The 69,974-nt window shown below is 49.5% G+C and overlaps 3 protein-coding genes across 3 annotated transcripts; all 3 read left to right on the plus strand.

Moving 5' to 3' along the window:
• The first annotated feature begins 1,387 nt into the window (after positions 1-1,387).
• Positions 1,388-29,225, plus strand: Cfap65 (cilia and flagella associated protein 65). The gene is made up of 32 exons (XM_051154546.1): positions 1,388-1,574; positions 2,843-3,027; positions 4,277-4,379; positions 5,170-5,339; positions 5,456-5,658; positions 5,929-6,074; positions 6,434-6,656; positions 7,015-7,280; positions 8,154-8,354; positions 8,594-8,968; positions 10,564-10,701; positions 11,943-12,188; positions 13,292-13,519; positions 14,388-14,549; positions 14,743-14,893; positions 15,257-15,388; positions 16,396-16,651; positions 16,927-17,055; positions 19,234-19,410; positions 19,651-19,717; positions 19,899-20,009; positions 22,681-22,872; positions 22,978-23,136; positions 23,998-24,141; positions 24,403-24,516; positions 24,660-24,767; positions 26,129-26,173; positions 26,368-26,570; positions 26,966-27,094; positions 27,870-28,352; positions 28,906-29,043; positions 29,123-29,225. Exons 1-32 carry the CDS (start codon positions 1,476-1,478, stop codon positions 29,223-29,225), a joined length of 5,586 nt encoding a protein of 1,861 aa, XP_051010503.1. The 5' UTR covers positions 1,388-1,475.
• An 8,986-nt stretch (positions 29,226-38,211) lies between these two features.
• Positions 38,212-41,983, plus strand: Cryba2 (crystallin beta A2). The gene is made up of 6 exons (XM_051153718.1): positions 38,212-38,373; positions 38,514-38,706; positions 38,897-39,061; positions 39,683-39,824; positions 41,253-41,395; positions 41,830-41,983. The coding sequence occupies exons 3-6, from the start codon at positions 38,901-38,903 to the stop codon at positions 41,975-41,977; spliced, it is 594 nt and encodes a 197-aa protein (XP_051009675.1). The 5' UTR covers positions 38,212-38,373; positions 38,514-38,706; positions 38,897-38,900; the 3' UTR covers positions 41,978-41,983.
• Positions 41,984-45,444: 3,461 nt separating this feature from the next.
• On the plus strand, positions 45,445-49,241 carry Fev (FEV transcription factor, ETS family member). The gene is given in 6 exon segments (XM_051154547.1): positions 45,445-45,509; positions 45,620-45,752; positions 45,908-46,051; positions 46,054-46,144; positions 46,817-46,891; positions 48,661-49,241. Coding segments are annotated over 6 exon segments (1,089 nt in total).
• Positions 49,242-69,974: the final 20,733 nt, after the last annotated feature.

The raw sequence follows: 69,974 nt of genomic DNA on the forward strand, positions 1-69,974 counted from the left end.
GACTCTCGGCAGGACAGTATAAACGCCGGAAGGTGATCATGAATGAGGTTGTTACATAGAACTTGAGGAGCTCAAACCACCAACTTGAAAAGGGACATTTTTAGGTTAAATAAAAGACAAGTCACAGCCAGGCAGCTGTGGGCAGACCTTTAATCCCCAGCACCAAGGAGACAGAGGCGGGTGGATCTCTGACTCCTGGTATACAGAACTAGTTCCAGGACAGCCAGGGTTACACAGAGAAACCTTGTGGGGGTGGGGGGTGGGGGTAGGCAAGTCACATGTCATAAACAGTTGTAGGGATTAAAATACCTGTTGAAACCCTTACAGTACTGTCTGGCACCTCAGTTCTCTGTAGATGGCCAGACCAAACAGATACTATTTTGGATATTGATAATGTCATTTAAAGAAGTGAAAACGGTACTGAACACTATGAAATATAGAAAGATGTTCAAATTAAGTATTCCAGCTTTGCTGTCCAGTGTGGTAGCCACTAGCTGAGTGTAACTACTGAGCAATTGAAATTTGGGCAGTCTGAATTGAGATAAACTATGAATCTGAGATGTGCTAGGCTGGAAAGATGGTTCAGTTGTTAAGAGTTCTGTTCTCAACACACACGTAATGGCTCACAACTGCCTGTAGCACAAGACCCAAGAGATTAGATACTCCCTTCTGCCTTCTGGTTTCTACCAGTAAGTACCTACATGCATGTGACACACACACACACACACACACACACACACACACACACACACACACACACATACACACATCTTACAAAATAAGATACACTGCTAGGTTGGTGGTGCACTCTTTTAACCGTAGTACTTGGAAGGCAGAGGCAGGTGGATCTCTGAGAGTTCAACTCCAGCCTGGTCTACATAACAAATTCCTGGCTAGCCAGAGCTACATAGTGAGGCTATGTATTAAAACACAAACAAACAAACAAACAAACAAAATAGCAAGCTGAGCAAACCATGGAAAGCAAGCCAGTAAGTGTTTCTCTACTGTTCCTGCCTCCAGGTTCCTGCCTTGATTTCCTGCCCTGACTTTCCTGAGAGTTTTAAGATAAGAGGAACCTTTTGCTCTTCCAAGTTGCTTTTGGCCATGGTGTCTAATTGCAGCAATAGAAAGCAAATGAAAACACTGGGTTATGTCATGTGTTGCCATGGAAAAGCATGGCTGCACAAGCCTTGTTCTAAAACTGTTTTTCTTGTGATTCCTTGAATGGTACTTTAGGATGCTGAGCAAAGCTCCAGGCCTTGTATTCAGTCTCATTTTTAATGGTACCACCTCATAGCACTTGTCAAAATAAAGAGTGTACCACCTCTCCACCTCAACTACAGTAAATCTCTTCCATCAACTCTCTCTCTCTCTCTCTTTCAGTCGTCCTCTGCTCCTCTCCCAGCTCAGATTCACGTGTGCATCTGGTAGGAATTTCTGGCTAGATAATCACCCAAGCAAGCCCAGGCCACACTATGAGGGCCAGGGACAGTGGAAACTATGCCGTGAATACCATGAATGATGGATCATGCCCGAGTGCCAGCACACCGGCAAGTAGCAGCATCACTACCCGGGTGAGAATCTGAGGGTCTGGCTTTCCTATATACACTCCAGCACTCACCCACCATCCAAATGGAGACTTGGGAAGACTTGAGTGCAGGCGGGTTCTGGGGACTGACTTGGTCTTCTGCATGAGCAGCAAGGCCTATTACCTCTTGAGCTTTCTCTCCAATGCTGCTGACCACTTCTTTTTTTCTTTTTTGTTTTTTGTTTTGTTTTGTTTTGTTTTCTCTGCATCGCCTTGGCTGTCCTGGACTCACTTTGTAGACCAGGCTGTCCTCAATCTCACAGCATTCCACCTGCCTCTGCCTCCCGAGTGCTGGGATTAAAGGCATGTACCACCACCACCTGGCCTCTGACCATTTCTTGATGTCAATAACCTGTGGGTTGTTTCACTGTCTTTGATGGTGTATTGCACTAGTTGGTAGTGTGTGTGTGTGTGTGTGTGTGTGTGTGTGTGTGTGTATACTTGTCTATATGGGCATGTGTAGAAGCCAGCAGAGTTGACGTTACATGTCTTCCCCTCTCAGTCTCCACTTTATACTTTGAGAGAGACTCTCACTGAACCAGGGCTTGTCATTTATGCTAGACTGGCTGCCTAGAAAGCCCCTGCATTCTGCCTGTCTCCAACTCCCTAGCCTGCCAGGGTTACCTGCACATGCCTCTACAACCAACGTTTACATGGGTACCAGGGATGTGAACTCAAGTCCTCATGTTCACCCAGTAAGCACCCCACCTACTGAATTTGAACCCCCTGCTCCCCCCCCCCCCCCCCCCGACTGAGCACTAGGATGGCTTCTTATTTCCTGTAGATCCTGACGGATGCACCAACTGATTTTGATAATTGATTAACTCCCCTATTTGTGCCACTTTTCCTCCATGGGCAATCAGGGAAAGAAAATAGCACGTTGACCACCCAATGCTCTTAGTAAATATTGAAACTGAGGGTGTAATCACCAGAGCGAAGGGATTTGTATGTCTTCTTCACCATGATAGCCCAAGCATCTCACATGGTGCCTGGCACATGGTAGTCAACAAATATTTGCTGAGTGGATGACCGCATCTTGTGTTATATAACAGACAAGCAATAATTGGTCAGAGATAAAACGGCAGTGATTTGAGTGTTCATGGCAATAGCCATGGCAGGATGAAGTGTCCAGTTTATCCTTCCTTCACCATCCCTCAAGTGCTAGATGCAGGATGGAGATGGCAGAGCGCCATGTTTTCTGAGTCTCAGCCTCCTATTCCTGCCAACTGGTCTTCTTTCCTGCTACCAAAACAGCCTGTAGATCCCCTGAACAGGAAGATTTGCATCACGAGGAAGCAGAATGACATGAAGAAGAGGGTGATCTCAGGCATCGAGTTCACTGAGGAGTTGCAGTGGAAAGTCTGGGATCTGGGGAAGGAGACCACAAAGAACTTGGTTCTGAAAAATCTCTCCTTGAAAACCCAGAAGATAAAGTACAGGTACCAGAACAAGGGAGCAGGGACTTGGTGCCTGAGCCCCCAAGCTCCCAAAGTGGGTTCACCTCAAATAGAAAACAAAATGACCTTTGAAAGGTCACCAAGTCAGGGGAACATTCAAAACATGTGCATTATGAAGAACCCTAGAAATAATGACTGGCTGGTGTCCACATTATGGGACCTGCCTACTTTGCTGCCTCCAGTTCTAAGGACTTCCTTGCTTTTCCCAAACGGATTTGCCATGTGTGTTGGCATCCTTAAGTGATATAGTTTCATTTACATTATGAATTCTTAATCCTTAAAAAAACAAACAAAAAGCCTCAATTTGTCTTTCTGTATATACTCTGGGTCATGAAGGTGGCCCCCTGTTTTTTTGTTTGTTTGGTTTTGGTTTTTCGAGACAGGGTTTCTCTGTGTAGCCTTGACTGTGCTGGACTCATTGTGTAGACCAGACTGTCCTCGAACTTACTGAAATCCGCCTGCCTCTGCCTTCCTGAGTGCTGGGATTGTAAGTGTGCACCACCTGCTTTTCTAAAGAGATTTCTTAATTGTTCTTTTATGTATGTGGAGTTGCCTTTTGTGAACGGCTTGATGGTGTATTTCCTCAACTGAATGTACAATTTTCTCAGTGCCCCCATTTATTGAAGCTGATGCACTCCAGCTGATGGTCTGCCAACCACTGACAAATTCTGCCTGTCAAACAGTGTAAATCTATGGCTGGAATCTGCTCTGTGCATCTGTTCTACTAGTGTAATCATGGGCTTGCTTAGTAGAATTTATAGTAACCTTGATATCTGGCCATGTAAACCCTCCATCTTCTCAAGATCACCTGATGTTCTTGTCCCTTTGAGCTTTCATAAAAACTTAAAATCAGCTCAATACACATATACCCGTGTGTGTGTGTGTGTGTGTGTGTGTGTGTGTGTGTGTGTGTGTGTACAGGAGTGGGGTCTGAGGATATAGCCTATTTGGTAGACTGCCTAGCATGTACAAAGCCTGGATTTGATCTCTAACACTGCAGAACTCCAGCACTCAGGAGGTAGATACAGATCCGAAAAGAAAGGTCACCTTTGGCTAAATATCAAGACCAGCCTGGGCTACATGAGACCAGGTCTCAATAAATAAATAAAATTAAGAGAAGGAGGAAGGGCATAGGTCCCCTTGCAGTCTGGCCTCTCGTTGAGATTCCTCAGTCTTCCAGCTTCCTCTGAGCCCACCTCTGATGTGTTCATCACCCGGCTCTTCTCCACAGGCCTCCCAAGACCAAGTTCTTCTTCACTATCACCCCACAGCCCATCTTCCTGAGCCCAGGCATAATGTTCACACTCCCCATCACATTCCGACCTCTAGAAGAGGTAAGGTGTGTCAGAGAGCAATACGGTGTGGGGAAGGGCTGGAAGACAGAGACCTCGGGATAAGGGGATTGTCTGAGCAGCAGGGCTTTCTACATACATACCTGTACCTCCTGCGTTTGGGGAGCAGAGGAGGTGGATCTCTCTGAGTTTAAGGCCATCCTGGTCTACGTAGTAAATTCAAGCCGGGCAGTGCTACAAAGTGAGATCCTGTCTAAAAAAAAAAAAAAAAAAAAAGTCAACCAACCAAATGAACAAACAAACAAATCTACAGCTTGGGAAGAGGCCAAAAGGGGCTCAAACCTTGATCTTGTTCAATAGAGGGGGTGTTCCCTATTGGGTATGAAGTCAGAAAGGCTGTAATTATCACCAGAAAATTCTAGATTTATTAGGCACTTACTCCCTGAAAGCTTCCTCAGAATGTTTTATGAAACTTTTTGTCGTGAGGCTCATTATGTTGAGCCATGGTCTCACTATGTTGCCCAGATGATCCTGGAACCTCTAGGCTCAAGCAATCCTCCTGCCTCAGCTTCCTGAATAGCTGCAATTACTGGGGTATGCTATTGCATCTGGCTTCTCAGAATTCCTTGTTTCTCCAAAAAGGTGGCCCTCTTCTCAGAGGACAAGAAAATATAAGTGTCGAGGAAGTTCTGACTTGGTGGGCCACATCCCAACCCACCTGCCAGGGACTTATTGAAGGGATGGCTTGGAAGGGGTGGGGTGTATGCTCCCCGAGTATTATCTGGGTACCACTCACTGGTAACTGCCTCTTCCTCTACCTCTTGTCCTGCAGAAGGAATACACCGACAAGCTGTGTTTTGAGAATGAAGAGAAGGTGTTCGATGTGCCCTTGAAGGCCACTGTGCCTTGCCACAAGCTAGTCTGCTGCCCATCATCCTTGCAAATGCCTATGTGTGCCATTGGGGATACAGTGGAGACTTGGTTCTGTCTGAACAATGTTGGGTAAGAAGGCCCTCCAATGGAAATAGCAGCCCCTGGGAGGAGAGCTGTGGGGAGTAGGGGGAGACAGGTTTGTGCCAGCAGAACCCCAGGACCTGACCCTACCGCCTCACTCTTAGGGACCTGCCCACCTTCTTCACCTGGGAAGTCTCAAACCCATTCCAGATACTTCCCACTACGGGGTTTCTGGAGCCAGGCGTGGGTTGTAAGATCAAAGTGACCTTTGAGACCCTCATACCCCACGTCATTCATGAAGTCGAGGCACTGTGCTGGTATGGGAAGGGCAGCAGGCAGAAGAAGAGCATCCAGATACTGGCTATAGGTAGGCCCGCCTTCCTACCTGCCCACCAGAGGCCCTTGGAAGCCCTCCCTCCGTTTTAAACCTCAGTGTGCCCCCACAGGTCCCAACTGGCCTTTTGTCCTTCTACTTGCCTTAGGCTTTATCTTCTATTAAGTCACAGACTATCCTTCCTGGGCGGGGGGTGGGGGTGGCAGTGGGGGACACATGATACATCATTTGTAGGGACTGTTCAGCTGGGCCTATAGAGGCCCTGATAGGCTCTCCTCAAGACATCCCTTATTTCTGTCCCAGCTATAAGTGCAGAGCTGCAGGTCAGCATAAAGCACAAGCAGCCAGAAGATCAGGATCCGAAGAACTTCCAGAAGGTGTTACACTTCGGCTCTGTCTCCGTGGGCTGCACCGCAGAGCGGCAAATCAGGCTGTATAACCCATCTGTGGTGTGCAAGCACTGGGAAGGGATCGCGGCAAGAGGGAAGAGGCGGGGCTCAGGGACCCCGAGACTAGCTGTGCTTACAGCCCACCCTCCTTCCTCTCCACCCCCAGACCCAAAGCCTCGGCATGCTAGTGTCTATTGATACAAGCACAGGGCACACATGTGTCAATAGCTGAGTGACAGGACCTGCCTTAAGATGGAACACACAGCTTGGGCCCTTTCCCCTAGGGTTACCTGATATTCACACTGGCCAGACTGGATACCCTGATCCCCACCATGTAGCTTCCTGGGTATGATGCACAAACCACCCAAATCTAGCACCAAGACTAGCACCTTTCTTTCCCTGGATCCCTGGCCCTACAGGTTAACATCCCCTTTAAGATTGAATTGTCCGGACACATGCTGAGCAAAGACCATGCCTTCTCATGCTCTGTGAGCCAAGGTACCGTGTCCCCAGGAGAGAAGAAATGTCTGTCAGTGTTCTTCCACCCCAAGACCTTGGATAGCAGAGTCATAGACTACTTCTCCATCGTGTCTTCTGGTTACGCCTCTCAAACTCTGCTCCAAGTCATTGGCTTCTGTAGAGGTAATGGTCCTCCCGGGAGGCTGCACTCCACAGAACAGCTCATTAAGAAGTCATTCCCTTGAGTTCTGGAGTCAGCTCCAGAGAAAACTTCCTGGTCCCTGGGCCTGGGTGTCTGCTGTCCCCTGGTGGCCGTGTGGGGAAGCATTGTAGATACCTGGCCATCCCATCTTTCCATACAGCAATGGTAAAACTCTTGAGAATTTTGCAGGGTCCCTGGGCCTTATCCAGCCTGGCCGTCTGCCTCTAGGAAGCACTCCATCCAAGCAGTGGGACCTCATATGAGATATTTTTTTGAAGCCGGCACCCAGCCCACCCAAAGGGCAGGGCCCTCTCACAAGGACCCATCTCCTCTTCCTAGGTCCTGAGGTAGTCCTGCAGCACTCCTGCATCGACTTCAGCTGGGTCAAGCTCGGGGAACACCCAGAACAGACTCTGTGGATTGAGAACAAGTCAGACTGCATGGCTCACTTCCAGTTTGATATTGACTGCCAGGAAAGTGTCTTCAGCATCCAGCCTGCCTTTGGAACCCTGGCAGGCAAGGCCCGTATGACCCTGCACTGTGCCTACCAGCCCACTCACCCTATCATCTGCTTCCGCAGGGTGGCTTGTCTCGTCCATCACCAGGTGAGGGATGGAGAAGGGACCAGGGTTGAGGGGGTGGGGCACGTTCTCATTCTGGTGAGAGGCCATGAGACTCAAAGATGAAGGTAAGACCTGTTGGGCACCCCCCTCTTTTCAGAACACCTAAGGCTATCTGGCTGAGTCATCTCCCCCTTTAGAACCTCTACCATGGCTCTAGAGGCAGAGCATGACCAGGGGTGCATGAAAGCTCACTGGTCCAGGTGGGTGTGCCAAGTTCACCTTGACTACTCTCGAGCCAGGCCATGGGCTCTACTGCTTTTGCCATTACTGTCCGTGGGCTGGGAAGGGGATGCTTTAGGCATCACCCGACAAAGTGTGGGTGGGGGTGGGGTGGGGAGAAGACCTCTGAAGCTGGAACCCAAACCCAGCCCTGGACATGATGACAAGGTTGAGGCTGAAATGTACTCCTAGGATTCCTCGTCCACTGGGTTCTGGGTTTAGCCCCTGTACCTGGACAAGGGGTTCCTTGCCCAATTCTCACAAGTGCAGCATGAGCTCTGGGAGGCCTTGGAGTGAAAGGACAGAACAGATGTGGTTTCAGCCCTTCCACTGGTGGGTGGAGCTAAATGCTGATAGGCTCCTGATTGGCACTGACCATCAGAAGAATGCCCAGGAGCCATGACAAGTGGGGGAAGGGCAGGCAATAGCTGAGCAGCCTATCTCCAAGCCTGGCCTGTTCTCCTCTTGACTTGCCCAGGAATCCCACTATCTCCTCAACTAGCAGGCAGCTCTCAGGATGCTCCCCCAACCTGCCACCCTTCAGCCTCTGCTCCCTGCTATCCTCTGCCCAACCCCCAAGTCCCCTTGCCCCACCACCTGCCCCATGATCTGTCTCGCAACGGACAAATGTCACAGGACCCCCTGTTTCTGGACCTGATTGGGACCTGCCATTCAGACAACACCAAGCCAGCCATCCTGAGGCCTCAGCACCTTGCCTGGTACCGAACACACCTGGCTCGGGGCTTGACACTCTACCCTCCTGACATCCTGGCTGCCATGCTGGAGGAGAAAAAGCTAGAAAGGGACAAGGATGGGGCCCTAATGTTGCCTGTTGAGGTATGTGGAATGCCAGACATTCCAGCCCCACCCCAAGTCCCCGCATCCCCCCCCCCCACAGAGGCAGGTCTGCCCTCTCCAGGTTCCCAGTCCCTCCCCTAGCACTCATTGAATAGGCCTGTGTCCTACACCATTGGAGCTGGGGATGGCCCTACATGGAGCACTTGCTGTCTTTTTTGGAAAGGAGGGAGCAGGAGAAAGTCAGAACCAAGAGGAATGACATTTGAACCCTGTCCCAGTCTCTCCCTCTGCAGAATCTGGAGGACTTGCCAGCCCCAAAGTACCCCTATGTCCCCTCCATGGCGGAGTACTTTTGTGACGGCACTAGGGACCTGGCCATCTTTCCCCCGCCTGTCAGTGTAGAGCCTATTGATGTGGACTTTGGTGCTTGTCCTGGGCCTGAGGCCCCCAACCCTCTTCCCTTGTGCCTGAGGAACCACACCAAGGGCAAGATCACCGTGATCTGGACTCGAAGATCTGGCTGCCCTTTCTGGGTGACCCCAGACACTAGTGACGTGCCCCCACTCAAGTCCATTGCCCTGCGCCTGCACTTCCAGCCACCCGCTCCCAATTGCCTCTATGCTGTGGAGCTAGAAGCCTTCGCTTCTTACAAGGTGTGTGCATACACCCCAAACAAGTGGGGGAACTAGGTCCCTCCCTGGAACCTAAAGGGTAGAGTCTGGTCACAAGGGTGACCTGTGGCTACAGGGCTCATCCGCTCCAGGCAGACCTCTCCTGTTTGTCCTTGGCTGGACACTGCCCTCTACTGGTTTGATTCTCCCAGGGCCTCACTTGGCTTTTCTGAATCACTTCTGTGTGGTCTCCCTTCCTTCCCCTCCCTCCAGGAAAGAACCCAGCTGATATCATGGATTTTGGAAGGACTTAGTGCCTAGGGAGGAGATCTCTTGGGGTCTCAAATGGGGTCCCTGGATTCTAGTCTTTAAAGGAGGTATTCCAAAGCAAAAAAGCATTGCTTTTATATTGTGGTTTGTATTTTATTTTAAGACAGGGTTTCTTTTGCTATATAGCCAGGGCAGGCCTCAACTCCTTGCAATCTTTCTGCCTCAGCCTCTCAATTTTGGGCTTACAGATGTAGACTCACAACTTGCTCAGAGCATGGTTGTGGAGTGGTTTTGTTTTGTTTTGTTTTGTAGAGAAAATCTTGTCTAGTGCAGGCTGGCCTTGAATTTGCTGTATAGCCAAGGACAACCTTGAATGCCTGGTCTTCATGCCTGAAATTGCAGATATGAGCTAGCTGCCACACTCAGTTAAATTGTTGTTTGGGACCAAACCTAGGCCTTGATGCATGCTAGGCAAGCACTCTACCAACCAAACGACACCCTCAGCGTCTTTTCTTTTTTTGTTCCTTCCTTCCTTTCCTTTCTGTCTGTCTTTTTTTTCTGAGACAAGGTCTCACTGTCTAGGCTCAGCTGGTCTGGAACTCCCTGTGTAGATCAAGGCATGTGCCATTATGCTTGACCCTCAAAGCAGAGTCTTTACCTTTATGATAATGTTCCTATTATCATAAATCAGCAGAGGTATGGGAGACCGGAAGGAATATGATGCTAACTTCTGGCTGGCCAGTTCTGAGCACATCAGATTACAGGCTCTAGACCTGTGATGTTCCATTAGGTAGGCAGGCAGGCACCAGACAGTCATCCGTGACCACCGAACTTCTGGAATAAGGTCATCCAAGTAGAGAAGATGTACTGCGACTATAAAATATGCCCAGATTTCAAAGAGTGAATATAAAAAGCATGTAAAGATGTCTCATTAACAGCTTTTATAATGATTGCGTGGCAAAAATGATTGGCGTTTGGAACTATTGAGTTAAATAAAAATATATTATTGAAATTAACTCATTTTTTTAATGTGCCAATCGAAACATTTAAAATTGCATTTTTAGTCAGAATCTGTAGCGTATGTTATATTTCCATTGGCCAGCATTGTCCTGAGCTCATTCCTATGGAATGAATGCTGTTTTCACATCTCACCCCATCCTCCTCCCTGCAGAGGGTGCAGGGTGAGTGCCAGGTAGAGGCTCCAGTGGGAGGGGCTGTGCATGGCTGTCCTTGGCAGTCTCCCTCAAACCTTCCTTTCTTATGCCCAATATAGGACGCCTATAACACAGGACCAACGAGGGGCAAGGGGACTGTCTTCTAGGGTCAGACTGTGAACTCTGACTTTTCTTGTGGGCTGGGCCCCGCAGGTCCTTCAGAGATACAGCAATATTGAAGAGGACTGCACAGTGGTCCCATCCTGGTGTCTGAGGGTTCGGGCTCGAGGTCACAGCTATCACCCTGCCTTAGAGCACCACATCCCCCAATATTCCCTGGATGCACCCAAGGTAAGCATGGCCCCAACAACAGTGGGAGCAGGACAAGGGACCTGAGCCTGCACATCCCTGTTCCTCTTTCTAACAGCCTCAACAATATGTCCCCATGTCCTTCCTGGCCACCCTAGGGATCTGGACCAGTGAATAGCTTATCCTTGGACCATGGTCCCAGAATAAGAACAGTCTAGAGATTGAACACCAGCCCCTTCCCACTACATCTGAAGTCTTTAGCTAGTCCTCCACACCCTCCCAACCCCCTCATTGGCCGCTCACTGAATACCTGCTGAATCCCAAGCCCTAGGTTTGACCCTAGGGCTGAGCCAGCCCAAAGCATAAACCAAGTCACTTCTGAGGGCCAGAATTCCCAGATCTCTTCCCTAGGTCCTTGGAGGTCTTGTCTGTCATGGGACATAGGACGACAGAGCTGAAAAGTGTGTGGCCTGGGCCTAAGTCCCCAGAATCCAATTCTGCTTTTCCTTCCCAGCGTCTATCTGTACGGTCAATTTTTTACTAGTCATTTTGTTATTGGGAAGGTGCCACTGTGAGACAAAGGCTTGGGGCCATCCTGCCTTTTCCACCAGCGGCACTTGTGTTCTACAACCCCTTGCTGCCTTGACACCTATCTTGAGGCTATCCCTTCCTGAAGGAAAGCTCTTCTGATGCTTAGGTGTCTGCACTGATGCCCTTGGCCCCTTGGCAGCTCCTCCCATTATAACACGATGCCTTTCTACAGCTTAGTGGTAGCCTGCGTTGCTTCTCTATTAACTCACATGTACTGCTGGTGCAACCGAGTGGGACCTCAGGCCACTGATTACAGGCCTAGTGCTGTGTAGCCTGTTTAGCTTTTAGCTTACTTCTGGCTCTATCCAAGATGGCCATGAAATGTTTAGGAGCTGGGACTATTGGGGCTGACTCCCTTCTGATACCTAAGTGAGAATCATCCAGAACTAATGACCCTAGGCTTCTGAACCAAGACGACCAAAAGTAATTCTCTGAAGAGTAACTGAAAGACACGGCTAACAAACCAACTCCATGACTGACCTTGAGGACAGGCCTTAGAGGTCTGACTTTCCCTGGGGCCTGGGACTGCCATGTCCCTATGTCCAAGGAATTCTCTGCTGGCTGGGCTTTGTTCAGAGATCTTGGGTTTCCTTGGAGACAGCTTCGTCCAAATGTTAGTAGCTCCGAGTATATGCCTAAGGACTAAGATCTGAGGAAGGGTCCCTTTCCTTCTTATTCTCCTCAACTCATAGATGTTCCCAGCGGTGTCCTCTGGAAAGCCCACCTACGGGAGCCTGCTTCTGGTCAACAAAGGCTCCATGCTGTTGATCTTCAGCCTGGCCCCCAACAGCAGCTCAGACATCACCTTGAAGCCCTCCTGTGGCCTCGTCGCTCCTGGGGCCCACCAGGTCCTCCTTATCAGCACGTACCCCAAGGGCACCTCATGGAAGCAGCACATTTTCTACCTACAATTCAACTTTTACCCCCAGTATCTCAAGGTAGGAGGCAGTGATAGAGGACATGTGTCCTTAGGCCATATTCTGGTACTTGTTTCTTCAAAACCATTATTTTTAGGGTCCCTGCCAGAGTAGATGGTGGGATGGGGATGGGGACATTCCTCTAGAACAGATGAATGGTAGAGGGGAAGCTCTGGACTTCACCATGGCGACAAAGTGGCAGAGATCCCAGAGTCATACCTACAGGCAGCAGCAGGGTATTTGTAGCCAGCCCAGGGTCATGGATGAATGGTAGACCCATGTCTGCCCCCACGAAAAACTGACACATTCTCTTGGCTTCTGAGGGTTTGATGTTTGTTTGCGTTTTAAAGACAATATATCACAAGGCGGTCAGTGGCGGCATACTCAGAAGGCAGAGGCAGGAAGATCTCTGTGAGTTCAAGGCCATCCTGGTCTTCAGAGCAAGTTTTGGGACAGTCAGAGCTACACAGAGAAACCCTGCATTGGAAAAACAACAACAACAAAAAGACACTATATCACTATATATAGACCACACTGGTCTTAAACGCAAGGCAATCCTCCTGCCTCACACACTTTAGTGCTGAGGTTTCCACCACACCTAGCTCTGGATTCTTGTTTGTTTATTTGTTTGTTTTTTCATACAGGGTTTCTCTTGTAGTCCTGACTGTCCTGGAACTCTCTTTGTAGACCAGGCTGGCCTCAAACTCACAGCGATCTTCCTGCCTCTGCCTCCTGAGTGCTGGGATTAAAGGTGTCTGGGTTCTTTTTAAAGATTTATTTATTATTATGTATACAGTGTTCTGCCTGCATGCTCATGGCAGGCCAGAAGAGTGAATCACATCACATGACAGATGGTTGTAAACTACCATGTGATTGCTGGGAATTTAACTCAGGACCTTTGGAAGAGCAGGTGGTGCTCTTAAACCACTGAGCCATTTCTCCAGCCCCCTCTGGGTTCTTTTTCATCTGCTTTCGAGAGAAGCTGTTATGTCCAGGCTGGAAGACAGCATTGGTTCTCTTCCCCCCAACCCCAAGGGTAAAAATCTGCACAGCCCTGCTTCCTAGACATGTAGGGAAAGCCAAAGGGTCATGGCTTTGTCCTTCTCTTCCTTCCTCTGGCTCAGGAACTGAGCATTCAGAGCAGAGAGGAGCCATTGCAGCTGAAGTTGGACACCTTCAAAAGCATCTTCTTCAAGCCTACCTGTGTGGGATGTTCCAGCACCAGCAACTTTACCTTTCATAACCCCTCACGACTACCCCTGGAGTTCGAGTGGAGAGTCTCCCAACAGCACCAAAAGATGCTGACTGTCTACCCCTCCAAGGGGGGCATCATCCATCCTAATGAGAACATTGTGAGTGTCTGAGCCCCATTGCCAAGGGTAGATCAGAGGGTACCTGACACTTTTGCTTTTTCCAGCTCTTACCTGTGGTTCTCATGGCCTATGATGTACACCTAAGCAATCTGTAGTCCCCTCCCCTAGACTGTGATTAGGTTTTAGTAACACCTTCCTCACCCTCAGTATACAGGAAATTGAGGCTTGGGAGAGCGGGGAAGTGTTTAAAAGACTGACAAGACTAAGAGTGCAGAATTGGAACTGAATGCAGCATTAGTGATACCAGGGCCTGGGGCATGTCTAAACGTCATCATTCGTGATACCCAAGCAGCAAGATTCCTGGCAGGTAGTTTGAATCAGCTGGGTAAGGGCCAAACGGCTAACTCTCTTAGGAAGGGGTGAGAAAGGAGACACCCAGAGGTTCCAGATCAATGCAAAAGGGGGACCCAAAATTATCACTTAAAACAACCAGCTTTGTCCCTATTCTGAGGTAGGTCAGACTCAGAGCAGTAACTACCAATGTGTGGTACCCATAAATACCCACGTATGGGAAATTCACACAGATGTAGAAACCCACTTGAGTTCCTGCCCCAGTGGCCTGTCACCAGGTTTCTGACCTTGGTCCAGTGGCTCCACTTCTCTGAGGCTCTAGTTTCCACCAAAATGAGTCTGGAAAATATCACCGCTGCCCTGTCATGGGGATGTTGAATTGAGAGGCTTCTGGGGACAAGATAGTATGATGTGTGTGAAAGTGTTCAGCATGTGAAAAAACAGGCGGATGGGAAGTGGTGCCAAGCTTTGGTAATGGGACCTCCCCAAGCCAGGAGCACGGGAGGGGGTGTCCTGGACACGTGCATGCAAGAATGAATCATCTCTATGACCCCAGACAGTGACGTGGATCTTCAGCCCTTTGGAGGAGACCAAATACCTGTTCCGAGTAGGGATGTGGGTCTGGGAAGCCAGAAAGGAGCCACAAAAGACCAAGCCCAAAGCTACCATACACTACAGGATCCGCCTAGTGGGCATGGGAGTTTCTGGATGCCTCTATGTGAGTCCAAGCCCTGTTGCGGGGTGGAGCCAAGACCCAGGTGGGAGGGAAAGGCCCAGGTACCCAGCCCTAAGAAGGCAGAGGACAATATATGGATCCTTGCACACAGCCTCAGATCCGCCTTTCCCTGGGGGATGTTCTGAAGACTAAGGGTTAGGGGCACCCCCCAGCAGCTAGCTGGCTGTGATCTCAGGCCAAGCCAAAGGAGATGGACTTTGGGAACATACTGGTGAACAGCCAGGAAGTCAAGTCTTTGGAACTCCTGAATGACGGCAACTGCACCCTCTATTACCGACTAGTCCTGGAGCGGCACAGGCCCATGGGCCTCAACAATGACCCCTGTGGTACTGAGGCCTGGGCTGGGTTTGGAGCAAGGGAGGTGTGTGTGTGTGTGTGTGTGTGTGTGTGTGTGTGTGTGTGTGTGTGTGTGTGTGTGTTTGTCTGTCTGTCTGTCTGTCTGTGTATGCTTAAGAGAGTTGACCCGTACATGGTATGGGTCCAGAAAGACAGCTGAAAACCTAGCATTTCCACTTTTTAACTGTGGCAAATGCCTATGGCCTCAAGATGCATGGTTCTTTTTGCCCTGGGCTTCTCTGCTATCAGGGAGTGTTGTGGTGACCCAGGGGAAGAGTATCTGGGGACGGACATGAGAGACCGGGACACCTCTGTCCAGATGTCCACTGATGACCCCTGCACCATTCCCCCAGAAGCTCTAGAACTCAGCTGCTCAGAGGGGACCATGCCGCCTCATTCCCAGGATACCATCTATCTGACTGCCTGTCCTAAAATCCATGCCGAGCATTCCTGGACCATTAGCTACTGTCTCCTATCCAACAAAGGTACCTTGGCACTTAGTAGAGATTCGGGGCCAGGGAGGGGAGAAAGGAAGAGGTAAATTGTGAGCTACAGAGCTGGAGGCATGCTACATTCAAGATAAGCTAGCACAGTGAGTTGAGGGCAGGGTAGACTGTGCCTTTGGGACCTGATGTGTGCAACTGTGTCTGTCTGTGTGGTATCTATACACATGTTTCTGAGCTGCGGACACAGAAGGGTTAGCAAATGTGCCGCCTTGTGTTGGAATCCAAGGCAAGTCCTCAACCAAGCTTCAGGTCTTTCCTCCATGAGACAGAGATGTTGCTCTTCCCTGTGCCAGCTGAAAGTTCCTGGAGCAGGCATCAGAAGAGTATTCACTCAGGGAGATTGGATTCTGACTCTCACACACTCAGTGGCAGTGGGGTGCTAGCTAGTTGTCTCACTTAAATATGCCTCAGCTTCCCCATCAGTAAAAAGGAGATGATCATAGCCTATAGGCCAAAAAAAAAAGAATAAAGTATTAACATATGCCACCATATCGATGCGCATAGAAAGCATGACGCTAAGTAAAAGAAGCCAGAAAAAGCCAAGCACTGAATGATTCTATGCTTGAAACACTCAGAATGGATTTAAACACACACACACACACACACACACACACACACACACACACACACACAGTGGGAGAATAGAATAGTGGGGGAAGAGTCGGTAGGGAGTGCTGACTGGTTGGTACTGAGTTTGGGGGTGGGGAACAATAGAAACGTTCTAAAATTAGTGGTGGTAGTTGCATTTCTCTGTGAATATATAAGACCTATTGTATTGTGTGTGTTAAAGAGTAGTTTTTATAGCCTATGAGCTATGCTGCATTGAACTGAGTTTGAAAATAAATAGTGGTGCCTTTGTTTTAAAATGCCAGAATGTGTGTAAAAACAGGACCATGGCCAGCACATAGAAAGTCTTAGACAAGGCCTGGCTGCCAAGACTGAAGCTCAGCCACTGTTTCTGACCAGAGTTCTGTGCCTACCCACAGGGGAGCTGAACGCTCAGCTCTCCCCCACACCCATGCTCCCAGAGAGCAGGGCTGGAGAGCCGCAGGAACTGTGCCGTATCTCCCTGGTGGCTGTGTACCCTTTACTCTCCATCCTGGATGCCTGCTCCATGGGCAGTGCGGAAGGCATCACCCGCAAGCACCTGTGGCACCTCTTCTCCCTGGACACCCTCAACAGTTACTTGGCACGTGACCCAACCCTCAGAGAGCTCACCTACAAGGTGCCCACCCGGCACAGGTAAGCTAGACTTGGGGTAGGCAGGACATAGTGAACGTTCACAGACTGCCTACCAACACCCCAACACTAAGCCTTTGCCAAGAAGCTGAGTGTGAGGAGACCCCAAATCTTTACCTCTTCCTAGAGGAAGGCAGTGATTGACTTGAGCGCTAAAGAGCTATCTCACTGTTACTGAGTTCTCAATTGCTCACTTTGTCCCTGGGGACGGACACCCAAGGCTAGAGCCCTGAGTTGTCTCCGACTCCCTCATTGAGCCATTTCTCCACTTCACACAGCATGAGCCATACACCTCCTGTCTTCACTCCTCTGAAGCTGGACTTCAATTTTGGAGCAGCGCCGCTCAATGCCCCACCCTCAGTGGTGGTACTCATCCTGAGGAACAGTGGACTGGTGCCCTTGGACTGGTATGCCTGGGCAGAAGAAAGGGGGATGCTACAAGGGGTCTGGGGACAGAGCCCCAGAGGCCAGGAGTAGGAAGTAGCCATTTCCTGAGCCTTCCTTGGATATGCACCTGAGGTCTGTGAGTAGGTTTCCCATGGACAGGGTAAGGGGGTGCCCAGAGGAGATTGATTGCCACTGGCTGCAACTAGGCTCTGGGAACTGTGCACTTCAAACCGGTCACGACTGTATCAGTAACTGAATTAATGCTGCAGACCAGGCACTGTGTTTTTCCCGCCTTCAATCCTTGATCTTTACAGTGGTCCTGTGAGAAAAACGTCTGCAGACTTGTTCAAAAGATAGGAAATGAGGGTCAGGGGACTAAGGACTCAGTCAAATCCACACAGCTCTTAGAGGCAGAGCCAGGTTCAAATCCAGATTAAATGCCTGCCCACACCAGTTAGTCAGTAAAAAGGCTTCAAGTTGTTTCCGTGCATGAGCACTGTCTAGGCACCACACTGCCTGGCAGATTGCGGTTTGGGGACCCAGGGCCAGACTGAGGCAAGTCTAGGTTACCGTGGAGGCAGGCGTCTGCTGCCACATAGGAACTTACCACCGGAGGGCGCTCTTGAGCAAAGCTGCTGCGCCGCACGGACGGGGAGAGGAAGCTGGCCACAAACCAGAGTCACCTCGCGGGCACAGGCAGGCTTAAGGACCTGAGCCTGCCAAGCCTGTCCATCCTCCCGTTCTTCTGCCTTCTCATCAGGGCCTAGAACGCATGCCCAGCAAGCCACCTGTCTCCATGCCAGGCTTGTTCACGCTCCTGGTATGAATGTACTTAGATTTCTTAGTAAATGACTATAAACAGACTTTCAGTTCTGGTTGACTAATGAGAAGTGTAAAAGAAGGGTCCTTCTCTGGGTCAGAGCAAGTCAAGGCCTAGCCTCGGGGTGGATTGTGGGAAGGTGCGTGAAGTGAGAGTGTGCAAGCGAGCAGGTGCATCTGTGGTCAGAACCTTCTGGCTGAGCAGAAGACATCTTGGGAGTGTAGCGTGAAGGAAGAGGCTCTGCACTGACGGACATACAATATACTCTGACTGTCCCGAGCCTCCATGGTGGTAAGAGAGGTTGACTCATTATGCAGCAACTGATAGGAAAAGGTAAGATTGTGAGTAACTAGAAATCCTGACAGGACTGCTGGCCTGGTTAGGGAAGCCCAGCGTCCACCACCTTGAGCTTCAGATTTGATACTGGCTGGCCTAAGCAGGCTGGGAGCTAGTGTCTTTAGAACTCAGGGCATTGGCCTGTGTCCTGGACTATTTTGGAAGACATGGGGCACGCATGTATAGGAACAACCCAGTCCACACTGTCTGTGGAGAGGGTCCGAGGGGTTGGTAACCAGGGTAGAACAGACCTAAGTAGAGAGCTCACAGGACCGGATCCTGCCAGCAGGGATCACTTAAAAGTGCAGGAAGCCTGGCGATGCCTCCTCCAGAGCTCAAGTGGCCCGACTTTCCTGTGTTTTCTGTGTTATGGTTCATTTCAATTTCTTAGATGAATTTTTGCAAATCTAGCATTTCTTTGCTGAGCTCATGAAGAATAGAGGGGTTGGGGATTGGGGGGAGCAGATGGGCATGATGCTGGAGAAGCAGCTAAGACTTCACATCCTGACCTGCAGGCAGCAGGCAGGGAAAGAGTGACACTGGGCTTGGCACGGGCATTTGAAACCTCAAAGCCCACAGCCGGTGACACACCTCCTCCAAGCCACCAACGTGGCCATAACTCCTTCAATATGGCCACACCTCTTAATCCTTCCCAAACAGTTCCACTAAGTGGGGATCAATCACTCAACCATATGAAGGGCCATTCTCCCTCAGATCACCACACAGGGTCTCATTGTTTAATCCTGGGTTAGTCTGGAACTCACTATGCAGCCCAAGTTGACCTTGACTTTCAACAATCCTTCTGCCCAGTCACCCAAGTGCTACTATGACAAGTGTGAGCCATCATGCTGGCTATTCCTGGGTTTGGGGGACGTTTATGAAAAGAGACTCCACCCAGCTACAATTGCTCACCAGAGCATGGGCCAGCTTATGAAACGGGCATGCAAAGCTCAAGCGGTGTGGTGAAAGCTCCTCTTTCTGCCTATCTTTCCACATGGCCTTTGCTTTGCCTGGCTTCACTCCTCTCATTTGCCGTCTCCAGGGCCTTCCTCTTTCCAAGCGACCAGCAGCTGGACCTGGATGTGTGGATAGAGCAAGCCGAACTTAGCAGTACCGAGCTCCACCAAATGCGTGCAGAGGAAAACTGCCTCTTCACCATCAACCCAAAGACTGGAAGCCTGAGCCCTGGCCAGGAGCAGATGGTGGAGCTCAAATACAGGTGCTCCTGCACCCCCCTACCGTGCCCTTCCTTCCAAGAGATCCCTAGCCCTGCCTTTTCTCTGTATGACTCCAGGGGACCTGAGACAATCCCCCTGGGAGGCCATCCCCTGCAAGGGATGTCTATGTCATGCCTGCCTCATCCCAGCCCAGAGATGATTGTCTGGCTCAAAGCTACACTTGTTTTCCCACTCAAAGAAGATCCCAGAACTCATGGTCCAACTTGTCTCCTCCCATCCAGCCACCTGTTTATCGGCACTGATCACCTCTCCGTGATCTTCAAGGTGTCCCATGGTCGGGAGATCCTGGTGAGACCTCCCACCCTCGTCCTGCTGGGGACTGAGTGCAGGAGCTCTTTGAGAGGAGCTGGGAGTGGTGGCTCCTGGGGAACTGGGAACTGTATCTCTGCTGGGTATGCCCTTTTTTTTTTTTTTTTTTTTTTTTTTTTTTTGCAGGGCAGCATGCCAGCCATAGGCTCTTTCTTTCTAGCTACATTTCATAGGTGTGACGGTAAGGCCAGAGCAGAAGTACGTTCACTTCACGTCCACCACTCACCAGTTCATTCCTGTTCCCATCGGTGACACGCTGCCCCCACGCCAGGTCAGTGGTCTGTGTGATCCTGTCACTAAGAGGTCTGAGGATTGGTCTCTGTGTCTGTGTCGGTTCTTTCAGGCTGACAGACACTGCTCCACGTGAAACAGATGGCCAAAACCTTCTGGTACTAAAGGCAGGCTTCATTCCCATGCAGAACTATTTTTCCCCATTAGCTCAAGGATCTTCCATCTTCTTGATCATGGACCACACAGATAATATATTTTATATCGTTTGTGTTTCACTCCAGTGTTTATATATACACTCAACCAGAATTATTGAAACTATACTTAGGCTCATACATACAAAGTACACAAATAATGTCTTTTTTTTTGTCAAGACAGAGTTTCTCTATATAGCCCTGACTGTCCTAAAACTCACTGTAGAGACCAGGCTAGCCTTGAACTCAGAGATCTGCCTACCTCTACCTCGGGAGTGCTGAGATTTAAGATGTGTGCAACCACCACATGGCTCAAATAATACCTTTTAAATTTTATCCTGTTTTATTTTATTTTAAATGCCAACTACCTGACTCAGTTTATCCAGACCTGTTGGCTAAGAGGCCTCAGCCACAGTTTGGAAACCATTGCACATCTTTCCAGAGAGCAGAGTATAGGACTATGAATCTTTAGAAGTTGTAAACCTTACTTTTGTGTGTATGTCTATGTGTGTGTAGGTGTGTATGTACAGGTTTGTATGGGTCTATGTACATGTATAGTTACATGTATGTGCATGTGTGTATACATGTTAGTGTGTGTGTATGTGTATGTGTGTAGGCCAGAGATGGACATCACCTTTTTTTTTTTTTTGGCTTTTTCAAGACAGAGTTTCTCTGTGTAGCCTCGGCTGTCCTGGAATCTCTTTGTAGACTAGGCTGGCCTTGAACTCACAGATACCTGCCTGCCTCTGCCTCCCTGAGTGCTGGGATTAAAGATGTGCACCACCACACCTAGCCTTTTTTTTTTTTTTTTAATGACTCACTAAGTCCAATTTCTGTTGTCTATATTGTCATGGGTGTAGAGCCTTCCACTGGAGCTCAGCCAGCCATCAGTAGCTCCTCAGTTGGGTAGGGATGGGGCACTACGAACCCCTCCTTCCCTTCATGATGGAAGGTCAACTGGCTTGGTCTTGTGCAGGTAATCACAGGTGCTGTGAATTCCTCAGTGCATCCATCTTGTCATGTCCAAAAGATGCTGTTTTACTCCAGTCCCAGTCCTACCCATCTCTGGCTCTTACACTCTTTCTGACCCTCTTCTGCAACAGTCCCCAAGCCTTGAAGGAGGTTATGACATAGATGGCCCATTTGTAGCTGAGCACTACACCGACACTTATTTCCTGCTCTCTGATCAGTTGTGAATTTCTGTGTGAACCATCCACTGCATAAAGAAAATTCTCTGATGAGGTTTACGAACTGCACTAAGTATGGGTATATTGATACAAAGTTAAGGGGCAGTTTGATGTCATTTAGCAGAAAAAATAGTAGCAAGTTTACCTCTGGGGCCTGTAAGAGATGTCCCACCATGGGTTCTAAACCATGCACAACATTTAAACCATGTCAATTGAAACCATACATTTCCTCCTGTAGAGAGGGGCCTTAAATCTAATCAGAAAGTATCTGGTTTCCCCAGAACACTCATGTCATTATTGCACCCATGGGCATATCTTTGCCGTGCTGGTCATTATTGTAGTTTACAGGTTCACAATTAAGACTATTGATGATTTTCCCTGCTAGCAGCCCACATTGCAACTCCCCACTCTATGAGAGCTAGCCAGCAACGAGGATGTGGGCTGTCAGTACCAACTTGATTTTTGCAGTGGGGATTAGTTTTCAGCCTATGCACTCGGGTAAAGAGTGGACACAGACATCCAGCCTATAGCACCATAACTGGACATCAGTGAGATGTGCCAGGCTAAGGAAGAGAAGAAAGGTCCAGGGCCGAACCTGGGTGAATTCTTTATTCCTCTCTGGCTTTAGTATTCTTAGCTCTAAAAAGAAGCATTGGACCAAAATAGCTCTGTTTTTCTTTTTTTCCCCAAGACATCCTTTGAAGGCAGTCTTCAGTTTTTCAGAACCCTTCCCTACTCTCTTTAGACAGGACTTCCTCTAATAACAGGCACAGAAAGTGACAGTCTTCTCTTTTTAAAAACAATTTATTTAATTTTAACTTATGTGGATTGGTGTGAGGGTGTTAGATCTCCTGGAACTGGAGTTACAGACAGTTGTGAGCTGCCATGTGGGTGCTGGGAATTGAACCAGGTCCTTTGGAAGAATAGGCAGTGCTCTTAACCACTGCACCATCTTTCCAGCCCCCAAAAGTGACAGTCTTCGTGGTGGACTAGATTGAAGAAAGTCTTAGAAGATAAAGGGTCTGGATGGTGCATAAGTATGTGGACATTTTCCCCAAACCCAAATGCCAAGGACACACACACTAGGGTCTTTTATAAGCCTGGCAAGGGTAAACTGAGGGCAAATGAAGGAAGTAAGCTGCTATTTACAAGTATAGTTTCTGATTATCCTGAAGTGTTACAGACTGAATATCCAGGTACTGAGCCATAAGGGCTCCGAGACCTTCAGAGTTACTGTGGGGATACTCTGCCCTCCCAGAGTGGAAAGCATTCTAGGCTATCTGTTCTACAGGCTAACTATCTCCCCTCCCCTCCCCCATTCCTGCCTTTGCAGATTTATGAGCTATATAATGGCGGCTCAGTACCTGTGACATACGATGTCCAAACCAGTGTTCTGACACAGGTTCAAGAAAAAAATTTCGATCACCCTATTTTTTGCTGCCTAAACCCCAAAGGGGAGATCCAGCCAGCAACTACTGCTCGGATCCTGTGGATCTTCTCACCCATCGAGGCCAAGACCTACACAGTGAGCAGTGGCCTGGCTAATATTGGAGTGGTTGGGGTTGGAGCTGTGACTTCCTCACTGTGTCTTAGTTTCACCAGCGCCTTCCCCGTCTCTGTAATCTCCCAGGTGGATGTACCCATACACATCCTTGGATGGAAGTCAGCTGTCATCCGATTCCAAGGAGTGGGATACGACCCCCATGTCATGGGTGACACTGCTCCTTTCCACAACATCTCCTCGTGGGATAGTAGCTCCGTATACTCTAGGCTGATGGTTCCTGGGCAGGTGGGAGAAAGGGAGCTGGGAAAGCCTGAGGCAACGGAGGGCCTTAAAGTCAAGGTGGCCAGTACTGAAGGCTAGAGAGGCTGGGGAGAAAAGGAGATAGGTTAAGGAGGGGTAGAGGGGCGAGACCTGGAGTTAGCCTGGCTCCGGCCTCAAAGACAGCACCAGCTGTGTAAGAGGCTTAGCCTGTTGGCCCATGTCTAGGATCCCTGCTTGGGACACTCCACCTGTTTCAGGACCCTGATCCCATCCTTTTCTATGAGCACAGGGCTGAGGGGTACTGCAAGATTCATAAGGAAATCCTCTTATTTTAGGTACCATCTTCAGATAGAACAGTCCCTTTCCTGGGTTCAGATGCTCAAGATGTCAGTGGTCACTAGTACCGCCTCTGGTCCACATGCTTCTTACGGGTGGGAGGCCTGACCCATCATCTAGCTGCCCATCTATTCAGCTACCCACAGATGTACTTTTCCATCTACCCATTGACTCGTATACCATTAACTAATCCATGTATCCATCTATATACAACCATCTATCCATGGATCCCCTACACTACACATTTTTCCATTAAGAGCTCCACTAGACCCCTAATTCAGGATCAACACTGGAAGCCCCATGACCCAATAGGCTTTGGGGTGAGGTTCTTGAGAGTTATCCTAGCGCTGCATGTTGAGAGGAATTTGGAAAAGTTACCTGTGCTCCTGGAGCTTAGCAACACACCCAACTCAAGAGAACAACTGTGCCTTCACCACAGGGCCACTCCTAACAATAACTGGCCAGTTGGAAATGCTTAGGAACTGGTGGTGTTTCTATGGTTTCTTCTTCATGCTCCCAAAGTTGACACTATGTTCTCTTCAACAACAGAGTGTCTTCCTGTCCCAGTCTCACATCTCCTTGGGGAACATCCCTGTGCAAAGCAAGTGTAGCCGCTTGCTGTTTCTCAACAACGTCACCAAGAATGAGACAGTTGTCTTCACCTGGCAGCCAAGGGCCTTAGACTTTGGAGAGGTGAGGCTCCATTTGCTCCTGGACTCATCACTTAGGGCAAAGCTCCAGACTCATTCTGTACTGCCCCATCTCACCTCACCACATCCCACCTTGTCCTTGTCCTATCTCATCTCATACTGTCCTCTCCAATCCAATCCCATCCCATCCTTTCTATACCATCCCATCATCTTGCTCCAGCCCATCCCATCCAATCCTATCCCATCCTGTCTTGTGCCACCTTGCCTCAACCTATCCTCTGCCATCCTTCCTCCAAATCCACAGGTATCTGTGAGTCCCACGGAAGGAGAGGTGGCCCCCGAAGAGGCAGCCCCGATCTTAGTGACCCTGAAGGCCTCGGTTCATGCCAGCTTCTACAGTGTGGACCTGATATGCAAGGTGGGGAAGCAGCAACAGAGAAACACATAGGGGTTGAGACACAGCTCCCAGTTATGGGATGCAGGAGGATTCTGAGGTGCCAAGGTAAGCTCTAGCTGAGACCCTCCAGATCTAGGCCTTCTCTCGCCTTGTGCTGGGCCCAGGTGTACCGGCAAGAACTCATGAGGCAGTATCACAAGGAACTGCAGGAGTGGAATGAAGAGAAGGCACGGCAGGAGGTGGAGTTCACCATCACAGATAGGAAAGTCAAGGTGAGGAGGGTTGAGCGGGCCTCCCATCCCTGGATTTCACCAGGGGAGATAGCGGTGCTGGTGACCGGCTGAGGTAGGCCTCCATGGGAAGCTGGCCAGCCTGCTTTAGGAGCTTACATTCTGCTCACTAGGCTGGCCTTAGAAGTTCCCCCAGCTGTCCTGACCTACCGAGTGTGAGGAAAGCTGGCAGGCAATTCCCTGCTCCACACAGAAGGATTTTTTTGTGTGTGTGAGTGCCTGTTGCGTGCTGGGAACACACAGGGCTCACCTTCTGATGGAGAACACTGTGGCCTAGTGGCTTCAGGTGCAGGCTCTAGAGAGAGCCTTAGGTTTGATTCTTGGCTTTAGCCTTTGCTAATTATGTGACCCTGGCTAAGCTATGTAACCTCTTAGTCCCTCGACTATAAAATGAAAATAACATAAATTAGAGATTTCCTTCAAGGTAATTCGTAGGTAAGAGACAGCTGCAATAAGATTTGGCCACGAGTTGTTAATAGTTAGAGCTGAGTGAACAATGAGATTCTTTGTAGCATTTGCTCCTCTTTCCTATACAAAATATGGGGCATTGGCATTCAATTTTGTTTGGTTTGGTTTTTCAAGACAGGGTTTTGTTGTGTAACAGAACTCTGGCTGTCCTGGACTCACTTTTTAGACCAGGCTGGTCTTGAACTCACAGAGATCCTGCCTGCCTCTGCCTCTCAAGTGCTGCGATTAAGTGCCCAGGTTACAGGCATGAGGCACTACACTCAGTCAACAATAGATGTTTTTAGAATATGCTGTAACGCTAGTGAAATATCCACTTTGGAGCCACTGCTGTGAGTGTTAATTTGTAGCTATGCACAGTATCCAGTGACCATTTCCAAAACACAAGCTACTATATAGCTGCAGGGAGACAAAGAGTAAATGTAAAACATCTTGGTTCTTCCTCATTTTACTGCCTGCCTACACTCATGTCTTTACCCCTCATTCTTCTCTGTAACCAGCACATAGAACTCTCAGAGAACTTCCCCTGGAAGCATGGACCCTCCATGACTACACATCATACATGGAAGTGGGGCTGCATTCTTCAGAACACAGGCTGTTTCCTTGTCTCTCTGAGTTCCAAAGACCCAGGGTACCAAGGGCAAACACCTTTGGGGCCAGCCTCCCTACGTTTTGATCACATTTCCTTCTCTACCGTTCACTTGACTGAGCAGATCTTCCTTGTCCATCTCCAGGCAGGAGACACTTAACCCAGAGGTGGCTCTACAAGAGGGTAGCACTGGGAGGTGGGCAAAACCAAGAGGGATGCAAGGTCTGGTTATCCAGAGAGATGGAAGTGGACATGGCTGTCACATCCTAAGCTGGGTTCTCTCTTACAGAAGACAGCATATTATAAAGCCCATGAACCTCCAAAGAAATACAAGGTGAGCCGGAAATCCCCAGGCCAATGTTGGGGTAACTAAAAAGAGTTCTTGCTTGTCTTCAGAGACAAGCCCTAAGCCTAGACAGAGGGAGGAAAGTAGTAGGCAAGTCCACAGCCCTAGGGAGCTACGCCAGGGGACCCCATTGACAGTGGGATTATAGTTGCCCTATGGCCCATGCCTGCCTCTTCCCAAAGACGCTGCCTCCCATCACAAACCAACCATCTCCCAGCTGGCCTGCCAGCTGGAACCTGAAAGTGTCAAAAGAGAAGACAACGTGGCCGTGTCCTCAACCACCTGTGCCAGGCCTGCTCTGTCTAGGCCTCACTGCGAGGGCCCATGCTACTGACTACTACCTGAGCAACTTCTTCTCTGAGTTTCCCTGCTACTTCTTATACCGGTGAGCTCCTGGGGAAGCATGGGCCACCTATCTTTCTCTAGTCTTAATCCTCTCCCGCACTGTAGAACAGTGATGTCCACACACAGCCTTTAGGAAGGGCTGAAGCAAGAACAGGGTGGATGAGAGTCATCGGGCACTATGGGCCCAAGTTATCATTACTACTGCTTAGGTCCCTTTGAGGATAGTAACGAAGTCCCTGAGGAATCCACCAAGGCTCCCACTCTGTCCTTTTGCCAACTTGGAGCCTCCTCGATCCTGCTCTATCATAAGGGTTGGGTGTGGCTTTACAAGTACAGTAACTACATTTTGTTAAGACCGGGAGTGTGCCTGGCATATTTATGTCCTTATGACTGGACAGTTGCCAAGTCCACTCAGAATATCATGGTCTACTCCAGGGAGCTGCCAAAGAAGAAACCTTCCAGGGAAGAGCCAAAACCTTTTGAGGACGAACCCCCTGACAAAGGGTACCCTGTCTCAGGGCAGAAGAAGCAGATTGTGGTTGACTGCCTCGCCACCATCATCAGGTACCCACAGCTCTGTGCACCTTCATTCTCACCTTCTCATCTCTCCAGCTGAGTCAGTCAAAGTTTCTGGAGCCAGGCTGGAGAGATGGCTCAGTGGTTAAGAACACAGACTGCTCCTCCAGAGGTCATGAGTTCAATTCCCAGCAACCACATGGTAGCTCACAACCATCTATATAATGTGATCTGATGCCCTCCTCATGCCTGCAGATGTACATGCAAGCAGAGCACTGTATACATAATAATAAATAAATAAATCTTAAAAAAAAAAAAAAAAAAAAAAAAAAAAAAAAAAGAGAATTCCTTTGCAAGATCCCTCTACTGGGGGACCCTTGGTATAGACCAGGTCTCATAGAGCTGGTTAGCTTGACCTTCAGGGCTGAGTCCTGGTTCTCTCCCTTTCTGTGGATAGTCTGATGATGTCTAGAGGCAGTTTCCTAGGGCTTCAAGAGACCTACCCTCTATCTGTATAACTCTGACTTACTAGCTCTGCCTACACACACCCTGTTTACCTCTAAGACACCACAGGGCTCAAAGATGCCTTGCGCCAAGGGCTCTCCTCCATGCCCTAGTATTTGATAGTAAAAACAAAACAAAGAAAAACAAAAAATAAAATAAAAATAAAAACCAGTAGCCAGAACTGTCCTTTGGGCAACAGGGAAGTCAAAATTGCCTTGGCTGTAAGCCCTTTCATTAGATTTCCATCTCTCTCTCTCTCTCTCTCTCTCTCTCTCTCTCTCTCTCTCTCTCTCTCTCTCTCTCTCTCTCCACTGCCCAGAGGCCTGTTGGAAGACAAGAATTTCCATGAAGCTGTGGACCAAAGCTTGGTTGAGCAGGTGCCTTACTTCTGCCAGTTCTGGAATGAGCAGTCAGCCAAATTTCTGGCCCACAAGAGCAGCTTGTACTTAATGCCAATCCTGTCCCTGCCCTCGAGCAGCTATGAGGATGACAAAGGCAAAGAGCAGGGGGAGAATGTCTTTGAGAAGTCAGGAGAGGAAGAGGATGAGGACGAAGAAAAGGAGGAAGAAGAGGAGGGGGCAAATGAGGAGGAGGAAGAGGAGAAGGAGGAAGAGGAGGAGGAGTTGAGCAAGAAGGAAACGGAAGAGGACATAGAGAAGGGTATAAAATTGACCTGGTCGGAGATTAAGGCCACCACACAGCCATCTGGGTCCCAGCAGTCCCTTCAGTGGCAATGGCATCAGAATCTGAAAGTCATAATGAAGGAGGAGCAAGAAAATGATGAGAAAGAAGGCATTAGAAGGTGAGCAGTGGGGACCAGGCGAGGACTGGGAAAAACCTTACACCGAGGCTGGCCCCAATTTGCCTGTGACTCTCTTCTTAACTCAGGTTCTACAGACAACCTCTTGGTAAGTGTAAGATTTAAAGAGCAGAACCCAGCTTTGCGTAGTGTGTGATACCTGATTGGTTTACCAGGCATGGGGCGGTCATCTTCAAAGTCTCTTCAATGCACAGTTAGGATCAGAGAGCGAGTACCACTTCTTCGGATACCACTTTCTCCTGGGGCCTTTTGTGGAGGTGTATTCTGTCCCTTTGGGATTCCTTAGCCCCACACAGCCTCTTCTGCACCCTTTCATCACTACCGTGCTCCAAACCTGGCTCTGGTATGGCAACAGCGTTGCCTAGGTCTGAATCTTAGCCACAGAGCTAGCATCTGTGAAACTGCAACAGGATGCCCCATGGTATTGCTGGTGTTGGGGGTAGAGGGTCTCAGTGGGTGTCTGTGCAGATCCCATTGCACAGTCCACTCGTGCACGCCTGTAACCGTGATAACAAGAGTGACACCCTCCTCCCAGGCTACCAGCTTTTGCCAACCTGCAAGAAGCAATACTAGAGAACATGATCCAGAACATACTGGTAGAGGCGAGCCGTGGAGAGGTGGTACTCACCTCGAGGCCCCGCATCATTGCCCTGCCACCCACCAGCCTGCACAGGTGAGGGCTTGGCTGGAGGGGTTCAGATGCCATTGAAAGCCTCACTCTCATTTCCCACCTATGGCTTTCTCTTTTGCAGGACAGATACCCAGCAACAAAGGGAAGTGCTCAGCTCTGGGATGCAGCACTCTACTGATGGTTTGCTGGTGACAGCATCCAGCCCCTCTCACCTGCCTGCCTAAATTGCCCCTGGTCCCTTCTTTACCGTCCTGCAAGTAAAGCACTTAGTGCCCCTCCCATCTACCTGGATTTTATTTCCTCCTGCCTAGAGAAAGAAATATGTTGAGATGTGTGGAAGTTGAGAACTGTCGGTGTGGACTGCAGAGATCCACCTGGCCTTTAGAAATGGGAGGATGCGGTTCCCCTTGACTGGCAGATGTTCTTGATACTCGCAGTGGGGTGCCGGACTTAGTCTGGCCAGTGGAGGGCGCTTTGGGAGGGGCATAGCTCATCTTGGTTATAGTGTATCCTGGTGGATAAGAATGGAGCACTAGGCTTGGTGGGCTAAACAGGTGGCCGTGGAGGCCAGATGCACACTCCTTTCCACATTTGTTCACCAGGACCTCTGGGGCCAACCTGCTTCCCTGAAATCTGTTAAGAGGTTAAGAAGAAGCTGGGCGGTGGTGGCGCATGACTTTAATCCCAGCACTTGGGAGGCAGAGGCAGGTGGATCTCTGTGAGTTCGAGGCCAGCCCGGTCTACAGAAATAATTCTAGGACAGCTAGGGCTACACAGAGAAACTCTGTCTCAAAAAACCCAAAACAAACCAAAACAAACAAAAGTCAAAAGAAACAAATTTAAGAAGGAGGGGAAACTGAAGTAGACAGTAGCCGACCAGAGTTAGGATCTTGGCAGCATTTGAAACCATGGCTTAGCCGGCTATACATGTTTACTAAACGACCTCCATTACAAACCAATCCTCACACCCAGAGATGTCCTGCCTTCACTAGGACGTCTGCCTCTGTTTTCTCCCTAAGCCCCGCCAGGCAACCTCGGTCCTCTGCTCCTCCCTGAGCTTAGAGCCAGGTGGGTGGAAAAGTGACATCTGGTGTTGTTCCAGAGGCGCTCAGGTCGCCAGCACCCTCCCCTAAACCCCCGTTTCCCCGCTACCCCCTTACTCCCCCCCCCCCCCCCGCCTGCCCCCTCGCCGCCGCTGCCAAGGCCTCTGCAGAGGCTCTGTCTCTGAGCTCCGCCTCCATGAGTCAATATTTGCCCCAAGCAAACGGCGCCCGGACAGGTGTGTGTGTGTGTGTGTGTGTGTGTGTGTGTGTGTGTGTGTGTGTGTGTGTGTGTAGGGGCGGGGACTGAACTGGCAGTATAAGAGTGCACTGAGCCCTAGCTCGGGCACAAGCTCCGGGGCGTGGGCTGGGGACGAAGCCAAGCCTGGCTGGTTTGGGCGGAGGGGCAGAAGAACTGGAGGGTGGCCCGGGAGGGAGGGGCGAGCCAGGTGTGCACCTGTTGCGTCCGCAGCAGCAGCCGACGTGTCAGCCACAGCACAGGTGAGAGCGGCGGCTAGCGGAGCGCTGTAGGGCGCTGTACTCGAAGATTATCAACCAGACTCGCCGAGGATTGCCGCCTGGCCCCGGGTCCTCCGCTCCGGCCCCGCGACGAGCCCCTCGCACAAACCGGACCTGAGCGTTTTGTTCGTTCGGCTCGCGTGAGGCAGGGGCGGCTTCTCAGCTTCAGCTCCGGGGCCGGCCAGATCGCCACGCAAGCATCTACCTGCTGCCGCCACCATACGCGTCTCAGAGACTGCGCACCGTGTCCCGGGGACATCTGGCTCCCACTAGGCCCCGCCTGCCCTGCCCGCAGACTCTAAGCTGTTAGGCACAGCTAGCTGCAGGGTAATGCGGGTTGAGCAGGTTCCAGAGGGGTGGCCGGATAGGCTGAGGTCCAGAACAGATCCCCTCCTGAAGATGGAAATGAGGAGTCTAGCTTCGCTCTGTCCTGGCGAGTTCTGTGGCGTTGGGCAAGTGTTTTCCCAGACTCTTGGATCTCCTGTTTGCAAAATGAGGCGGTCAGCCTTGCTTCTCACAAAAAGGAGGGCTTCCACTAACCTCTTTATCCTGGTTCCTGGGCTCTTAGCCATTCTGTTGAGTCCGTTTAACCTGGCCCTCTAAGAGTCAGTGCCAGAACTGTGAGGTGTGGTAAACCTGCGTGTGGTGAGCCGAGGACTTCTGTGCAGACTTAAATCTCTTCCATGCTGCTGCTGCCGCCCCCAAAATTCACTTCTGTCACTTCCCGAGTCTCTCTTTCAGTCTTTTCAGTTCGATCATATATGAGATCAGCAAACACCAAAAGGGGAGGAACACAGGATCTTCAGAAACAGAAAGGAGCTCACCACCTTTCTCAAAACCAATAATTTTGTATTCTGTGCAGCCCAGTCAGACGGGCTAGACTGGGTCTAGGCAGCAGCCACAGCTCAGCCAGAGTCCGGCCATGGATCATTAGCCACAACCCAGATCTGGAGCGGGCCACCCCCATTTCAGTTACTTAAAATGCTGTGACCTGGCCTGCAAGAAAGGGATTGTCTTACACTCTTGCAGAGAAGCCAAAACCAAAAAGCTTTGCACCAAGGCCTGGGGTGAGGGGGGGTGTGGGGGGGGGAGACTAGGCTAGGAATGAGCGAGTCTGTCCTATGAGTCCAGGTGCCTTCCATTCCCCTCTGCCTCCTGAGAACGTATGGTGACAAAGACTAGCTGTAGGTTAAGGGGAGACAGAGGCTCCTCCTCATTCGGCCCAGCAAGGAGCCCCTGGCTGGTTTCCCATTAGGGTCAAGAAGCAATGGTGGAGAGTGGCAACCCAAACACCAAGACAGAAAGTACCAAGAGGATGGGAAGGAGGATCCTAAGTCAGTTTTTCCTAGAGCTGCTTTCTTGTTCCATCTGCCACCATGAACTCTACTGCCCAAACCTTAGCTATCCAGAGGCCCCACAGGAACTGCTAAGTCCCCGAGGAAGGCTGTAGAGTGGGTCCGATGAGGAGAGGAAGGGTTCCTTACTGAAAGAGCCCCCAAGACCAAGCTAGATTCAGGTGTCCTCAGATGGGTATTTTAACCCCCAGGCTGGCATCCACGGCCAGGTTCTTCCCTTGGCACGGTCTTTCCTCCTTGTTCTTGTTGGCACTGAGCGATCTACATGTTGGCAGCCTACATCCCCTTTCCCTGTGTCTTTGATGGCACATCCCTCCCCTCCCCCAACCATGGCATGGAACTAACACACCTTGGGGGATGGTGTCCAGATCCTGAGACTGTACAACTGAGGCCTGTCCTTGGAATGGTCCCAGAGCATACAAAAACAGCCCTTGAAAGTAGGGTGGCAAAAGAGAGAGCATGCAGTGGGCTGAGGATCTGGCCTGGAGACAGATGCCACAGCCTCTTCCTTAAGCTTCCTTCCCCCATATCCCCCCCCCCCCCCCCCGCCCATTTCCATGATTCACTTTTCCAGGCCATCACGGGCATCTGGCCTCTTCTCTGGGTTCCTCCTCCCCCCTGTCAGACTGAGGTGGAGTCTGTAGGCGCCTGGCAAGCCTGCAGGTGCTCGGACAGAAAAGGGGGGGGTACTCAGCAGCTGGTGAGCGGGCTGCCCCTCCCCCTTCCTGCTCCAAGCCAGAGCCTGCTTCCTGTCTTCCCTGTCAGCACTCCTGGTAAGGGGAGGGAACAGGTAGGGGGGAAGAGGAAAGGGGCTGATCAGCTGAATTGCTGCCCTCTGTGGAAGGGGGGGAGAGAGATTGGGGAGTGGGGGTGGGGAGGCTGGAGAACCAGCAGTGGAGAAATGGCCAGGGGGAAAGCAGAGAGAGAGAGAGAGAGAGAGAGAGAGAGAGAGAGAGAGAGAGAGAGAGAGAGAGGAGAGAGAGTCCTGAGAACAAGAGAAAAAGGAAGATAAGAGAGTGCAGCTCAGAGCCAAGTCAGGTCCAACCAAAGGAGAGCCCGTTGGCAGGCCAGGGGAAAGGACTGAACCTTCTGACCTTAGAGGCAAGACCTAGGGGGATACAACCAGAGAAACCAGACTCGCGCATGGAGAGAGAGAGAGAGAGAGAGAGAGAGAGAGAGAGAGAGAGAGAGAGAGAGAAAGAAGAAGAAGAAGGAGGAGGAGGAGGAGGAGGAGGAGGAGGAGGAGGAGAGAGGCAGAAAGAGATAGAAACCGAGACAGAGAATCTTGTGAAAGACCTGAAAATGAGAACCTCAGGGAGTTAGAGGTCCAGTGAGTAGAAGTGGGAAATCAGAGGTGTGGTGGAGGGGGAAGAAAGTGTGAGAAGAGGGTACAATACAGAGGTGGGTCCCAGGTGGCAACCACCAGGGCTGGTGGGATGAACACTCTCCTCCCATTAAGGGCCAGAAGATGGAAAGGCATAGAACTCACACCCACGGTCGCTGAACAGAGATGGCAGGACTCCACCCTTCACCTTCATGTCACTGCTGAGCACCTGCCCCACCTTGACCCCTGCAGTGTATCTGGCTCAGCCTTGGAACCTCTGGGCTTGGAGGCCTCTCCCCATCTCTGTGAGAATAGAGAGACACAGGAGTGGGGGCTCACATCCAGGTGCTAATCCCTATGCAGCCAGGGTAGCACCGGAGCTGTGGTGACCTTCTTGGAGATTAGTCCCCATGGAGACCGCAGCTCGCCCCCTCACTCTGTCTAGGCCAGGTGGGTAGCTAGCTGGTAGGGCAGGTGGGGCAAGCCTAGGGCAGGATGGGGGAGGGAAGAGAGCCTTCCTCAGACAGGGCAGGATTAAGGCAGGCGTGACGGAGAGGCCCCCTCCAGCAGCCATCTTAGTTTACAAGTTAAAAACTGAAGTCTCAAGCAGGGGGTGGGAGTGGGGGTGGGGAGGAGGGCTGGCAAAGGCTGCTTATGGAGCAAAGAAAACCAGAGGGACCAGAAGCCACCATATCTTCAGCTCCACTCCCCCATCTTTTTCTCCCCTCGACAGCATAGGCCTGAGCAAGAATAGGGGGATTTGGACCACCTGCCCTGACCCTGTCAAACTGAGTGAGCAGAAGGGTTCCTGGGAGGTCTGAGGTAAGTGAAAGGTGCACGCTGTGTGCTCCGCTGGCTTCCCTAGAACCAGGATTAGGTTGGAAAAGGAGGTTAATGATCCCAGGGCCATGCTTGCTGCCTTGACCCAATCCAACCCCACCCCATCCCAGAAGTGTGAGACAAAGACATCCCTAACCTGAAAACACACCAGCATTAACTGCTACCTGTTATTGAGTGTATATTGCAACGGGTGGTTCTGTGTTTTACATACATTTAAATCTTCACAGCAGTCAAGACAATGATTCCCATTTTATGGAGGAGAAAATGGAAAGGTAATGTGGGGGCCACTTGATGTTTAAACAGTGGAGCCAGGATTTGATCTCAGGCAGCAGCATGGCTCCAGAGCCCACTTAGCTTTCTGTGCCTTTGTGATCACAGCTAACAGTTAAGATGATGAGCCTCTGGGTAACTGCAGAAGGGGCATGTGTGCGGCAATGAGGCAGTGAGAGCTCTCCCCAGTGCTTGCCACTTGAGACTTATGAATGTCTGGACAAATGTGTCTTTACAATAGACCTCAGAATAGACTCTGAGGTGTCTATTGAGTCCTAGGACAGGGCAGTTCACACATCAAGTTTGTGGGATTGTGCCCATGTACTTGTTACTGAGGATGCCTCTGCCTCCACTTGACTGTGAACCTGTGTGTATGTGTCCTCTCACTGCCATCCCAGAAGAGTCTAGTGGCCTTGTGTCAAAGTGAGTGCACAGTGAAAGCTGCCTCTCACCTCTCTGGATGGGGATCTCTCGGTTCTCTAGCCTTACTGAGGAACAGAAAAGATAGGGTAGAATAATGGGCCTCCGTGGGCGGGGCTCCCATCTGCTTGGTGAACTGAGTTATCTCTGTCTCCTGGGAGACAAGGCTTGTACAGCCCCAGGGAAGGAGCACATCAGCCTGTTACAGGGGGGTGGGGGTTAGGGGGGAACAAGAGGAGCCAGGCAGCAAAGGAAAGGCTGCCAATGGGACTGGGGTGGACAGAGGGCACCAATCACAGAATTTGCATTTTCAGTCCCCAAGGCCCTAGATAATTTCCCTGTGAAATGAGGGAAAGAGGTGGGATCAGGCCACCAGTGCCTCAAAACTGTGAAACTGTCCAGCAGCACTGAGAAGTAAGGTTCTCCATGGAGTAGCCCTCTTCCCTAGGCATTCTCTGGACCTTTACAGAGATGGAGATGTGACAGGGAACTCAGGATTGGGACTGGGCACTTATCTGCAGAGTCTACTGGTCCCCACATGAGTGGAGTGTGAGATCTTTATGGAAACAAGCTCAAGCCTGTTTCTTGTGGATCTAAGAGTCAACCTGGAATGAGTATTTTCTTAAAATCACGAGGTGGGGTAGACAGGAGAGTAAGGTGGTGATGCAGATAAGGTCTTAGGACTTCTGGGGTTTGTATACTAGAGGTTCCTATATGAGATGATTACCTCAGTGGGGTCAAAGCGGAAATTGCCATGACGAGAGATCCTTGTGAGATCTCTAGGTGATTTGAGGTATAGATCTGAGGTTGCTGGGATTTTGGGGTTTTTTTGTGGTTTTTTTTTTCCTTAATTGTTCCCTGAATGTCAAATCTGTGGTTATGGAGGAGGGAAAGGGATGGTACTGGGCTGGCAAACAAAGCCACCTGGGCATCCATCCTTCAGGAAGCTCTAAGCTCAACGGATCTGGGAAAACAAACAGAAACAGCTGGTAGGGGTAGGAGGGGGCGCGAGGGGGAGCCTAGGGGCTGGAATTGGACCAGCCTGGTGGAGAAGGGAGGATACGGGAAAGAGATTCTCCAGCACAGAAAAAGACTGTCTCATAGTCCTTTTCTGGTGTACCACAGGATGGGGGGCTGCCGGAGAGTTTCTTGGCCTCTGCCCTTTATTGGTGCCTTCCCTTTCTTGGTCTCTGAGGCTTAGGGGGACATGGGACCCCAGTTGCTGTAGGTGGTAGCAGCAGGTGTGGTGGTGACAGACAAGTCCTTTAGCTGACTGTAGATAGAACTAAAAGCCATGGATGAGTGGTGAGACCTATATATTTTCCTGATGAGGACAGGGGGAGGCTGGCTGCTGCCAGGAGGAGACCTTCCAACTGGAAAGGGTAGGCTTCTCACATAAATCACCACCACCCCCAAAACCCAGGCTACCCCCAATTCTAAGGAGAATCTTATTTACCTCTGCTTCTTGACAAATCCTGTAGTGAAAACACATCTCTGAGGGATACTGACCAACACGAGGACTGGAAGCTGCCCCCGCCCCAGGCCCAGCTCCTGATTAACATGACAAACACATCCCCACTGTCACCATCTGCACAGATGTGGTCACCATCACAGACTCGTCTCTCCTTTATCAACTCCCCTCCTCTCCCTCCTCTCTCCTCCCTATTCTGGCTTTCTGGCCAGTACAGACTGGCTCTGCCCCCTAGTGACCACCTCTAGAATTGTCTGATGGAGGAAGAAAGAAGGTGAGATGATGTTGTGTTTGTTTTGGGTATTTTTGGGGGGCGTTTTTTGTTTTGTCTTGTTTTTTTGTTGTTGTTTGCCTCAAGCCTCACTTCTGCTGCAGCCAGGACTTATAAGGGAAAGCAGAAGCTAGAATACTAAGCATCCAGGATTAGCTCTTGCCCTGTATGGAGCCTGGGCTTTCCCCTGTGGTCTGGGAATAATCACAACCCTTGTGTTTGTCTAGCCCTCTCTAGGGCACAGTCAGTCGGCTGGACAGTCATTCTGGCTCCACCCTCAATCAAACCTACTCAGGCTTGTCCCATTTCCCACCCTCGTTCTCCTGGCGTGGGTTATAGCCTCAATTCAAGATCCTGGATGTGAATCCCAACAGCCATTTCTCACTAGTGAATGGAGAGGCCTAAAGGGGGTGATGCCTTCCCCTCCCCCAGAAGGCCAGAACTTCAGAAATGAGATTAGTAAGATAGGGAAACCATCACACCCACCTCACTGGAGACTTTCTTGTACACTTCTTCCCCGTAGATAGACATTTGGCCCACAATTGGCCATCTTGTTAATTCATCCCAGTTTTATTGAATTCCTACTCTATCCAGTACTGTGCCAGAGATAACTGGGAACAAGGCAGACAGTTCCTCCCCTTTAGTGTGGGGCTTACACACTAGTAAAGAAAGCAGCCGCGTGAATTTGTAAGCTAAGAGGAGGGTATCTTTAGAGTGACAAACGCTAGAGAGAAAACATGCAATGGGTAGTGTTTTGTAACTAGCACTACTCACAAAGTGGCATAGGAGCTAGCCACGCCAAGAGCAAGAACGTGTGGTTAAAACATTCCTGGGACCACAAAGCGCAAGCAAATGTAAAGGCTTTGGCCTGTGGATGCATTTAGCAGGTTGGGTGCTGTGGCTAAGCTTCCAGAGATTGGGTTTGGGGTGGGGACAACAGAACAAAAAGGCTGGACTTTCTCTGAAACTGGTCAGTTATGAATTTGAATAAGGCTCTACATTTGTGTGTGCAAACTGAATCCATCAGGCTGTTGCTGAGTCCTTATTTGGGGGAGGGGATTGGTTTTTTTTTTTTGTTGTTGTTGTTTGTTTGTTTTTCGAGGCAGTGTTTCCGTGTAGCCTTGGCTGTCCTGGACTTGCTTTGTAGACCAGGCTGGCCTCAAACTCATAGCAATCTACCTGCCTCTGCCTTCCCAGTGCTGGGATTAAAGGCAGACATGTTGAGTCCTTAAAGGAGGTACTTGGTAAACTAAAGTAGCAAAGTATTTGGGATAGCATCTCACTAATAAGCATCTGCAAGAAGCCGGTGTCTAGTTAACAGCTACAATGGCAGCTACCTCCTTGGGGCTCTGACCCTTTTCTTTCTGTCTGTCAGCCCACCCCATCCTTGCCTCCGTTGTCAGGACCAGAGCTCCGGATTCTGGGGCCCTGGGGGGGACCGAGGCTGGCAGTCTCCTGGGTGGTGGAGAAGATTGAAATGCTCTTTGTACCTAGGACAGTTAAACCCTCCCTTGGCACTTGTATTCCTAACCCCCACCCCCCCCCCCCCCACCCCGCGCGCGCGCGCAAACCTCCGCGCTCCCCGGTGCTTTTCTGTGTTTAGTGCCGCCTGGCGGCGAGGCCTGGCCTCGAGAAGACTCGTTGGGAAGCCCGTCTCTGGACGAACAGACCTTCCAACGAAAGCAGGCCTGAGGGGCTTGACGTAGGGTCGTTAGAAAAGGATCTTCTCTTCTTCCTCCCTATCGTCTCCCAAGAGAAAGATCTTCACCTCGAGAGTTTTGCCCTAAGGAGGAACCCTGCTGGGCCAGGCTCACGTCATCTTAGGAAAGGCTGAACTTGAGGCTTAGCCTTCATGCCTGAAGGTCTGTGCCAGGGAGTGAGTATTCTGCCCTTAGGCCAGGAGTCTCTGCCAGGCTTAGGCCGCATTGAAAGGAAGCGCAGAGTCAGCCTGGGCTCCTGCGGACACGCGATGTGCGCCTCAGCACTTTCCGTTGTCAGCCAGGCGGGCTGGGACCAGATCGGTGGCTCCGCTGCCTATACAGACCAGAGCTGACCAAAGCCTGCCAGCTGACTCAGCTCGCCCACCCCACCCGGATCCCAAAGGGGAGAGGCAGCCAGACGTGGGTATAAAGCGGTGAACAACAGGCTCGCGCGCAGTCTCTCCATTTTCCGTACGTGCGGTGCTCAACCATCCGGTGAGTATCCGGTACTGGGGAGAGGGAGGGAGAAACAAAGGAAGCCTCCCCCAACTCCCGGAAGCCCGTGTCCAGAGCCAGACGGGATCCAACTCCTAAGTTCCTCACACCCTACCGGGAATGGGCAGGCTTAGACTAAGTAGAGGGCTCCGGAGAGCTTAACCCGTGATCCTGCCCTTCCCATCTGCAGCGACATGAGCAGTGCCCCCGCGCCGGGCCCCGCGCCTGCTTGCCTCACGCTCTGGGACGAAGAGGACTTCCAGGGTCGTCGCTGCCGACTGCTGAGCGACTGTGCCAACGTCTGTGAGCGAGGAGCCCTGCGCAGGGTGCGCTCAGTCAAGGTGGAAAACGGCGCGTGAGTGATCCTGCTGTGGCTGCTGAGCTAATTTAGGGGGCGTCTAGTTTAGGGTCTCCCCCTAGCCAAAGTCAGAGCCTGGGACTTTAACCTACATTCCACTTATGCCCACAGACAGACTCATCAACGAGAGAAACTTTTTCTCCCAGCCCTCTCCAAAACAAAGACAAGAAGCAATCTCTGGGGCCCCACCCTGAAGCCTCCAAAGTGTTTTTTGTCAGGAGGCTTTGTGGAGACAGATCCTCTCTACTGGCCCCACCTTGGTATCCTAGAAGCCACCTTGGGGTCCTGGAGAGAGCTGAGGCTCCCTTGCCACTATAGCTGGATGGAGGGTTGGCTGCCTCCGTATGCAGGCACATAAATCCCAAAATAAAGCCCTTTGTCTAGTGATCTTTGTAACCTGAAATATTCCTTCTAACCTGTGGACTATGAATGGGAAGCCCTTCCAACCCCAGAAAGCACCGAGTTTGGGGTTTTCAGTTTGCAGAGGATCTGAGTGTCTCTGGGGAATGGTCTAGAGTTGGAGAAAGAGTTTCGGTCCCTGGGTCTTTTTAACCAGCAGGTGATGATGGGGAGGGACAGTGAACAGATGCTTCTCAGTTCCTCTTCTCCTTTTTTCAGATGGGTGGCCTTCGAGTACCCTGACTTCCAGGGACAGCAGTTTATTCTAGAGAAGGGAGACTATCCTTGCTGGAATGCGTGGAGCGGCAGCAGTGGCCACCACAGCAACCAATTGCTGTCCTTCAGGCCAGTGCTCTGTGCGGTGAGCACTGCCTGATCCTCCCCACAACCCCCACCCTCTTCCCACCCCCCCACACCCCTCCCCATATCTCCAGCTCCCTAGCTCCAGGCCCCAGCCAAAGCGTAGTGCCTTGAAAAGCCTGCTTCCCACCCCCCAGCAGGATGTATGAATAAACAGGTGGGTGGTAGTGGCATTACTCTGGAGCAACAACAACATCAACAACAAAAAGTCTGAAAATTGGCATTGTGAACACAGGTCTGGTTCAGAACCACGGACAGCACCAAAGGCCCGCCTCTTCTCCCGCTGGAGTCCTTCTGCTTTCAATCCACTACAGGTGTAAGGGGCCTAAGGTGTAAGATGTCACAGCGCCCTAGGAGGCTGAGGTGGCTGCTGTTAGCCCCATACACAGTCTTAGAAATGGGCTCAGAGGCATAATGTGACTTAATACACTCAAAAGTGTTAGTATGCAGATGATGCTAGAATTCAGTCCACAGGTCAAAGCTGAGAACAGGGTATTATCAGCATGTCTCTGTGTGTTAGATACCTCTCTCTCTCTCTCTCTCTCTCTCTCTCTCTCTCTCTCTCTCTCTCTCTCTCTCTCTCTCTCTCTCTCTCTCTCTCTCTCCTCTCTGTGTGTGTGTGTGTGTAATAATGAGTCAACTGTCCCAGAGAGGAGGGCCTGGTTCTCCATTCATTCTCACTTAGGTATTTTTGAGTCCTGGGGCTGATGATGAAGGTCAGAGGGCCAAGTCCAGTCCACTTTCTTGGTTTCAAGGAGCTGTGAGGGACCACAACCCCTCAGGAGGAAGATCCTTGTGCTAGGAAGGTCAGATGCAACCAACGCTGCCATGCCCACCTGTTCTGACTGTTCCATCCAGCACTCCTTAGCTGAGAGGCAGTGACAGGGAAGCCACACAAAGGGTTGGGTAGTCAACGGAAGGAACCCTTTAAAAACTATCCTGGTCAATGGGCCAGGCATTTTCTTCAGAACCCGTGATTTCCTCATAAAAATAGGTCTAGATGGGCAATACTGGCACATGCCTATTCCATCTACTTTGAAGGCTAAGGCAGGAGGAACACAAGTTGAAAGCCAGCCCAGCATACTCAAGGTCCTGAGTTTGATCCTCATTACCACAAATAAAACAGAGAGACTGCAACAAAAAAAGGGCTCCTGTCACAGGACTCCCTTTAGCACTGACCTCAAGGAATGTCTGGAAATCCCTAGTCCTCACACATAACTCTGTGTCTTGGTAGGACCCAGGTGGAGACTCGGATCATTCCATTTGGCCAGACCTACTGGGAGCTGATGGGGTGAACACCTGAAATACCTGCATGGCTGCATGACATGTGCTGAGCGGGAAGTGGGTGGCTAGGGTTAAGGCTGTATCCAAGAACATCACTTTGGAGGGCCTGACATAACTTTAACCCACCCCCATTTCTGTGCCTCAGAACCACAGTGACAGCCGTGTGACACTCTTTGAGGGGGAAAACTTCCAGGGCTGCAAGTTTGAACTCAGTGATGACTACCCATCACTGCCTTCCATGGGCTGGACCAGCAAAGATGTGGGGTCCCTCAAAGTCAGCTCTGGAGCGTGAGTCCCAGGACTGGAACAAGGGGAGATGGGAAGTGTGGAAAGTCCATGAGAACAAAAGAGAAGGCGGAAGGGGGCTGGCGGGGTGGGGGGTGGGGAGATGATGGAAGATGCTAGAGGCTAACAGAGGGAGTGGAGGGTGGAGGGGGAGAAGAAGTAAGAGAATGGAGGAGTTGGAAGAGGTAATATAGGCCAAGATCCAGGAGGGTATAAGGGGATGTGGGGCTTAAAAACTTGGGTAAGGAGGAAATGAAGGGTGGATATAGGAACCAGGCAAAGATAGATCACAGAGGACCCAGAGCAAAAGGCAGAGCTGAAACAATGTTTTAGGAGCTGGCTGTTGGTAGCTGGAAAGGGGTACTGCTGATGGGACCACACAGGTAAGAGTGAGGCACAGCCTACTCACTACCCATTTTTCTTACCCGATGTCCTAGGTGGGTGGCCTACCAGTACCCAGGCTACCGAGGCTACCAGTATGTCTTAGAAAGGGACCGGCACAGTGGGGAGTTTCGTACCTACAGCGACTTTGGCACACAGGCGCATACTGGACAGCTGCAGTCCATTCGAAGAGTCCAGCACTAGGCTCCGTATTCTCGGTCATCTCCCCTAATATTCTCAATAAAAGCTCTAGAATCTACCTGCCCCTCTTGCCTCTTTCTTCTCTAGAATCTACCTGCCCCTCTTGCCTCTTTCTTGGTGTCTTGTTCCCTCCCCCCCTTCTCTTTCTCTCTCTGTGTCTGTTTCTCTCTCTCTCTCTCTCTCTCTCTCTCTCTCTCTCTCTCTCTCTCTCTGTGTGTGTGTGTGTGTGTTTGATGGACTCTAGATCTCTGTGCATTACAGGTAAGTAATCTCCATTCTTATCCTTCTTAGGATTGTTCTCTTCAACCAACACCTCCCATAAGGCCCCAGATCATTTGCCTAACTGAGATGAGCCCTAATATGCTCTGAGGGAGCTAGAGGAGAACAGCTAGCAAGAGTTGTGGGGTCCAGTAAGATGCAGCCAGTTCCTGATCTCGCCCTGGGTAAGGCCCACCAATGTAGGTCAAAGTATTGAAAGCCCAGATGGTGCCTTTGCCACTCTCTAGGTGGATCAACAACCCTACCCTGAAGTAGGATCAACATCCGAATTTCAGCCACCACACACTCCCTGGACCAGGAGCCACCATGCAGGACCAAATATGATTAGCCATATATAAAAAGCTCTGCTTGGTCCCACCCTGGGCCATCTTCAGTCTTCATCTTCACCCTGGTGTCCAGCCAGCCAGGAAAACCTGCCAGTGTCTTTCAATAGCCCCCCTTTCCCAGGAGAAGAATTAATGGGAGACCCCATTGTCCACTTCTACAGGGGAGGCTTTACCCTTCTGAGCCCAGCAGTGCGACACTAACAGCAGTCACTTGTATCTCCTATATTAAACATTGAAGCTATTGATCCATGACGTGTGTGTGTGTGTGTGTGTGTGTGTGTGTGTGTGTGTGTGTGTGTGAAGGGGTGGAGGATTTAATGAGAACCTCCTGAGAATGTGTGTGATGTTGTGGAAAAACATTGGAGCAGTGGATGTAGGACCCTTCACCTGTCCTGCCAGGGGTCTCAGAACCAAGGATTGGAGCTCTCATTGAGTATGAATTCTGCTTAAATTCTGAATGGGTTCTAGAATTCATGGCTCCTATTGCTTTTGTTCCTCCAAATATCCTCCATTCTTCAACAATCTCATTAACAAAGAAATTGGAGCTTAAAGAGGCCACCAGCCCAATCAGGGCTTGAAGACAGGGCCCCTGATGCCAAATCCAAGTTCAGTTAAGGGCAACTTGAGCTGTGGCTGAAAAACTCAGGCTTCAATGGAGCCTGAAACATATGTGGGGTTCCTGACTGGTCATCTCTTGCAGAATGGTAGTATTATCAAAAGCTAAATCTATAGAACTTGGTCCCGAGGTATTTAGCATCTTACAAAAAGCTCACAATATGCAGATGCTTAAATCTTCCATTTTAAGACAATAAGACTTAGTATAGTACAAAGGCAGTTTAACTTCCTCAGGGTCACATAAGTAGGCAATAGGCAAGAATGCAGAACCCAGGTGAACTTGGCCATCTCCTCACTACCCGTTGCCAAAAATAGGAAATGAACAACAGAGGGGGCTCTGGCATCTTCTCTGGGATGATCGGCCCTCTGGGAAGCATCAAGAAGTTACCTCTCGGAGCCCAGCTTGATGGCACACACCTTTAATACCAGCACTCAGGAGGCAGAGGCAGGTAGATCTTTGTGAGTTCAAGGCCAACCTAGTCTACAAAGTGAGTTCCAGAACAGCCAGGGCTACATAGAGAAACACTGTCTCAGAAAAGAAAAGAAGTAAAAGTAGAAAAAACCTGTAGAACCTGCCAGAGAGACCCTAAATAGGCTGCTGGCCTTGGGTTTGCTCAATCCAGCTTCTGCCAGCATGGATCTTTTAGGTTTTCCTGGATCCAGGGTTCACATTCAGTTTGTCATCCCTAGGAGCTTATAAATAGAGGTTGAAGTAGTCAGATCTGAGAGTTTGAACCTTTAGTTCTGCCACTCTGGACTGGCTGCTGGTCTGTGGAGGAAGCGTGGTGTCACACAGCTTGGCAGGGAGACAGTGGAGGGGACACTCTCATTGGCCTTTAAGCCTGTCATCAGGAAGAGATGGAGGAAGCAGGATAGGGAGACTTCTCTACACACTTTCCCCTCCTCCTTTAGCACCTGAGTTCTCTGTTGGGCTGAGCACAATGCTGGGGCTGGGCTGTAGATGGGTAGACCCCCCTCTGGACCCCCTCTTCAGCCTCAGCCTCCTGCCGAGAAAGTACTAAGCAGAAGACCCCCCATATGCCTCCCAGATCTTCCTGCTTTTACCTTCTTGCTGTTGACTTCTGGAAGCAGTGGTTGAAAAGATCAGTAAGAGAGCGCGGGAAGAGGACTGAGATCGTGGCAGCACCTAGGGTTCCTTCCTGGGCTGTCCTAAGCTTGTTTCCCATCCCCACCCCACTCCAAACATCCCAACCTCTCTGCCTTTTCTCCCATCAGATTCCATAGCTGCATCCTGAAGTCTCCATCCCTGTCTCCTCAGGATTCTGTTGACTGCCTGTCATTCTCCTCTCCTTTTCCTTTGCACCTTTGACTGGCAAAGATGAACTCTACAGTGTTTTACAGCAAGTGAGGGTGCATGCACAGTTCCTCATACAGGCACCCTAGGAACAACGGCCCTGCAGGAGGAGGCCTGCCTGTTTTCAGCTCTCCTCACCCCTGTATTTAAGCAAGAGGCAGGAGGATCCAGAGAACCACAGCTCTGACAGCAGCTGCCCAGTCATATGGAGTGTCACATGGTTGCCAAAAGGGCATGCTTGACCCAGGGTCCCAACTTCAGTCTCAGGGCTGGGAAATCTCACAGGTACCCAGAGACCATGGTCTACTTGGAAGCCACATCATGAATTAGGAAAGGCTCTTGTACAAGACATAAGCCCATTATGATCCCTGTAACCTGTAATTCTGTCATAACCAGCATAAGAGTGTTTGTGGGAGTGGGAAAGGATGGAAAAGAAATAGTTGTATTAAGAAGTGGGAAAATGAATAGGAATCTACAAGAAAAAGGGCAGCTTGTATTCCGTCTCTGATGAGACAGTAGGTCCAACTGGCAACCAATTTATGGGAATTGAATAGATTTTTAAAAAAAATAAAAATAAGAAAGAAAAAGGATGGGTGGAAGATTGGAGACAGGAGGAGAAAAACATAGCAGGCACAAAGCAGTAAGGAGACCTAGAAAGAAAGTGAGAAGAATAAAGAAGAAGGCAACTCAGAAGTTACCAGGGGAGATGCCCCAGTGCCCTGCCTGAGGCCCAGGGCCAGAGAAGACAGGAAACCAGTGAAAGCTTAGGAGAGACCAAGGAGGGGACCGGGTCTCTAGGGACCAACAGAGAGTAGGAGAAAGGAGGGGGAAGGCACTGGGGTGGGCAAAGATAAAGGAAGCCAAGGCAGCGCAGCAGCACGGCCCGGAGCGCAGCGACAGGCGAGAGGGAGGGAAGCGGAAATTTAAAAGTGAAGATGCAGATAACGCAGCCTGGAGACGGGGACCCCGGCAGGGGGAGGAAAGGGGCGGAGAGTAAGCTGTGAGAGAGGGAGGGATAGGGCTAGAAAAAAGGCCCTAGGAAGGGACCTGAGGCTGTAGCCTCAGATGTCCTAAGTGGGGCCAGCATTCCGGCCCCCTCGCTGTTTGCAGAGAGACAGGGTGGTGGAAAAGAAACGACACTCCTGGCCCCCGTCTGAGCATCGAACTGGAGCCCATCCCCCGCGTGTCTCCCGGGCTGCGGGGCGCAGGGGGCTGCCGGGTGCGCTTGGCTGAGGCGCTGCGCGTTAGAGACTTTATTGCGATGGGAAGATAAGAGGGGCGGGGGCGGGGTCTGGGGGGCCGAGGCGGCCGCACTTTAATTAAAACGGAAATTGCGGCCCCTGCCCGCGCGGGGCCGGAGGGTTGCAAGCAGCCCCGTAGCTGGGAGCGTCGCTCCAGGACCCCCTCCCTCGTCGCCACACCCTAGGCGCCCGCTCCCGCCAGGCCTTGCCGGACCCGGCGGCGCCTACTCTTCCCTGTCACCCACTGTCGCTTCGGGCGGGGATCGGCACCTCAAGCGCAAAGCTGACGTGCCCCCCCGTGCCGCCCCCCCCCCATCTCCCACCGCCCAGTCCCCGGCAGCGATGAGACAGAGCGGCGCCTCCCAGCCCCTGCTGATCAACATGTACCTACCAGGTACCAGGGACCAGCCGGGGGCTGGAGGCACCAAGACCCTGGGCGGGAAGTCTAGGCCGGGGCATGGGGCAAGTTCGGTGGACCAAAGGAAAGAGAGGGTTCCAGAGAGTCGCTTTGTGGGTGTGTGAGAGGGACTGCTGATTGAAATTTGGCGCAAGCAGGGAACCTGCAAGGTAGACAGCGAGCTTCGGGGTTTTAATGTGGGCCTAGACGACTCACAGATTTAGGATCGTAGGAGGATGAAAACGGGGGTCTTTGGAGTGGTAAGACTGCGGGCTCCAGCCCTGCGCTAAGGCTGTGATCCGCTGGGCGTCGCCCCTGCTCCCTCAAGGGTCCTCACCTTCGTCCTCCGAGCGTTCTCACCGGCTGAGCCTTCCAAGCGCCCCTCTTCCTCTTTGCAAGGGGCTCCGCTGGCTCAGACTTGGCTGGCGCAATCCCCTCTGGGTTTTATAAGGCTCCAGCCGGCCCCTTCGGAAAGCGGATTTCCTTTTTCCTGGACGCGTTTCCTGACTTGGGCGCTACGGAGGGGCTCTGCGCTGCTCGCGTCGCAGCCTAGCTTGGGGAGGAGGAGCTGGGTGGCCCGGACCCCCAGAACACTGCAGTCCCAGGCCCTTTCGGTCAAACCCACAACTTCCGCCTAGGTCTGCCTGACTGTTTTCTTCTGCGTCGCAGATCCCGTCGGAGATGGTCTCTTTAAGGAAGGGAAGAGCCCGAGCTGGGGGTCGCTGAGCCCCGCTGTACAGAAAGGTGAGCTGGCTGGTACACTGGGTTGATGAAGACAACGATAGTAGATGGGGCAAGGGTACAAGCCCCAATAGGACGGACACCACTGCCACTAGACAGAGGAGCAGAGCAGTGTGCACTCCGCGTTATGGAAAATATAAGGTGGGCAGATTGTGCAGAGGACTTGAGAAGATTCTGTCTTAGACATTTTCTGAGTCCCGCTCTTGGTTGGCGGGACGGGTCAGGCGAAGAGGAGCTTGGCCTCCTGCCTGACCTTTGCCTGTCGAGTATGGTTTTCCAAGCTTCCATGAGACAGCTGTGGTGATTGGTATCCTTTTTGTGTTGGCTGCGCTTGGAGAAAAATTGTAGCACTTCCTGACAAGGAGACCCTTCTCCAGCCACCCTAGGCTATCAACGCCTAAACCGATGCTTTCCTGATACCCCTGCCAGCCAAGCCGGCCCTGGCGCTGTGTTTTATACCTAAGGTTTGCTGCAGCAGACAACTGGCCTGTCACTCAATCACCCTGTTGTTGGCTGGCATTTCAACTATTTGCCATAGGTCCTGCTGCAGCCGGTACCCTAACCTCACAAGAAGTCAGAAAAGATAAGGTTGACAACTGTCTTTCTTTCCCAGAAGAAAGGGTAGGAAACCAAGGCTCCGTTGTTGCTCCCACTTGGTCCCGGGTGCACTTTTGGACCAAAGCTTCCCATGGACTGCTCCAAAACTAAATCCTGGCTTCCAGGAACCAACTAGCTCTTCATTGGTCTGGTTTAGAGGAATTGGGGTAGAAACTGTGAAAGGGGGGGGGTGGGGAGCCTTTTGGGTTCTGATTGAGTGGCACTAAATAGAGAGGAGGCAAATATGTTTTATTCTAGAACATTATGGGGGGCAGTTTGTCAAGATTTTTTTTTATCTGCTTAAGGCTTCAAAACAGGAAAGTGTGAGTTCTAGGTTACCGGCCCCTTCACCACCTACATATGGAATCTCCTTGCCACTATCTGCAACCCCTGGGATCTGAGGGAAAACCAACCAGAAATTCAGCACAATCCTTTTGCAATCTTTCCCCGGAATTCCCTTACCTACCCCCCCCCCCAGTAGCCACCCCCAGTTACGGCATCTCCAGCAGCACTGAGGTCAGTGCACCTGAGGGTGGTGAAAGATGGAGAGCCTCCTGGGGTTGGCATCTCTTCTCAGTATACAGGGGCCTCTGTTTTTCTTGTCTTCAAGCTGGGTGGTAGGGACTGTCTGCTGCTTGTACAGGCAGGCGAGGAGGGGGCGGGGAGGGGTAAGAAATCATCATCTGTGTGCACACCTGCCCTGTCAGTCTGGATCTCTGGACAGGACCTCACCTGGTTGGGCAGTTCAACCTCCTGCACCGAGCTGTCTTGTACCACTGTGCAGCTCTGCCTTAAATAAGGGAGACTGGCCCAGGAGGGTAGGAGGGTCTTATGTTTGGGCCTTACCTAGGAAAGCCAGGGCTATGATACACCACTTCTTCTCCACGGAGGAGATAATGCTTCCCCATACCCAAACAACCACAAAACAATGTGCCCTAGGTCCTCCAAAACGAAAGCAGTTTCCATTGTGCTCTGCTGGTCTACACTGGTTGACCAGCTGCCTCCTGCTACTCACAGTGCCTGTGAGACCGGCCTTTATTCTCTCTGGTGTGGATTGCTACTGGTTTGGGTTGGGGGTTTTGGGTTTTTGTTTTTATTTTTGTTTTGTTTCTTCACCTCTATCCCCCTAGTTCCAACCTACCCCACCCCTGGCTGACCGCTCCCCTACCCCACAGGCAGCGGGCAGATCCAGTTGTGGCAGTTTCTACTGGAGCTGCTGGCAGACCGCGCGAACGTCGGCTGCATCGCGTGGGAGGGAGGCCATGGCGAGTTCAAGCTCACCGACCCAGACGAGGTGGCACGGCGCTGGGGCGAGCGCAAGAGCAAGCCCAACATGAACTACGACAAGCTAAGCCGGGCACTCCGCTACTACTACGATAAAAACATCATGAGCAAGGTGCACGGCAAGCGCTACGCCTATCGCTTTGACTTCCAGGGCCTGGCGCAGGCTTGCCAGCCACCGCCCGCGCACGCCCACGCTGCCGCCGCCGCCGCTGCAGCGGCCGCTGCTGCCCAGGACGGCGCACTCTACAAGCTCCCGGCTGGCCTGGCCCCGCTGCCCTTCCCCGGCCTCTCCAAACTCAACCTTATGGCAGCTTCGGCGGGCGTCGCGCCCGCTGGCTTCTCTTACTGGCCTGGTCCGAACGCCACCGCCGCCGCCACCGCTGCGCTCTACCCTACCCCGGGCTTGCAGCCCCCACCCGGGCCCTTTGGTGCGGTAGCCGCCGCCTCGCACTTGGGGGGTCATTATCACTAGACGGGGGCGGGGGAGCGGCCTGGAACGGGGCCTCTCCCACACGCCCAATGGCCTGGGAGTAGCCCCGAAGCTTTCCCCGACGTTCCTTTAACACAGGTTTCATTACAGCAGCCGCGCCCAGTCCAGGAAAGAAAAGATTGGAAGCCTCCGAGGTCTTCCTTGAACACTAGGCTTCCAGCCCCCAATTATCTTCACCCCAGGAAGGACGATCGTGCTCAGATTCTAGAACTCTCATGTCTGTTTTTTCCTTCTCACGTGTACCCCTGGCTCCCTTTATGACCCCCATTTTTCTAGTTTATTTCCTCATTTCCCCCGCCCCCCTATCTCCTACGACCTGCTCCAAACAGTAATACCTTGCGACTTCTCACGCTCCTCTTTCCGGACCTTGAGAAGGCTTGACTAACACCTCTGCCGTTCCCCATCCCCACCCCAATACTCTTGGCTCCCCCTGCCTTCCATCCCCACACTCTGGTCCAAGGACCCAGCGAGTATATATCCCTTTCAGCCCCATTAAAGCTCCCAAGCCCCCTATTGCCTCTTCTCTCTGTTAATTGCCGCACCAGGGCCCCTTTCAGAGAGGCCAAGGTGATAAAGGCTGACCGCAGGCAGAGCAAAAGGCCTCCAAAGAGTAAGGGCTAGCACGGCCCTGGGTGTGGGTGGCCCGGGAGGGCGGAGGTTCCAGTGGGTGGGATTCTAAGAGGGTATATCTCTCACCCTCACCCTTATCCCATCCCATCCCATCGAACCATCCATTCCACCTTCCTCCATCTCACCCATCTTTCTGCCATGCCCTCACCATATCTCAAGCAAGAACCGATATATCCCTTTTCTTCATTCCATCCTGACTTTCCGTCTTATCCTAATTTAATAGCTTTCCCTGCCTCCACTCTCTGCTTCGTTCAATTCTCGCAATTCCATCTCTCACTTCCCTTCACAAGCCTCCCGCTGCTTCCAGTAGCTTTGGATTCCCTCTTAGTTGCCACTGTTCTTCAAAGGCTTTCTCCCGCGGTGCTTTGGCGTCTGGTCCACTCTTTTTCCGCTAGTGGTGCGCGCCCTCTGCTGGTCCGAGAGAGGATAGGCCGGGCTACGGATGAGTCTAGGGAAGATTTGGTGGAACATCAAGTGCTCCGCCTTCTAAGGACAAGAAGACCAGGTTGCTCCACTCCTTTAGCCTTAAGAGTGAGGGGCAAAAGGAGGAGCCCAGACACGCCACCCTGGATCCGGCTAAGGGAAGTCTGGGAAGTGGATCTTTCTGAGGCCCCCTGGTTCACCATCCAGAGGCACTTGAAACCATTTTCTCTGTTCTCTCATTTTCCAAAAACCTGTTGTCTGGGAAGTGACCTCAGAAGAAAACAGCCCTATCCGGGCTTCCAAGCTAGGCCCCTGCCGTCCCATTCCCTGGTCCAGGCAGTAGTTCACAAGGGCAGTAGTATCTCTTTCCAGAACAAACGGACTTCATTTGTGAGACAGTGCCTTGGGTGCCTTGGGGTGCCTCGGGGAAGCAGGCAGGCAGGAGATTTCCCTGTGAGCAGAAAGGGGAAATGAAGGTGGGAGACTGGGTAGAGTTTGGGGTGAATATGAGTGAGCGGTCCCTTCCCAGGTTGCCTATGAACACCCAGGCCCACCTTGGGAGGAGTCATTATTCACTTACTTACTCCCCACCCCCACCCCTCACCCCCGCCGCTCACCTCTGTTTCTATATAATACATACTTACTGTAGGGAGCTCAGTCACACATATGGCACATGGCTGAGATCCCAGTACTGAGGAGCAAGAAGCAGGTGGAGTCAGAGTTTGGGTTTAGCCCGGGCTAACAGCAAGACCCTGTCTCAAGAAACAAAACAAAGAAAAACTTTGAAAGAACACATAAAAGGTCTCCGTTAAATAGTGGTTGGTTAAGAAGTGTCATGAGCTGGGGCTGGAAAGGTGGCTCAGTGGTGAAAAGCACTGGCTGTCCCTCCGGAGGGCCTGACTCCAACCCCCAGCACTCACATGGTGGCTGTAAGCAAGCTGGTTCTCCAGTGCCCTATGCAGGCATCTTGAGCCCCTGGGAGGACAGACTCCCCATGGCTCATGTACTCTCTGAACTATACATCTCCATCTCAGGAGGTGTATAGGACATGACTTGGAACATACCAATGCCAGGATGTTAGGTGGCAAAAACAGAGCATCCCGAGGTTTTAAATGCCATAGAGAAGGGTTGAGGAGATGGACCAGCAGCTAAGAGCCTTTGTTGCTCTTAATGAGAACCAGGTTTCCGTTCCCAGCACCATCACAGTGGCTGAGAAGCACTCGTAACTCTACCTCCAGGAGGATCCCGCACCCTCTTCTGACTTTGGCAGGCACTAGTGTGTGGCATGTGCACACATGAAGGTAAATCACTTATACACATAAAAGAAAGTGAATAAGTCTTTCTTCAAAATGGTATGGAGAACCCCAACACTTGGGAGGCAGAGACAAGCAGGTCTCTGGGAGTTTGAGGCCAGCCTGGTCTACAGAGATAATTCTAGAACAGTCAGAGCTTCATAGAGAAACCCTGTCTGGAAAAACAAAACAAAACAAAAATAACAACAAAAACAGACAAACAAAAAGGCATAGAGAAAAAGAAGGCAATTAGACAGGGGGGCCACGAATGGCCTCTGAATGAGGATGTAGACGATTTCTCCCCTGCCCCATGCCTTGTTACATTTTTTAAGATATAACTGCTCTACCTGCATGTACACCTGCATCCCTGCACAGGAATGGAGCTCACCAGAGGAGACCAAGGCGAGATCAAGAAATCTGAGCTTCCAAGAATTTTCTGGCAAGGATTGAGAGGTCCTGTTCTTAGATTTTTTTTAAATGCAGTTTAAAAATATTTATTTATTTTATGTGCATTGGTGTTTTGTCTGCACGCCTGTGTGAGAGTGACAGATCCTCCGGAACTGGAGTTACACATAGCTGTGAGCTGCCACGTGGGTGCTGGGAATTGAACCCAGGCCCTGTGGAAGAGCAGCAAGTGCTCTTAACTCTTGAGCCCCCTCTCTAGTGCCTTGTTCTTAGGTCTTTATGTGAAACAACAGGAGACAGAGTAAAAGCCACCTCAGGGTTGGAGCTAGGTGTGTACAAAATAGGAGTGTCTTATGAAACACAGTGACATGCAGAAAAGCTGGGCTTGAGGAGTGATGTGGATATGGCATTTAGGGTGACGCGTTGGTCCCTACCTCTAACCCTGGAATGTAATGCTCACTGTCAGCACTTTTAGGAGAAGGACAAAGGAAAGACACACAGTGTAGGGGATCAGGAAGTGAAGAGGAAGAACCTGGAGAGACACTGTAGTCTGGGAAATTGACTGGGGCAAAGGGGCCTGAAAACTCTCCTCACTTATTCAGACAACAGTCCTGTCCTTACTTATCCAGAGGACAATCCTGAGGGAAAGAAGCTGTGTGAGGATGACTGAAGGCAGTGTTTGGCATATGCTTGGAAACTGCAGCAAAATGGATAGTACTTTGAACTAAGAAAGAACCCCAGGTGTGGCATGTGTCAGATCCTTTTGGGAATAGTTGAAACCTCCTTGAGGTTGAGGTTCAGTTAATTGATCTCATTTGTGAAATCCCATTCTTCTGTTCACCCAACTCTGTTCTTCTCTATTCCTGTAGCTTGTCTCTAGGAGGCTCATGCAGGAGTGGGACCAGAAAACCCAGGTCACAGGCGTGGCTTGTCAATGAACCTGCTATGTGATCCTCAGATAATCTCTCTCTCTCTCTCTCTCTCTCTCTCTCTCTCTCTCTCTCTCTTTTTCCTACACTTCCATTCTCTCCTCATGAAAATTCTGAGGCTAGGGCTGGAGAGATGGCTCAGAGGTTAAGAGTGCTAGCTGCTCTTCCAGAGGTCCTGAGCAACCCACATGGTAGCTCCCAACCATCTGTAATGAGATCTGGTGCCCTCTTCTGTTGTGCAGGTTCATTCATGTGCAGGCAGAACATTGTATACATAATAAATAAATCTGAAAGAAAGAGAGAGAGAGAGAGAGAGAGAGAGAGAGAGAGAGAGAGAGAGAGAGAAGGAAGGAAAGAAGAAAGGAAGGAAGGAAGGAAAAAGAAAACTCTGAGGCTAAACCATGGATTTGCACACTGTTCTGTGGGCCCTCAGGGGTCACATGGATTCTCTCTACAAAGCATCTGCTCAAGATGATCATAGGATTAAGTCCAACCTCAGCATCTTAGAGATGTGCATCATTGTCCCTACTTCATCTCAGCTCCAGTAGTTCCCCTGCTGCAGTGATATGTCTGAGTCTTGAGGCTACTGTCCTATCCAGGCTTCAAATAAGACAGTCTTGCAGTACTGGAAGTTGGATGCTTCCAGAATGCTAGGAATTCTCTACCACATTCTCAGCCGCAAGGCACCACACTCTAACGACATCCAGCTTCCTGATAATCAAGGTCTTTCTCAACTGACCCATAGCCTCATGGTTCTTGGCCCTACAAAGTATTGATCCCATTACTATTTCCAGTCTAACCTAGAGGACAGCCCTTTTTTCGATCTTTAAAGTTCGGAACCCCTTTTCGGTCATCTCATCCACTTCACTGGTGACAAGATGGCTTGCTCCCAGCTCCTGTGTCTTTCTTTCATTCATCCTGGGCTTGCAGTGCAGAGCTTACAGAATGTTTTCATGACACCCCTCCACTAAGGCTAGGGAAGGGGGAAATGGACAACTGTAACTTCAACTGCTTGGAGAATAATAATAAACCAAGCCCCACCATGTTGAACAACGTGGCCAAAGTCTAGGCTTTTGTTCTAGGACCTTTGTTATCTGGCTCCCCTGACAGACCATTTCTCATTCCTCCAATGACATCTTCCTCAGTCCTAAACACAATGGCCTTGCTTGGGATCACCCCCAAGCAGTCACCCACGTCTTCTCTGATGCCCTGTGTGCTTTCAAAGATGGCGTCCAAAGTCCTGATAATATGCCATGTGAAGATCTGTGCCCTTGCTGTCTGAGACTTGAGTGGTTGTAGAGGGCCTGGGCCACTCAGAGCACATAGGCTGACAGAGCACTTTCCCACCTACTATTTCATATGACATAGATACTTCCATACTGGGATCCACTTTCCTCAGAGGCTCTGCTCTTCCAGTTTCATTTTTTTTTTCTCCAAGTTTTCTTCAAGATTCATTATGCTCTTTTTATTTTTTTATATTTTATTTAATTTTAATTTATGTGTGCTGGTGGGAGGGTGTCAGATCTTAGAATCACAGACAGTTGTGAGCTGCCATGTGGGTGCTGGGAATTAAACCCAGGTCCTTTGGAAGAGCAGGCAGTGCTCTTAACCACTGAGCCATCTCTCCAGCCCCCATTAGGCTCTTTTTAGCTTGATTGTTTGAGCTGTTTAGAATCCAAGTGGTTGGGCCTGCTGATAACGAAAATATGCTCTGCTTTCTGCTAATGTCGTATAAGCAGTCTGCTCTCCAATCTGATCACACCTTGTAAAGTTACCTCAGTTTTGAAGTGAAGAGGCTGAGGCTTGGAGGAGTGACCTGTTGTGCCAGAGCCAAGTTCTTCACCATTCTCCAAGTGCCTCTCATGCTGGTCCTGTCTGGATTGCTTCTTCATGTGAGTGTGGCCTGCATTTGCCCATTGCAGGAGAACGCTAATTGTCCCACCACAGCATGAGACACGTAGTTAGAAAGTATACGCCAACAGCTTGTCTTCTCAGCATCCAGGCTTTGACTATTAGGCTTTGACTAACAGGGAAGAGTCATGAGCAGTTGGGCAGCACACTGCCTTCTGCTAGCCTTCAGTTTCCACCTGCAGCCCTATAAGCCTGAAGTAGATTGCTCTCGATAGCCTGTTCTGCCTTGTTTTGTCCAGCATGATCTCTCCATGACTTTCCTCCATGCCAGGACAGTACATCTCATTTAGAGGAAAGCGGTTCAATGCCCAAAGTCTTTTTGTGATTTTTTTTCTTTTGATGAGCATTCCCTCTGGTTGGAGCCAGTTTCCTGTTTCCTCTTTTCCTGTCTTACAATTCTTGCAATTAAAAAGTGGCATAAGGGGCTGGAGAGATGGCTCAGAGTTTAAGGGCACCTACTGCTCCTCCTGAGTTCAATTCCCAGCAACCACATGTTGGCTCACAGCCATCTATAATATGATCTGATGCCCTCTTCTGGCCTGTAGGTGTATGTGCAGGCAGAGCATTGTATATATAATAAATAAATAAATCTATTTATTATTACATATACAGTGCTCTGCCTGCATGTGTACCTGCCTGCCAGAAGAGGGCACCAGATCTCTTTATAGACGGTTGTGAGTCACCATGTGGTTGTTGAGAATTGAACTCAGGACCTCTGCAGAGCAGTCAGCGCCCTTAACCTCTGAGCCATCTCTCCAGCCCAATAAATCTTTTTTTTTTTTTAAAGTGGCATAATATTGCAGCTGAGATCAAAGACTATGGGCTAGAGTTCTGGCTTTCACAGTTACAAGCTATGACTTCAGGCCTCTCAGTCCTGTGCACCTCGATGACCTCATCATAAAAAGGAACATAGAGATAACAGTATCTACCACACCGGTCACTATAAAGGCTAAACGACCACAGAAGTACTTCAGCATGTCTATTAATGCTCCTCATTATTTAAACAAACAAACAAAAACAACACAAGAACCAGTAAGATGGCTCAGCAGATAAGGGCACCTGTCGCCAAGCCTGAGCTGAATTCAATCCCCAAGATCCACATGGTGGGAAGAGGCAACTGACTTTCTCACACTGTTCTGACCTCCGCACATGCGTAGTGGCAAGCATATGCCCACACAAAATAAGCAAACAGGAATATAATTAAAGCTAACGCTTGCGCCCCCCCCCCCAACCCCGCTTCTAGTCAGATGCCCTGAGAAGGAACTGGAGGGACCACATTTATTTCTCCATGGCGGTCTAGACCTAGTCCTAGGTCCAAATGGTAAGCCCTCTTGGGTGGTAATGGAGCACTGTAGTTGGCTTCCTATCCTCAAGGCATCTTTCATGTCTTTGTGAGCTAAGCAGAGAAACACAATATTTAGAGTTACAAGATTTCAGCAGAGCTAAAGCTGTGTGACTTCGGGGAGATGTCTCACCACGCTGAGATGGTCTCCACCCTACAGGGTGGATAACTCCACTGCTTGCTTCCCAGTGTTATTGGGTGGACTACTCCATGGCAGTCACAGGCAAGTAGCTTTCATAGCAACAGCAACTCACATTGCCATAACCAATATACAAAAATCATGCTTGATTTTTTTTTATTTGTTGCATATGAGTGCTTTACAGAAGAGGGCTGCAGATCTTATTGTAGATGGTTGTGAGCCACTATGTGGGAATTGAACTCTTGAAGAGCAGATGGCACTCTTAACCACTGAGCCATCTCTCTGGCCCCATGCTTGATTAAACAAAACAAAACAGAACAAAACCTTCTGTTTCCCCCACTTTATCCCACTTTATGGATGAAAATGCTGAGGTACATAAGGGACAAGTAACTTGTCTCATGATGAGGAAGGCCAGTGAAGCAACCGAGGTCAGTCTGACATCAAGCCGTGCTCTCTGCATGTGTGTTTCCACTATTTGTTTTTTTTTTTTTTTTAATATTTCGTTTTTTAAAATTTTATGTGTATGGGTGCTTTGTCTGCATGTATATCTAAACTGTACACAGCTTGCATGCTGGGTACCTTCAGAGTTACAAATGATTGCTAGCTGCCATGTGGATGCTGGGAATTGAACTCCAGTCCTCCAGAAAAACAGCCAGTGCTCCATTAAGAGAGGTTGATCCATCTCTCCAGCATCTCTCCAGTTGAGCCATCTCTCCAGCACCCCTTGCTTTCTTGAGGCTGGACGAAGAGGAGGAGGAAGTAGCTGAAAGAGGCTGGAAGGCCAGGGAGCACGGGTTCCTCTTTCTGGATCAGGGTATCATGTTGCTTAGCAACACAGCAGGAATCGTCAAGGAGGCTCCAGGCAGTGTTAGCCTTTTTTTTTTTTTTTTTTTTTTTTTTCCTTCATACTGCAATGTGGACTGATCTGGGAGGTGTGGGATGGGAAGATAAATAGAGAACACGGAGAAGGGTCTCAGGCTTGGATGGTAAGGTCTGGGGTGCATGCTCATCTCCTGTGAGTATTTTCCCAGCACCCCTATTATTTCCCCGTGGTTCCCTGCCTTTGGCGTAGTCCCTTGACCTGTCCTACATGTGCCATCTGTACAATAGCCACATCTGTGACTATGGACGTAAGGACTAGAGTCAGGACCACCTTTTGTGATTTACAATGTATAAGGCATAACCATCCACATATTTCACACAACATTTGCACAGTACATTTTTTAATTACTGTATTTTCATTAACATGTATGTGTGTGTGTGTGTGTGCCTGTTTGTATGTGAGTTTATGTGCGTGTGTGCAGACACATATGCACCTAGTTCATGTGGTCAGAGGCCAACCTCTAGTATCCGTCCTCACCTTCTACATTATTTGGCACGGATCTTTCTCTTCTGTTTTTAAAAATGTATTTATTTCATTCTCTGTGTGTGAGTGTGTTGCGGCATGGTCTGGTGCTTTGTACTCAGACGTTAGTCGCTTGCCCACTGAGAGTCTTACTCTTCTATGAGCAGTTCCTCGCGTATACCAAAAGGATATTGTGTAACCTTGCCTCCAAATAATCCCTGTTTGACCAATTAAATGCCTAAACACCTGGGCAGGGCAGATGTGAAGTGGGCATGGCCAAGGATCGAGGGGTTGGAGGACAGAAGGATCATGGGAAGGAGAGAGAGACAGAGGGATGAGTGGAGAAGGAAGCAGTCCAAGATGGGCTAGCATGGAGAGAACCACTTGGCCAAGAGAAATTTACTCTGGGTTAGCACGGAGAGGACCACGTGTCAGGGAGCAGGAACTCTGAGGGTTCGCATAAAGAGAAGCGGCCCAGATGGAAAGAATAAGCAAGTATTTATGAAATTATGGATGAGAAGTAGCCCAGGCAGGAATTATTAGCTCAGTTGGCATGGTATGTGGGGCTGGAAGGTAAGGAGGTAGTTTAGGGGGTTAATATCTGCCTAGGCCCAGGTGAAATAAGGCCTATCTAAAAATCTATCAGGTGTCTGTGACTTTTATTGATTGATACCGGGGTAGATAACACCATTCTGATTACAGACTTTAATAATGAACATTATTAGCCATTTTTACTTCCTATGACATGGGTATTATGCTCGCATGTATGTATACACACCATGCATGTCCTTAGTGCCCATGGAGATCTTAAGAGGGCAATCCCCTGAAACTGGACTTATGAATAATTATGAAGCACTGTGTGGAAGTTGGGGACTGAATCCAGGTCCTCTGCAAGAGCTGCAATGACTCCAAGCCACCTCTGCAGCCTCTGACAGAGTTTCTTGTCCACCGCTGTGTTCCTCCAGTTAGCTGGCCCTCAAGCTTCCAAGGATTATCGTGGTTCCATCTCCCATCTCACTGTAGGAGCACTGGGATAGCATGCACGCGCGCGCGCACACACACATAGACGCGGACACACACTCACATACACACATGCGCGCACGCACACACAGGCACACACACAGTAGTGTGTTCAGCTTTTGGGGGGGGGGGTTCTGTGGATCTGACCCTAAGCTTAAACACTCATGCAGCAAGCACTTTACTCACTTAGCCATCCCCCCAGCTGCACAGCAAGCAGCCTTTTCCTAGAGGGACTGTTACTACAGTTAGCCCATGGGCTGACTCTCCACCTGCAGATCTACTAATCAGGGATCATAGATATTTGAGGGCATGGGGAAGTGACTCGGTGGGTAAAGTGCTGGTCTCATAATCAAGGGGACCTGAGTCTGATCCTCAACACCAGGTAAAAACAAAACGAAGCAACCATGGTACAAACCTCTAACCCCAGCGTGACGGTGGAGACAAGCAGCTCCTGGGGGCTTGCTGGCCAGAGGAAACACCAAGCTCCAGGTTTAGTGGGAGACCTTGGAGAGAGAGAGAGAGAGGGAGGGAGGGAGAAATAGGGAGAACGACACAGAAAGACATCCCAATGTCTGGCCTCACATGTACCTGCCTAGGGAGTCATACCTGCACACACATGTAGACATGTATACATCACACACACACACACACACACACACACACACACAGATAAACTGGGCAAAAATCACAGTTGTGCTGAACACGAAGGTTTTTTTTTTCCTTATCACTAGTCTCCTCCCTCAAATTAAGCTCAGCTTCCTTACATAGTATTTGCATTGTGTTAGGCATTAGAAGCCATCTAGAGATGATTTAAGAGCCTGTGAAAGAATGTGCATGGTTTCTGTGCAAACACTGCACCGTTTTTCGTAAGGGACTCAAGTATCTGTATATTTTGCTATTGAGGGGAGGCCGTCCTGGAGCACATCTCCACGACACTAATGGCAGCTTAGGTGTAGGGGAGCCCCAAGGTTTTACAGTGAGGGAATAGTAGAGCCCAGGTTCCCTGCAAATCTCAGATCGTCTTACCACTCCTTATTGCACGGGTGTTGGTTTGGGCAATAGTACACAGGCATGAGTGCCATGTTTAGGGTCTCAAATTCACCTCTCTTCAGCACTGATCACAAAGTAGGTGAGTAGGCCAGGCCGTGGTGCACTGCTTTAGTCCCAGAATTTAGGAGGCAGAAGAAGGAGAGCTCCTGTGAATTTCAGAGCAGCCTGCTCTACATACCAAGTTCCTGGCTAGCCAGGGTTACATAATGAGACCCTCTCTTTAAAAAGTAGGTGAATTAGCCAGGCAGTGGTGACACATGCCTTTAATCCCAGCACTCGGGAGGCAGAGGCTGGCAGATCGCTGTGAGTGGACTACAAGAGTGAATCCAAGATAACCAGGACTGTTACACAGAGAAACCCTGTCTCAAAAAGCCTAAAAATAAAATAAAATAAAAAATTTAAAAGTAGGTGAATTGTGTGGAGGTGGGGGCTCAGCTGTCCATTCCTTTGTTCTTAAGCAGCCTGGGAGGGGGCATTCCTGCAGGGAGGAGACCCAGGACAGGACAAGGCCATTGCCCAAAGGCCTCAGCTCAGGAATGCTGCCTTGCTGGACTAGGCTGACAGGATCCCTCCCTACCAGCAGTCACTGAAGCAAGTCCCCCCGGCTGGCTGGTGTGCCAGAGAGAGGCACACAGGTCCCACTGGGCTTCAGGCTTGGCAGCAAGAAGTAAACACATGTTGCCCAGGTCACAGGAAAGCTCACGGGAGAGCCAGGTCTCCAGGGTCTACACTGCCTCGAGGGCCAGCAGAGTTGATGGGAATGTCCCGGGACACCATTCTTAACCCTGTCTCCATCCCTTAGGCCCCTGACAATATTTATTAATAGCTCAACTACAACAGCAATAGTCATCTCTTCTATAACAGCCATGTTCCTATCCCCGGCATGTGATTGACACATGGATCACGAGAGGCTCACTTCTGCTGAATGGATTTAAAAGAAAAAGCCAAGAAACCTAAAATCCACAGGTGCTGACTAAACTACCTGGAATCAACAGCTAGAGAGACCCAGCCTCTGCTTCTCATTTTGCTCAGGGCAGGACAACACGCTGCCTTCAAATGTCATGGGAAATAAAGGAACCACAAAGACATCCACCCAGCCCCTCTTATATGGCCAATTTGTACATCTCCAGGATCATACTGTCAGGGGCGTGAGTCAGTGGGAGCTCACCACAAAATGAGTAACCTGAGAGATTATGCTGATGAAAATCTCCATGGGCTTCTAAAACACGCCCTGAGATGATGCGTTGCTCACAGATGTACACACAAAGCCAAATATTCAAACGTAAAAGACAAATAAGAAGGCAGTTATTGAAGTCTGAGAAACACTGCCTAAGTTATAGGTAACGAACATGAGGAGTGTAGTGGTACATGGCTTTGACCTCAGCACCTAAGAGGCGGAGGGAAGAGAATAAGAGTTTTAGGTCGGCCGGAGCTACAAAGAAAATTCTGGGCTATCTTGAAGTACATAACAAAACTGTCTAACAACAAACAAACGAGGACAAAAACAAGAGGGTGGAGCAACAGCCCAGTAGGTAAGAGCACCCGTCACTATTGCAAAGGACAGTGGTTCAGTTTCGGGGTCCCTCAGGGGCCACTTCACAGCATCCGTAGCTCCAGTTCTAGGGGGATCTGATGCCCCCTTCTGGTCTCCTCAGATACTGTAAACAAGGTGCCCACACATGCAGGCAACCAAGAATAAGCATAAAAAGAAGTAAATATTTTGTTTTCTTTTGATTTTTTTTGAATTTTATTTTATTTTATTAATTTATTCTTGTTACATCTCAATGGTTATCCCATCCCTTGTATCCTCCCATTCTTCCCTCCCTTCCATTTTCCCCTTATTCTCCTCCTCTATGACTGTTCCTGAGGGGGATTACCTCCCCCTGTAATAGCCAGAACATGGAAACAGCCTAAGTGTCCATCAGTAGAAGAATAGATAAAGAAACTGTGGTACATATACACTATGGAATACTACTCAGCTATTAAAAACAAGGAATTCCCAAAATTTGTGGATAAATGGATTGAGCTAGAAATGATCATAATGAGTGAGTTAACTCAGAAGCAGAAAGACTCAAATGGTATATACTCACTTATATCTGCATACTAGCCCAAGGGACATGTCCCATGAAAGCCTTCACTTACCAGGAAACTGGGACAGAGGGGAGGACATCCTATTGGGACTCTAAATGAGAGAGCAAAGCATGGGAGAATAGCAAAGTAGAAGGAACCAGAGGGTCCTAGAAACCTACAAGTAGAACATTATGATAGACAGATTTGGTCCCAGGGGTCCCGCTCAAACTAAGGCACCAGCCAAGGACAATACAGACAGTAAACTTTAAACCCCTACCCAGATCTAGCCAATGGACAGAACATTCTCCACAGTTGAGTGGAGAGTGGGCTATAACTTTCTCACGTACTCTGGTGCCTCACATTTGACCATGTCCCCTGGAGGGGGGGACCTGGTGGCACTCAGAGGAAGGACAGCAGGTTACCACAAAGAGACTTGATATTCTTTAAAATTTTTGAGACAGGGTTTTCCCATGTACTCACAGAAGTGGGTAGATCTCTGAGTTTGAGGCCAGTCTGGTCTACAGAGTGAGTTCCAGGGCAGCCAGGACTACACAGTGAAACCCTGTCTTGAAAACCAAAATAAAGCAAAAAGTCTTTTTTTTTTTTTTTAATATATAGACAGTGGACTCTCTGCCTGTAAAACTTAAGAAATTAAATTAGAAAGTAAAACTAACAAAATTCCAGTAGGATATAAGATCAACACTGTTAAATCTATTATTTTCCTATAACTTTGCATGAAGAAGAATAATTGAGGAATCAGATTTTTTTTAAAGATTTATTTATTTATTATGTACAGTGTTCTACCTGCATGTACACCTGCAGGCCAGAAGAGGGCACCAAATCACATAATAGATGGCTGTGAGCCACTATGTGGTTGCTGGGAATGAACTCAGGACCTCTGGAAGAGCAGCCAGTGACCTTAACCTCTGAGCCATCTCTCCAGCGCAGGAATCAGATTTATAAAGGCAATAACAGTTACGCTCTCAAATCCACCTAATGACAAGCAAAAGAAACATCTACCTGAAGTTGTCAGTCTTCACCAACACAGCAAAGATCTCAGGAAATGGAAACCTGCATGTGCTTCTAGGAAGATGATTAAATGCTGTACAATTCTAAGATCTTCCCAAACTGATCTGTGAAAGTGATAAAGTTTCAATCCAACTCTCAAAGACATTTTATAAAACTTGACAGGATCTGTCTTACAGCTCTGTTCTCAAAATAATAGTAAAGGCCAGTGAGATCGCTTAGTGTGTGGCCTGAGGACTAGGGTTCTAGCGCTGGTACCCAGTGGCCCCCACAAACTGTCTTCTGAGCACCATATGTGCAAAATGACACTCATGGCCTTTCTCCCCCAGAGATATATAAGTGTAAAAAATAACAATAAGTATAATGCAAAACTAATTTGTCTTTTTTTTTTTTTTTTTTCCCAGTTCTGGGGTCAACCTCAGGCTTTGTACATTTTAGGCAACTGCTCTACCCCTGAAGTACATCCATAGACAAACAAAACAAAACAAAATAAAATCCCTCCAAAAACCTAGTTATTAAAAGTATAGCTCAGTCCGGCAGTAGAACAATAGAATACAACAGAGCTTTGAAATGGATATGAGTGTGAGAACTTAAGAAGTGGTAATATTTGATCATGGTGGCATACAACTGTAATCCCAGATCCAAGAGATGGAGGAAGGATGTTTGCGAATTTGAGGCCAGCTTGTATAACATAGTTAGATTCTGCTTCAAATTAATTACAACAGCGACAGCTGTTATATAACCATTATAATACATTCATTAGGGGGGAAAAAAACTTCAAAGTTGGAAAAAATAGTATATTTCAACTCCCCACCATATAAAGTCCCTGGGGCTGGCTGGAGACATGGCTCAACAGTTAGAGCACTGGTTGCTCTTCCAGAGGTCCCAAGTTCAATTCCCAGCAACCATATAGTGGCTCACAGCCATCTATAATGGGATGTGATGCCCTCTTCTGACTTGCAGATGTGCATGACCACAGAGCACTCATATACATAAAATACATAATAAATAAGTCTTTAAAATAAATTCTAAAAGCTGGAGAGAGAGCTCTGCAGCGAAGAGCACTTGCTGCTCTTACAGAGGACCTGGGTTCAGTTCTTAGCACCCACACATTGGTTTAAACCATCTCTAACTCCAGTTTCAGGGGATCTGGTGCCCTCTTCTGGTCTCTGTGGGCACTAGGTGCACATACAGTAAACATACATAACTGTAAACAAAACACTTATATACATAAAATAAATTTTAAAATTTAATAAAATCACCCCCTCCAAATAAAGCAATTAAAGAAACAAATACACTATAAGGGAAACAGAAAAAATTCTCAAAGTAAATGCAAAAATTCAATGCTCAGCTGGGTGGTGGTGATGCACATCTTTAATCCCAGCACTCCGGAGGCAGAAGCAGGCAGAGCTCTTAGTTCAAGGCCAGCCCCTGGTCTACAGAGTAAGTTCCAGGATAGCCAGAGCTACACAGAGAAATCCTGTCTCAAAAACTGAGAGAGAGAAAGAGACAGAGACAGAGACAGAGACTCAAGTATAAGACAAGAAGAGGAGATAAATCTGGACACTAAGGAGTGGGTACCCACAGTTATGGTCTAAAGGTGTATTTAGTCATGGCTTACTGACAACAGAAGACAAACACAAAGACTCTTGCTTTTTAAAAATTATTTGCCAATTATTCTAATGAAGTAAATGGGAAAAGATGCAACCCACTAGTGTTTATCACAGCCAGGCTGGATAAAAGTTGCATATCAGCTCTTATTTATTTAGAGCCTATTACATGCCACGTGCTAGGCTACTTCTCTGCTTTTTTTTTTTTTTTTTTTTTTTAAGGACAGGATCTCACTGTATTGTCCTGGCTGACCTGGAACTTTTTGGCCTTGAACTCATAGAGCTCTGCCTCTGCCTCTGCCTCTGTGTCTGGGGTGTTGGCATTAAAGGTGTATGTCACCAAGTTCAGACTATATTCACTTTCTTATTTTAATATTTTCTATTATGTCTTAATTACTGTTTTCTAACCACACAGAATACTACTACTATTTATTATTATTTTAATTTCATTTTATTATTTTGTATCTATGGATGTTTTGGCCTGCATGTATGTCTGTGCATCACTGTGCATTCAGTGCCCTTGAAACAAGAAGAGGGCATCAGATCCCCTGGAACTGGAGTTACAAGACTGCTGTGAACTGCCATGTGAGCACTGGGCATCCAACCACAGTCCTGTAGATAAGCAGCCAGTGATTTTAACTGATGTGTCATTGCTCCAGTTCCTGTCATCGGTCTGTCTGTCTACTTATCTGTCTATCTATCTATCTATCTATCTATCTATCTATCTATCTATCTACCTATTTGAGACATGGTTTTGCTCTGTAGCCTAGGTTGACTTCAAATTTATGCTCCTCCTGTCTCAGTTTCATGAGCACAGAAATCGCAGTTGTGTACAGCCATGTTCAGATCATATGTTTTAACGATAGTGTGGAATTCAGTAAGTGGGATATGTCACAGTTTACTTAACCCTGTTTAACCACTGGTGAGTATTTAAATTGAGTCCAACTTTTCTCTTTCCAAGCCATAATAAAGTTTTTTTAAAGTTAAAAATCCCTGTCATGTCTCTATTTCTTCAAGTATTTCTCTAAAACCAATTCTGGAGAGATGACTCAAAGGTTAAGAGCACCAACTGCTCTTCCTAAGGTCCTGAGTTGAACTCCCAGCAACCACATGGTAACTCACAGCCATCTATAATGTGATCTGATGCCCTCTTCTGGCCTGCAGGTGTGTATGCAGGTAAAGCACTGTATACATAATAAATAAATAAATAAATCTTTACAAAGAAAAGAAAAAAGAAAGAGGAACGGAGCCAGGCCGTGGTGATGTGCGCCTTTAATCCCAGAACTCAGGAGGCAGAGGCAGGCAGATTGATGAGTTTGAGGCTAGCCTGGTCTACAGTGTGAGTTCCGGGACAGCCAGGGCTACACAGAGAAATCCTGTTCTGAAAAACCAAACATTTTAAAAGGAGACAGGGTTGACTTTTTTTCGCCTTTATCTAAATGGCTATCCAGTTGTAAACAACCCATTCGCTGGCTCTCCTAGTTTGTCCCAATGAGTTCGGAATAGATGGCACTTCCACCCCGCACTAGATTCCCATCACGGCATAGTTTATCTTTGAACTATCTTTTTTTCCTCTACAGTACTGTGTATTCATGTACCAGTGCCATTTCTTCTTAATTTTTGTTTTATTGAGACAGGGTTTCTCTACATAGCCTTGGCCATCCTGGACTCACTTTTTTTTTTTTTTTTTTAACCAGGCTGGCCTCGAACTCACAGAGATCTGCCTGCCTCTGCCTCCCAGAGTGCTGGGATTACATGTGTGCGCCACCATGCCCCACTTAGTGTCATATATTTCAGTAAGCCCTCTATGCTCTCCTCTTCCTATCCTTGACAGGATTTCCCTATGACATCCAGGCTGTCCTTGAACTAATATGCTCCTGCCATGGCCTCTGAAGTGCTGAGATCACAGGCATGCCATGGATGTTGTCATTTACTCTTCTTAGGGTTTCCTTGGTATTGTGTGGTTTCTCTGGGATAATGTATGAATGTATTTGATTGCTTTTGAGTTAAGGGCATCTCTATATTTTGCAGGCTGGTCTGATCCTATAGACCAGCCATTCTCAACTTGTGGCTGAGACCCACAGGTGTCCCATATCAGACATCAGTGATTTATATTATATTTCATAACAGAAGCAAAATTACAGTTATGAAGCAGCAATGAAATAACTTTATGGTTGGGGGTCACCACAACCCGAGGGGCTGCATTAAAGGGTCGCAGCGTTAGGAAGGTTGAGAACCACTGCTGTAGGCTCAAGGAATCTTACCATGTCAGTCTCCCAAAGAGCTTTGACCCTCCATACTGTTCTGACCACTTCCCCCCCTCCGCCTTGGTGGAATACCATGCCAGAAGTTTATTTTGTAAAGAGATAATTATTTCTTCCCTATTTATATTTTCATCATTATTCTTCCTGACTTTAAGTTGCCATATATAGAATATATAAAAATTCTTAAAGCTAAATACTAAACCCAGATAGCTGACTAAGGGGTGTGAAGAAATGGGGAAGGTACTCTTAAGAGAAGCTGATAGAGAGAGAGAGAGAGAGAGAGAGAGAGAGAGAGAGAGAGAGAGAGAATGGATTATTATGGCCAAGCAGAAAGAGATCTTAAGAGCAGGTCACCGCTTAAGAGACAAGCTGGGAGTTGGGGTGGGGGTGGAGGTTGAAAAGGTCAGTCAGTGGCTAAGTGCACTTACTGTACTAGAGACCACTCACAGCAGTTATGGACAACCATACACAAGGGAGGGAAGAGTACTAATTGAAGCTAGTACCTGCCTGAAACTCATCACTCAGGGGGCAAGAACAAGACAACTAGAGAATTACCCAAGTTCCAGACTAGCCTGGTTTACACAGAGTTCCTGGCCAGCCCTGGCTACATAGGGAGACCCTGAAGGGTAGGGAAAGAGAACACCATTTAAAAGGAGGTACTTGAAGAAGGGGTACGTTAAGGTCAGATCCCTACCCATGGCTTCCAGTCACCCCTCATATTCTGCTAGCTTGACTGGGTGGGGTGGGGGCGTTGTCTGGGGAGGCTCCCTGGCAGAAACCTTTCAGAAATACCCATCTGCAAAAGCCATAGGATATCGTTCTGGATACTGCCAGATGCTCTGGTTGCTGGGCACCCTGGCTGGCAGGCAAAGGGGTTTCCATGACAACTCCCCTCCCGTATCTGGGAGGGTTTTTTTTTTTTTTCCATTTCTCCTTTTCCAATAAGTACTAAGTAAGGTATTCTGGGGACAGGCAAGCATGGCTCTCAGGACAGAATGTCCTTTGCAATGTCCAGCGGAGAGTGGGGCACATGTAAGGGGAGAGCACATACATGTATATAATATAATTGAATGTACCTTCATCAGTATCAACACATTCATGTCTGCTTGGGTTAAAATATATGCCTTTGGCCGTGTACTGATGTATGCATCGTGCAAAGGGTGCATCTCTTGTTAGCTACCTATTTGCTTTCCCACAGCCCTCCACTCTTCCTAGGTCCTGTGCGTTGGTGCTTTGCAGGGGGAAGTGCTGAGTCATGGCTCCAGCTAAGATTCTGTCTCCCAACCTCCATTTCAGTTAGTCTGCTCATGGCCCCTCTGGGCTCTCCAGAGAGTTCTAGGCTCTCTTCACCAAACCTGGATGCATTTAACCCACCCCCCCACCCCCCCCCCGTTCAAATCTCTGTCAGGAAAGAGAGGTGCTTTAATCTCTCACATTTGCATTCCTCTCTCATTTACATTTCTCCATTTGGTTTCTCAGAAGACTGTTCTGGACTCTTCTTCCTATTGCCCTCCACTCAGAGAAAACAGGACTCTTAGCAAATGCAATCTAGAAGGCTAATTGTTCCATGCAGTCCTGATGATCATTTTCCAAAACTCCACCCCCAACTCTAATCGGATTATGGCAGTGTCTCCGGCTTTGGGGATGTAACAGGGCAAGTTGACACCACTCACTGATGATTTTTGCCCCCTCCTCAGCTCAGTTCTTCAGTGCCAGACCGTAGGTTTCAGGGGGCACACTTGGGAGTCTACATGTGTGCGCACGCGCGCACCCCATGTGTGTAGAAAGAAGACGCTGTGTTCATAAGTTCGGAGACAGTAGCTAGATCCTTCAAGGGCAAGATCTTTAAAGATCCCTACCGGCTTTTGAGTCTCTTCCTCGTCCCCTTTAGGCTGCTCTACCTCTGAAATTCTAATCAAGTAGCCAGTCTCATTAATTAGTTTCAAATTAGGAAAGCCAGGATGCTTTCCCCACCTAAAGGTAAGAGAGTGGAAAGGTGGCCCCGCCCGTTCAGTCTGGTTACCATAGCAACAGCCGCGAAGTGACCCAAGTGATCCTCCGCCTCCCCTCCTCCCAAATCCAGAGAGATGACGGCACCGCGTTGACTGCGCCAAAATCCAGCCAATGGGCGGCTGCTCCCGCCTTCCCTTCCGCTAGCCTTCCCCCTCCCCCGGGAACTCAATTCACAAATCTGGACCGAGGATTTCCGCCTCCAGGCGGGGTGTTAGGGCTATGGGTACAGGGTAGGTGAAAGCCAAGACTTGTCCTCCGAGGAGCACAAGGAGGAAGAGACATCTCTGGGTTCTCGGGCAAGACTTCTGTAATTTGCCACCAGAATAGCTTACACTCTACTCTTAAATTATTCAGAGGATTTATCTGAGGCCGAATCCCCCTCTGTTTCTGCTAGTGCAAGCCCCCACCCTGCACGAACGTTCCCTTCAGCACCACGGACAGCGAGTCCGAGGCCTTTTTTTTTTTTTCCGGCCCCTCCCGGAACTCTTTCTGGATCTTCGCGGCCACAGTGGCGATCAGGCTTGCAACCGCAAACATTAAGCCTGCAGTCAGTCCTCCTTGAGCGGACGCAACACTAAATGTGCTCTTTCGCTGTGTAACTAAGAAGGCAATGGGATTTGGAGCCAACTGGCTTATTTCCTCCCTTCTTTCAATTCGAAAAGGCTTTCATTTCCCCTTTTGTTTCTGTCCATATCTGCACTTTTCTGGCGGTCAGGGGTCAAGGTCTGGGTCTCAAGCACTAATGGGCCTCCAAAGACTGCTCTGCGTAGGTATGGGACTAAAACAGCCTCAGTGGAATCTGGTAGTGTTTGGGTACATGGGGAAGGGGGTTACTCAGATCCCAACTGAGAGAGGTAAGAACAGGCTTATTCGGGCCTGACAAGACTCTTGACCCAATATATGGTGGGAAGCACAGAAAGCACAGTTATCGCGGCTAGCCAGTTCTGTCTCAAGGCTCATCTCACAGAAGGCGAATGACTTCCGCCGTCCTTACCGTTTGTCCTTAAGTAGCCTTGGTATTAATAAGGAGCTAGGGCATACAAGATGGAGGCCAGGATGGGGAGGTGGATTCAACCTCAACCCTTTGCTTATCACGCTTTACTCTAAAATGAAAGCTAGAGAGAGCAGGTAGCAGGTTGCTGCTCTCAGGCATTTGATTCTCCCCACACTAAACCCCTGTTTCTCACCCTCCTGCACCACCCTTGACAGTTTCATTCCTACTCCCATTCCTTCCCACCCTCCCTCC

This window comes from Acomys russatus, chromosome 12 (genome assembly GCF_903995435.1).
Source record: "Acomys russatus chromosome 12, mAcoRus1.1, whole genome shotgun sequence".
Classification (NCBI taxonomy): Eukaryota; Metazoa; Chordata; class Mammalia; order Rodentia; family Muridae; genus Acomys; species Acomys russatus.

Bases quoted from the DNA above. Each gene is read 5' to 3' on its own strand.
- Cfap65 (XM_051154546.1), top strand. From the start codon at position 1,476: ATGAGGGCCAGGGACAGTGGAAACTATGCCGTGAATACCATGAATGAT. The intron at 1,575-2,842 runs GTGAGAATCTGA...CTACCAAAACAG, and splicing joins GTAGCAGCATCACTACCCGG to CCTGTAGATCCCCTGAACAG. The intron at 22,873-22,977 runs GTGAGCAGTGGC...GTAATCTCCCAG, and splicing joins TCGAGGCCAAGACCTACACA to GTGGATGTACCCATACACAT.
- Cryba2 (XM_051153718.1), top strand. From the start codon at position 38,901: ATGAGCAGTGCCCCCGCGCCGGGCCCCGCGCCTGCTTGCCTCACGCTC. The intron at 39,062-39,682 runs GTGAGTGATCCT...TCCTTTTTTCAG, and splicing joins GTCAAGGTGGAAAACGGCGC to ATGGGTGGCCTTCGAGTACC. The intron at 41,396-41,829 runs GTGAGTCCCAGG...CCGATGTCCTAG, and splicing joins CTCAAAGTCAGCTCTGGAGC to GTGGGTGGCCTACCAGTACC.